Source organism: Pelecanus crispus, chromosome 1, assembly GCF_030463565.1.
Source record: "Pelecanus crispus isolate bPelCri1 chromosome 1, bPelCri1.pri, whole genome shotgun sequence".
NCBI classification, from domain to species: Eukaryota; Metazoa; Chordata; class Aves; order Pelecaniformes; family Pelecanidae; genus Pelecanus; species Pelecanus crispus.
The window spans coordinates 114,382,625-114,454,713 of record NC_134643.1 but is presented as its reverse complement, the minus strand read 5'-3'; the positions used below and the strand labels follow the sequence as shown (position 1 = coordinate 114,454,713).

At 39.9% G+C, this 72,089-nt stretch overlaps 1 protein-coding gene across 1 annotated transcript; it reads left to right on the top strand.

Moving 5' to 3' along the window:
* Positions 1-31,654: 31,654 nt before the first annotated feature.
* SAMSN1 (SAM domain, SH3 domain and nuclear localization signals 1) lies at positions 31,655-68,480 on the top strand. The gene is made up of 8 exons (XM_009481584.2): positions 31,655-31,774; positions 49,608-49,679; positions 50,250-50,405; positions 52,462-52,582; positions 54,010-54,161; positions 57,058-57,264; positions 58,281-58,431; positions 67,787-68,480. The coding sequence occupies exons 1-8, from the start codon at positions 31,718-31,720 to the stop codon at positions 67,990-67,992; spliced, it is 1,122 nt and encodes a 373-aa protein (XP_009479859.1). The 5' UTR covers positions 31,655-31,717; the 3' UTR covers positions 67,993-68,480.
* The last annotated feature ends 3,609 nt before the right edge of the window (positions 68,481-72,089 follow it).

Genomic DNA, 72,089 nt, shown 5'->3' with positions numbered 1-72,089 from the left:
AGAATTTGCTTTAAATATAACATATGAAAATTTATGTGCTAACTTGTGGCCCTTGTTTCACTCACATGAGTTTAGGGTTTTTTTGGCTAGCTTTACGCATATTGTGGTCTCATTTAATTCCAACATAAGCATAGGCATTTTGAGGACTGAGATCGTACATACCTCTTTAAATATAAATTCTCATGGTCATGTTCAAACACTTTTTTTCATGTGATAGCTGAAGAATCTCAGTGACGTGAAATTAATCACTTAGTTAATCTTTTTCCATTGATTGTAGACAAAACAATGCAATCAGTCTCACCTGCCAACAGTTAGCCTCTGTGAATCTGTATGTTGAGTTAGCTGTCCTTTTCCGAACAGGAGAATTACTGATGTTCTAAGATATTCTTCAGCAGCAATAAGGAGGCCAAGTTAGGTTGCATGAGAAAAAAGCCCCAACACATTCCTACTGGTTTCTAGTAACTTTAGAAAAATAGCATAGCACTTTGGGCTGTGATTAGCAGATAATTTTTCTTTTGTTTTTCATGCAAAATAACCACGTGCCTCTGATATCTGTGTTGATGGAATCTAATCGCTAGGGCATTTCTACAGTAGTATAATGGTGGATGCTTTGCCTTAAGAGTAGGAGTAAGAGTAGATCTTTCAAAGTAGACTTTCTAAAAGTAAACTTTCCAAAGAGTTGTTTGACCTATTATTGCTCTTCATTGTAATAAAGATAAATACTCTTCCCATGCAAAGCATTAATTTCTTGGAAGAAATGGGAGGATGTTCATCCTTTGAAAGCAATTTCTAATCTAATATAAGCTAAACAGATCTCAGTTGCAAAGATCATTTCTGCCCAGGGCCTTCATTTTTTATATGAATGTTCTACACTCTTCTGCCGTAAATTAGCAGGACAAGGGGAAGCACTTGGTGGGATTCTGGATTAGTAAACTGAGGAGTAAGTACAGATGCAGAAGTAAGCATGAATGAGTTTTCTTTATGTGATTCAGTTTGCCAATTTGTTCTGTAGTCTTACTTCAAAGCAGTTTGAGATAAAATGCATGCTTAAATTATATAAGATTAAGTTCAGAGAGTCAAAACGTCAGCTCAAAACATCAAGTACAATTCAAATTATATTCCTCGGAATAACTTAAAACAGGACATTTTAAAGCATGTTTTCTTTTTTTTTTGACATAATTCACAGAAGATAATATTATTGGCGATGGGATACATTTGCTGCAAGGAAAGAAGGCAGAAGAAACCATATGTCAGGTGAAAGAACTACTCTTCTTTTCAGAATCTAAAATTTAGTTCAAATAAAATGCATATTTCTTGCTTCCATTCAGTATTTGACTATCCTAAACTTCATACTCAGTATCCTGCATATTTTAGAAGCTGAGTTTAAAAGAAGACTCTAGTGACTACCTGAGTTATGCACCATTTTCATTATGCAGACCATATGGGTTTTAATATTTATAAAACTTTTTCCTTCCCTTAGCAAATAAATTTCCGTTAAATTGATGTATGGGAATCGTGTCTAGCAAGATCTATACTAAGTGTTTAGATCAGTCTTGCATGATCCATATTGGCATATGTATTCTAAAGCTTTCTGAATTTCTATAAACATATACTGTACCTCCTTTTCATAATACTACATGAGTTATCCCACTAGTATGAGCAATTAAGGAATTCCGACCCTTGGGTTTGCAGAACAGTAATAACATAAAAATAGGTAACAACCCATCAGCTGGTGAGCAGCAGAGAGGTGGGAGAAGGTCTTGTAGCTCTGGAATTAGAACAAATGGCATTTGCTTTTTATTTCACTTCCAGTCCAATGTTTGCCCTGATAATGTTTTACTTAAAGGGCCAATTCATATCTGTTGCAAATCATCTTAGCTCTGCTGATTTCACATGACAAAAAAGTTTACCCAGTTTGGGAATCTGACTAAAACTGTCTAACACAGACCTATATATGTGTGTGTGTGTGTGTCTAAATGAGGAATTAATACAAAAAATTATTTTAAAACTGAAAATCTGGCAAATTTTCCTTTGCAGAAAAATATTACATTCAAGGTGAATATAAAACCTTATAAAAGTCTCCAAGCTGGGTTTCCTCTGCTGTTTCTATACAACATCAGTTGTCCTTTTGGACGTTTAGGTTTAAAGAAAGAACAAACTGTACATGCATCACCCTGAAGGCATCTGAGATAAGACAGAGAGCTGTGAAGTCCCACACTTTAGGCACTGCTCGGCTCCAGTGTAGGCCAGAGACACAATCTGGCTTAAAAAGAAGACAAGTCAAATGATCTGTGTATCAGGGGACAGACGACCGTATTGGTGACTTTAAAAGCCAGTATGTTCCAGGTTTCTCCTGCTTTCCCTCAGGGTTTTATTTGTCTCTGTATTGTTAGTTTGTTCCCATGATTAGCTCCTCTCCCTGCTGCCAAAAAGTAGGTGGGGAGGAAGGAAAGGAGAAAAGAACTCTTTTATCTTCTGCACCTCTCATTCTCTTTCTCTGTTCTCTTCCTCTCACCTTCTAAGTATTAAGAAGACAGATTATTCTTTGATTTCCCACAACAGTTCTTCCCTTAGTGTGAGGGATCTCTCACTCTGCCCATATCCTGGCATGGCAGCCTCTGGGCTGACTTCTGGTTAAGATCCTGGAGGCCATTCCCCAGACATGATAGAATATGGATGGAAAAAGGGAAGATGTAATAGGGAATAAGGCCTATGTTTACTTTAAATATAAATTTCCTTAAAATCCCTTAAAGCATCTCCCCATGAACCATTCACCCCATTTTAAAAGCAAAGTTCTATTTTTGACTTCTCTAATTTTTTGAAGACACTTTTAGGGGCACGTGACTAACAAGCTGTAAAGACTTGGATACCTCCAAGCCTTGGTACCAATTTAAGACCTATTGAACTTGGCTTTTACAGCTTGCTTTTTAAAAAATTCACTTTTTATGACATTATTTTGAGTTTTAGTGATTATTACCTCCGGCCTTCATTACCATCAACATAACATTGATAAAATGTCCTTTTAAGCTTCCAAAATAGTCTGATTATGCCTGTTTTCATTTGCTGTACTGTATTATGCACATAAATAAGGAAATGCTGAGAGGACAGCATTATGGGGGAAGCTCTCACACTTTTTCTACAAAATCAGCACAAATGAGTGCTCTTATGAAGTGCCTGTATGCTGATGCACAGTGCATGAGGAACAAATAGGAGGAATTTGAGGTCTGCATGCAGTTGCAAGGCTGTGGTCTCATTAGGATCACAGAAATGTGAGTCCACAACTGAAGTGTAAGCTGCCGTGGATGTCACTGCTATCTTCAAGAGGGCCAGAAAGAAGATCCAGAGAACTACAGGCCAGTCAGTCTTACCTCAATCCCTAGGAATGTGATGGAGCAAACTCTCCTGAAAACTACTCCCAAACATATGAAGGGCAAGAAGGTGATTTGGGATAGTCAGCATGAATTTATGAAATGAAAATCATGCCTGACCAGCCTGAGGGCCTTCTACAATGAAATTACTAGCTTGGTGGAAGAAGGGAAAACAGTCGATGTTGTTTAACTTGACGTTACTAAGGCTTTCGACACTGTCCCCCATAACATCCTCATGGACAAACTAATGAAATAAGGACTAGAAAAGTGGACAGTGAGATGCGTTGAAAACAGGTTGAACTGCTGGGCTCAAAGGAATGTGGTTAATGGCCCAAAGTCCTGCTGGAGACCAGTCCCTAGTGGTCTACCCCAGGGGTTGATCCTGGGGCCAGTACTGTTTATCACCTTCATTAATCACCTGGACGATGGGACAGAGTGCACCTTCAGCAAATTTGCAGTCCGTGCAAAACTGGGAGGAGTGGCCGATGCACCAGAGAGTTGTGCTTGCCCATCAGAAGGCCTTCAACACACTGGAGAAACAGGCAAACAGGAACCTCATGAAGTTCAATATAGGGAAGTGAAAAGTCCTGAACCTAGGGAGGAATAACCTATTCCGCCAGTAGAGGATGGGGGCCAGTTGTCTGGAAAGTAGCTTTGCAGAAAAGGTCCTGGTGGTCCTGGTGGGCACCAAGTTGACCATGAGCCAGTGATGTGCCCTTGGAGCAAAGGCAGCTAACATCCTCTTAGGTTGCATTAGGCAGAGCGTTGCCAGCAGGTCAAGGGAGGTCATCCTTCCCCTCTGCTCAGGAGTGGCAAGCTGACCCACCACATATGGGTGCTGGGTTCAGTTATTGTCTATCCAGTACAAGACAAATAAGGAAAATACTGGAATAAATCCAATGAAGGGCCATGAAGATTGTTAAGGGATTGGAGCATTTGTCATATGAGGAGAGGCTGAGAGAGCCGGGACTGTTCAGCCTGGAGCAAAGAAGGCTCAGGGGCATCTGATACATGTGTACAAACACCTGACTGGGGAGTAAAAAAGACAGAGGCAGACTCTTCTCAGTGGTGCCCAGTGACAGGACAAAAGGCAATGGGCACAAACTGAAATACAGAAAAAATCATTTAACATAAAAAAAGCACTTTTCTACTGTGAGAGGAGGTCAAACACTGGAAGATGCTTCCCAGAGAGGCTGTGTACAGTCCGTCTTTGGAGATACTCAAAACCTGTCAGGACACGGACCTATGCAACTTGCTTTGATGGACCTGCTCTTGCTCTGAGCAGGGAGTTAGACTAGACAGTCCCCAGAGGTGCCTTCCTGCCTCAGCTGGTCTGTGTGAGTCTATGATGGACGAGCCAAATTTACAAACAAGAGTAAATGGAATAGATGAACATTTTAGGGTTCCACTCCCCCTCAAAAAAAAAAAAAAAAAAAAAAGCAAGCAAATAAGCTTCCCAGAGTGCTTCATAAAAACTTTAATCCCTCTCCATTTCCTAAATAGATGTTCATTTCATTCCATTAATTCTGTAAGTGCTGGAAAACAGGGGCTTGGAACAGAAGTACAGGTTGAGGAACACAGCATGAGCAACACTGTAATAATTGTACCTTACCAAAAGAAATAGCTTTACTTTCTGCATTTATTTTTCATATCTTCGTTCTTGTTTGTTCATGTCTAGCAGGGCTCCCTTGATGGCTCAAACCCTTTGTAGCATATTGGGAAGGACATAAAATATGAAGTAATACAGTCTTTGGGCTAATACATTTTCAAAAATGTTTCATGCCTCATTTCTCACGTAAATTCTTAGGTTGCATTCAGCCTTCAAAGTGTCATTCATATTCATGAAGAAAAAAGGCTAGTGTTCATTACTTTCACTGATAAGCTATAAGCACTGTCAGGCTTGCCCACTAGGGACTGCATCATTGCCCCAGGGAAAGTGTATTCTCATGGTGTTCCTATCACGAGGACATTGTGACCAAGAAATGGATTATGGGCAGATGATGAAAGTGTATATAGCCTTGTCTTTGCTTAGTTCTGAGGATCCTCCCATTTTCTCTGCATTGTTAATCCAATTCAAACTCACACTCTGGGGGCTCAACATCCAAGGCAAAATGAGGTGAACTGAGCAAGACTCTTTTTAGAAATGCGTAAGTGACACTTGCTCCTCAGCTGGGGGGTTGCTGCTGAGGAAAGTTTTCTGTGGCTTTCCTGCTCATTGAGAAAGGAGAGCTGAGGTTTAGGACGAGACCCGAATACCCTGTGATATAATGCATGGCTCTCTGCTGTACCACATACACTGTGATGCCTCCAAGATGTTACTGAGTCCCAGATATCTAAGGAAATCAAGACACCTCAATATCAAACTGATTTCAATGGATGTCAGCTGGTGTATGTCAGCCATTGCTTTTATATGCACACAGTATTGGGTTGAAAGACTGATGAACTCTCAATCTGTATTCAATGACCCAATACTAATTATGCTTATTCATCTTATTTATGTTGGATTTTTTTTGTTTTACTTTTCTTACCATCTAGGTGATAAACTATGAGCAGTGGATTCCACCACGAGTTCACAATTCAGATGTGGCTGGTAACAGTGAAATGGTGAGTTGCCATGAAAATTGTTCATTTTTTTTTCATCAGCAGCTAGCAGCCTGGAAGAACATGCTGGTTTAGCAGGATTTCCTTTACTGTATCTTGTTTCCCCAAAATTTGAAAGATCTTTATCCATATCCCTGCTATTAATCATGATATTACTTTATCTTGTACAGAATTTCTTATTATTGCTCTGTGATTCCCAGGAGAAAATCTGCCTATAATCCTAGCCTGCTTAGTTTGACTCTGCAGTCATTTTTGAGTAGCAGGAGTTCCAGACTAAAATAATGGGAATATTTAGGAGCACATGAAAGAAGTTTGTACAGTGCTTGTCTATATATTGGTTGACCGTGACTTTACTGACATTTTTTAACATAGAATTTATCCAAATTCAGTGCATTTTACAGAACTAACTCTTTGTATAAATAGAGCAGAAAGTTCTCTATCACCATGTACTCTTTTAATATTCATGGTGTGCCACAAGGGTATACTGAAACTTTCCAAAAATTTCTACAGTACTATAATGATAGCACCACTGACACAGTAAACGTACAGTAATTTTTGTTGCACTATTACACTGTACTCTGAATTTAAGTGCAGAGGTAATCATGATTAAATCACTGCAGTTCTTTGGGAAAGGCAAACCAGTTGAGGAAAAATCACAGAGAGTAGACTGTGCCGTGACTAAATTCTTTACACTGAGAAGTGACATGCTGTGCAAGTACTTTTATTGAAATTAATGCTATTACACCCAGGAAAGAGAGTGCTCAACAGGACTGAGATTGCTAGAATCTGACCAACAGTGTTTTACACTTAGCTTCCAAATTGCTGTATTTCTGTCACCAGGTTAATCCTTGTAACATCTCAGTGAGCAAAGATTTCTAAGGTATTTAGAATATCTTAGGATAAACTGGAAACAGTTTATGACACAATTTAGGTCTTTTTTCTGTAATACATTTTTATAAGTGCATTTTTAAAATGTATATTTTTTGTCCATAAGTATACATGAACAGTTCATGCAAATTATTTGCAACTAAACGGCACCTGTGATTTATTTTTTTACACAATTCATTTTTATTTGTGGTGTGACATGATTTTGCATGACTAAAACCCATTAAGCAGGAAAATTAAGAATATTCTTGTTCATGAGGGACTTCGTTCCTTATAGACAGCTTTGCTTATAGATTGGGCGAAACACAAGCACAGCTACAATATTCAAGTGAGCAAATGCTCTGACCCTAGAACGCTGGGGAGGGTGGAATTTAAAAGTCTTTAAATGTGTTTTAAATGAAGAGCTTTTTATGAGTGGAGACTTACTGCTCTATGCACTGGTCTTCAATATTCCCCCATAGCTCTTTTTGGAACATCCTTCCCCTTCCACAGACAAGGAAGGTACTGGAAAATAGCATACTCCAAATTTGTGTATGTTATTGGTCCAACCAGTAGCGCTGCACATTCTGCCACTGCACTTCCTTCTCTCATATCCTGGACAGTGGTAACTAGAGATACCATAGTCCAGATAACAAGAACAGCAAGAAGAAAATTGCCTGAAAGCAGAGCGTAACATTTAACATTTTTTTCTCACTTTTATGCATGCTTTCATTAAGCTGTAGCTGAGGGTTGCCAGGACAATACACCGAAACTGTGAGACCAGGATGGTCAGTTCACCTGATAGTCTGTTTAGTGTCTACATCAAAGAATGTTTTACCTCTGTTTGGATAGGCAGCTAAACTTCTGGATTTGAACACTTAGGTAAACCAAAATAAAATACCGTAAATTTAAAAGCTGTCCCTTCACTAACTGATACTGCATGAGCTTTTCTCTCCATAAAAGAGGGTTACTGTATTTCTTATTTAAGCACTTATAACATTTCACTAACAATAGACTCTACCAAATGAGTGCTTTTAAGGTAAAGAGGATTAGAGTTTGCCATTAATAAAATTATCTGAATAGATTCTCTTCCGTTTATCTTGATGTCTCCATGATGGAAATCCCACATCATAACTCAAAGTCATCATATTGCTTTTGTATCGTTACTTATAAGTGAACAAATGTTTATTACTACAAGAGATCTTATATTAGAGCAATATTAGCATTTTAAACCCACTGTGATTTATTTTGCAAAGACATCTCACAATGAGAGACTGAAAAATTACACCTCAATTCTCTCTTTAGCTAAGCTAAAACTGCAGTCCTGTTATCTTGAATTTGGAAGAGGGGAGAAGGGTCTTGAAATACAAATCGGAACATGACTAATCTAAGGATGCTTGGGTTTGGCCCACAGTGGATGATGAATACTCAGATACAAGCTGTAAAAGGGCCCTAAGCTGCCAAGACCTTTCAGGTGGATCTGCTGAGAACTTGTCCTACTGTGAAGACCCTCAAGAAGACCTAAAGGGTTTTAAACTCAAAAACACTAGGTTTTATTAGTCTACAGAATAAAATAATTAATTCTTCAAATAGCAGAAATTGAAAGCACCTAGGTTTTGTCTATATTAGTAACCAGCACAGAGTAATATGTGAGTATCAGCACAGCAGAACAGTTGGGGCTGATGAGCTGATGTTCACACTGCATGCATTATGGGGGATCTACCTGAGTTCAGGTCCTCTCTGTTGGACATGCAATAGTAGCTGGAGTTCAGCAGTTGGACTTACATCTTAATTTCATCTGCTATGAACTCAGTTTGTGACATTTTGAGACCAAAATGCAGCTTACAGGGATAGCTGTGAAATTCACTTCAAATATATGCCCTTGATCGAAACTAAAATACTAATGTACCCATACCTTACAAAAGACACTGGAGACATGAAAAGGGGTTTACATTCAACTGTCTGGCTTCCCACTATGTTCCTGTGGTTGAGTCCCAGTTCCCAGGGCAGTCTGCAGTCTTCAAGAGATGCAACATGCTGCTGAGAAGAAGGGAGTCTAAACCCAAGTGTTGTCCACCATGGGAACTTCTTCATTTCTCACTGCGTTTAGCAAGAGGTGGACTCCTAAGGTCCTATCCTCAAGGAAAGAAGTCAGCATAGCCCCATCAGCATGAATGGAATCATGCTAATTTATATCAGCCATGAAGGAAGCCATTAAAGGTGTATCTAGAAGACATAATAATAATAATAATAATAATAATAATAATAATAATAGTTTTACATAGCTAAGAACTTTTCATCAGAACAGTGCCTGAGAGAATAAAATAGTCTCAGGGGTTTTGTGTGTAATTTTACACATGTGGGTATATGTTTATTTTGCTAGGTCATGCTTGGTTCAAGACAATTTCTAATATTCTGTTAGTCCATTTGTCTTACATGAGGAGGATATACCAGATCCTGTAGGCTATTAAATCCCTATGCCAATTTATAGCTGGACCAAGATGAAGCGGTGGTGCAAATCATTTCATACAAAGCCTTTCAAGGTTTGAAATCAAACATCGGAATATACAGGGGAACTTCTCACCTATTGTCACTTAGCTTTCAATAACTCTCTGCTTCAACTTACTATAATTTCAACACAATTGTCTAGTGACACAAAACTAAATAAATACACATAAAAATTTCCTTTGCCTGGGCATAGAAGTCTTGGACTTCTATTTCTGCTTACAGGACCACATGTCTTCATTGAAAAATATCTGTCTCTTTGGCACTTGCAGCACAGCCATCTTTATAAGCAGTTATCTGTCAAGTGAACAATGGTGTTCTTTTAAATCTGAAATTAACATACACCCTCTCCCTTATCATTGCTCCAGGGGATGGATGTAACTTGTAATACGTGAATGTTGGTGCATCAGATGTGCTTCATGCTAAGACTTTGCAAAAAGCCTTTAACCCAAATGAAAGCTGAGGAGTTCAGAATCTCTTGAGACCCATCCGTAAGCAGCCTGCCCACTATACATTAGACTGTGCTGGCAAACTCCCTGATGACTTTGTCTCAAAGGATTATGCATATGAGGAAGCAGAAAGGATCTATGATGTGTGACCTAATTGTTGGGGAGAGTGCAGTAAAGGTCTCTTCATTTCTACCTTCTGATAACATCAGCACTGGCACTTAATCACTTGTAATATTGCTAAAGATGCATTGCCACAATAGGAGAAATTCATTATCGGTATAGATAGGTGAACATTCATAGAAGCCAGACAGTATTGTTCCAAAAAGTAGCCATTGCTGAATTACAGTTTTACTAATTTCTAATATTTTTTAAAAGAATATTTAAAACATTAAAACTAATATTTTTTGTTGTTGTTTTTAATGAAAAGCAGATATGCTATGTGACACAGCATATGACTATAGAAGAGAGGTTGTTTGCTGTCAAACTATGAAATTTCTCTCTGAAGCTTAGAGAGAAGTTCAGAGTCAGACTGGAAGTGAGGTCAAGTGTTTTTGGACTGATTTGCAAGATCACAGCTGGCTTCACATAAGTGAAAGTGTGTGAGATGGCTGCATGTTCACAAAGTTCCTGCTCTGGGAACCTGTAGTACCCAAATGCTGAGTTTCTCCAGTAGGACATTGTTGGAATGAACAATAACAGATTTGAATTGTCATTTACGTTATTTTCATTTAATATAGGAAAGGAAATAATGCCTTGAATAAAGGAAGACATCAGTATTTCAGAACATATTCCTATACACATTTAAATGCAGTAGCTTGCCACATCTGGGATTTCTTTGCATACCTAAAATGCTTCTGGATAATGTAGTGAATGCATATATTAAAATGTTTTCTGGGACTAATCTGGAAATAAGTATTAAGTAATACTGGGGTATTAAAGAAAAGTAATATGTAAACAGCAATATGAACACTGATCTAATTTTAATGCCTCTTGTGACTTGCCTTTTTCCTTTTCTGTATCTGTTGGTCCCAAGCAAGGAAATGCCTAACTTTTAAAGCATTATGTAGATGATTAATTCTTTGAATCTGAGACTTTCCAATTCTCAAAATAAGCACCATGTTACCCTGAGTTTTTATTTGTAGGGTTTGAACACTTTTAATGTCTTTGGGTTTTTGCCAGGGTACAGAACCAGATGATAAAGCAGAGTCCATGGGAACATTAAAACGATTGCAGAAATTGGTCCGAACTAAAAAAACGAGCACACAAAGCTTGGAGGATGTCAAACATGTTTTTCTCCCCCTCAGTAAGTAAAGCATCATATCAGCATTCTTTCCAACATTTGGCATATGACACTGTATTGAACATAACTGTAAACAATCCTGTCCTGGTCTGTCATTCACTACCCACGATTTTCAAACCCCAACTGAGATGTTACTGTGATACCACTTTAGTGCTGACTTCCTCATAGCGTGAAAACCTGTTTCCTGTCACACTAGCTTGAGTTTTGTAACAGTATAGCTTGCAAGTGGGGATTGTAGCTAAATAGAATTGTACAACAGTGGGGCCTCCGTGCTGGGGACAATTTGTTTTTAGAGTAGTTGCTAGTTTTGTATCACATTTCAGATCAGAACGGCAAAACTCACAAATGCAGAGATAAATTTCAGTGTTAATCCACCAGTCAGTAGCAGCTGGGAGCACAAGAAGGTCTGAGGTGTGATAAGCAAGTCGGCCTCTCATCATACCTGATTGCCTAGAGCCATAAGATGCAGGAATTCTAAACTGATGTTGAGCTCAGGTTATTTTCTCAAGTCTCCTATAGATCACTGATCTGACTGTGCAGCCGTTCTTCACCTGAACTTGTTTTGCCCACATTAATTTAACAGTGCATGTATTTGTTGTACAATGCATTTGTGTATATGATTATTTTTAAACCAGTACTAGCAAAACAAGTTTAAACTATCTGATGAACTACTGTTCCAGCCAAATCATTGCTTGGGCTGAAACACATGAGGAAATTTAGATTTCAGCAACTACTTTGTAACTACAACATACATACTGGGAAGGGGTGGGAGAAGAATTATCCAGAAAAGCCTTCTGAACTTTTCCAGTATTTAAGCTAAACTCATGCTGTCTGCAACTATGCAGCAATATGACATTTAATTGGCAAATTTTCATGTTCAGAGCAGAACCAGTACAATTTTCCAGGCTTTTGAGGAAACAAGACAAATTTACCAAATGGAGAATAAATTTTACTTTTGGCTCAGATATCTGACCCAGTACAAAATCCTTTCCATCTCCCTAATTATCATTATTATTATTTCTTTTTTTTATGGAGTCCTTGCCTTTTTCATTATATAGAATGCAACAGACAGCATATAAGAAAAAAAGTGTGCTGTTTTCTCTATGAATTACAACATATAATAACAGAAGGATTTTGCATTTTTAAAGACACATTAGAAGATGCTTATCTCTCTGAAGAGGATGAAGCAGCACTAACTTCTTGCATGAAACTGACAAAACCTCAGGAAAAGAAGACCTGTAAAGACAACATGAGGAGAAAAGAAGAGACTGAGACTAGGGCAGATTTTATTTCTGCATCTCTGGGCCACTCATACACTTCCAGACTTAATAACTTAGGAACTATTGCAATCCATTCAGAAACCGAATTTCACTTGTGGAGTGACTGGAAGCCATTTCCTGATAACCAGCTCTGTCCTTGTGACTTCTTGATTTCAAAAATAGAAGAATGGGAAAACTGTACTTGCTCTTCTCACCAGCCACATCTTACATATTCCCTAACTGATATGGATCTACAGTACTCCTGGGTAAGTGGAAGTGGTTTCTTTTGTGCTGATAGGCATAAAAAGTGGAAACTTTTTGCTCTGATTCAGCATTAAAGAGATGCTGTCATCTTCCGTGTGGTTATGAAATGCAGTAAACCAAATTTAGTTTTCAGGTAAATGGATGTGAATGCATTGTTCAGGCTAACACCAGGGGTTCACATAGCCCTAGGTAGTTCATTTTTAACCATGCAGACATCAGCAGCATTGAGATGGAAGGCTTTAGGCTATTCTGTTTCTCATCAGACACACTTTTTTTTTTCATCTGTACATTAAATACTCATCCTTCCAGGCTTAGGAAACTTTCTGGAAGTCTGGGGTAAGTCAGTAAGGGCCAATGAAACCAGTGGTCTTGGATCAGGCCCCTAGATGTCACTGCAATACTAGTAAAGGACACTAGAGCTATTTAGACAAATATCAGAGGTTGGAGAGGCTTTGGTGTTTCTGCCTTCTTGGATCAGCTCAGCTGGTGGAGCCTATTTTTGCAATTACCTTTGTGGCAGCAAAAAGTTTTTAGGGCCAGATACAAAGGAGCAGAGTTTAATCTTGGTCTGAAATTATCTTTCTGGATGGCTGCCTGGAGGAGGCTTTTCTATTTTAATTGCTTGGTTTTGTTAAAGGTCTATTTAAAACTAGAAAAACAAAAACAAGAAAAACTTTAGTTGGTGAGATATGCAAAATACAGACACTGCAATGAGGCTTTTCTCCCTCTCCTCAGTGGGCACAGCAGGTCTTCTGGCACTCCACATAGTAGTAAGCACATGGAGGGTGACTGGTTGACTGAAATATATCAGGGAAGAAGTCAAGAGTAGCCTCTTTTCCCTTTATGCCCCTTCCCTCTACAGTGCTCCAGGGACACAGCTGGTTCTCACTGTGCAATAAGGCCAGCCCTGAGGAACATGCATCTAAACCACAGGTGGCAAGATACCTGCTGAGACCTGCCAGCTGAGTGTTCAAATGGAGACCTGAGCAACCATAACCTTAGATCAGAGAGTGTCCTGCTGAAAACAGCATTTTCTCTAACATGTGCTCATGTGTCATTAGGAAAGGTACACACGTGTAGAAGCGTGGGTCAATATAGCAACCATATTTCTGAATACATGGAGGTAGTCATTCTGTTTCTTTTCAATGACACGGTAGCTGACATAACAACAGACAGTACCCGAAACATGGGATTTATCTAGCTGAATGTAGCCCAGCAGGTTTTCCTTGGATTTGACATAGAAAACAGAAAGGCTAAAGCTTTGATTGACAGAACTGTAATTAGAAGAGAGAGAAAGCAAACTACCCCTAAAAAAAGTGGAGAAAGGTGTGGCAATGAAACCCTGGACAGCCTCAGCACTGCTAGTTCCCAGGGAGAGCCCCTGGAGACAGGCCTTAAGGGCAGAGTGTTGGCAGAAAAAGGCTGGGAGCTGTGAACAAAGACTGTGCTCTGTTGGGTGAGTCGTCCTGTCTGCCAGTAAATAGGACTCTGTAGAAAGCAAAATATGTGAGGGATGCTGGGCTCCGTCACAGGCCTGCTCCTAATGAAAGCAACTTTCAGCATCCCAAGCTAAGGCTGAAGTCCCAGGGCAAAATAATAATAATAATAGACATGTCGGTCAGATTTATGAGAGCATAAGTGTCAATTCAAATAGTTTTATTTCATTTTGTCACAAACAGGCTGTTAACGTTCTCTACCCTGGTGAGATTTGTCCTACCCATGTTACTATTAAGTGCCAGTAAGAGGTTTAGTGCTTTTTTTTTCTGCATTATTGTTTATTTTGCCATCTGCTTTCCTGATGGGCTCCCTGGCTTTAATGTATCTCTGTGGGCTTAGTGTCTTTAGATTGAAATTACAGGCAATGGCAAGACATCTTATTCTTTGCATTTGCATTCTACCAACTGGCTCAACTGAAGATTACAAAGACTGGATTTTCAGTTTTGCTTTTTAAGAATCAAACAAGCCAACACTGGTGGTTTTGCTATGAGGGGATCAGACACTGGGGATGATGCAGGTGTTTTTTCTGATGTTGATTTACTTATTAGAGTAAACCCAACATATTCTATAATACTCTTTCTGATTCTATGAGTAATGTATCATTTCATTTTCTTGGCTGATCTTGGCTTGGCTCCTACTGTTGTCTTTGCTGCAGCATGGTGTGGAGGAGATAGCCTGAGATATGCTACTGAAATGCTAGTCGGGGTATGCCCTGAATTGAGGCAAACAGGCAAAACTGGTAGATGTGAGACTAAGGTCCAAGACTCTGCTATTCCATCAGAAAACTGTGGCTGATCTGGTTTGGGAGGCAGACAAATATCTAGGTCGGACACATATTATCCAGACTCATCTCAGCAACATATGCAAAGCTGATCGGGCCTAGCCTTAATTAAAGCTTGAATTGCAGATAGTAAATTAAGTAGTGTTCTCCTGTAATCACAAGGAAAAAGACCGTTATCTCTTCATGACAGACTGCTGTTTAGAGACACAAAATATGAGTGATCCTAATTCCCTTCCTCCCGTTTCTTCCCTTGACTCCTTTCTTAGAATCATAGAATCATAGAATCATAGAATGCTTTGGGTTGGAAGGTACCTTTAGAGGTCATCTAGCCCAACCCCCCTGCAGTGAGCAGGGACAGCTTTAACCAGATCAGGGTGCTCAGAGCCCCGTCCAACCTGACCTTGACTGTTTCCAGGGGTGGGGCCTCCACTGCCTCTCTGGGCAATCTGTTCTAGTACCTCACCAACCTCATTGTAAAAAATTTCTTTCTTACATCTAGTCTAAATCTATTCTTCTTTAGTTTAAATCCATTATTCCTTGTCCTGTCACAACAGGCCTTGCTAAAAAGATTCTCCCCATCCTTCCTATAGGCCCCCTTTAAGTATTGGAAGGCCACAATAAGGTCTCCTCGCAGCCTTCTCTTCTCCAGGCTGAACAACCCCAACTCTCTCAGCCTGGCCTCGTAGCAGAGGTGCTCCAGCCCTCGGATCACTTTTGTGGCCCTCTTCTGGACCCACTCCAACAGGTCCATGTCCTTCTTGTGCTGAGGGTCTTCCTCTTCCTTTCTTCCTCCTCAGCACTTTACACGACCTCCCTTATGATACTTCATATTGCCATTGTTTGTTTCACCTAAACCAATAAAAAGGCTGACAGAGATCATCCAAGCTGGTCACCTAAACAAGAACTGTGAGAACAGACTGCAAAAGTCACATCCATCCTCAGCTACAACAGGATCACCAAACTCCTCCAGCTACTGTTCTTTCAGTTAAGCGCACAATAAACACCTGTGTCAGCTGACTGCACAGGGACATTGGAAACAACTCAAATCTCACCCATCCTGCCCACCTTCATGTATTATGAAAACATTTTAGAAGTCTGTATTTCTCTCCTTTAATTAAATACAGAACTGAGTGTGTTGCATTACCATTTTATAGCCATGGTGCCACCATTAGCAACTTTGTGCAAAGTTAACTTAGGTAATTTTTTTCTGCATTGTTCAGCTGTTTACAATATAATTAGTGGTTGGTCAAAATTTTGCTAGAGGCAACATAGAGCATTGCTTTTTTGGTGTGTCAAGATTGCCATGTGAAATTATTATTACTGATATTCTTCCTAAGGAGGTGTAATTTGTAAATAGTTCTTCTTTAGAACGTGGAAGAATATATTTAAGAAAATACTGAATATTTCAGCAAAAAAGAAAAAATATGCCTGGATAAAGAAACTACTATGCTTCATATTTTCATATTACCACAAAGTATATTGGGGAGAGATATGAATGATCCAGGCCAGTGTTTGTATGAATCAGCTGGAAATCAGGCAGAGGACAGAAGAAAAGATTGTCCAGACATCACTTTAACAACCACTTGACCTTAACGTGAAAGATTATTGTTTTTTACACTTCTTTTCATTCCTCAAGCTTAGCCCTGTAGAAAACAGTTCAGCTGTCTGTTTCAGGCTTTTTTGTCTCTTCTTTTTTTAAATTGTGGTTACTAGAAGCTGCCCTTCTGCTATTCATTTGCTAAGATCTTCACTACCCTAACAAAGTAGTATACTTAGCAGTGTCATGTCCATATGACTTTTATACGAGGCATTTCAGCCTTGTGTTGCTTTTTCTCAATCTGTGCAATTGCATAAGTCTTTTGCAACCTCATGTAAGGCATGGAAAATCTAAAGTTAGAAGCTTGGAAAGTACAGGAGCTTGATGGAGCTTGATGGGTTTGACTGGCCATGAAACAGGCGGAGTGGAGCCCATAGTGGGGTCACAACTGAGGGGTCCTCTTCACAAAAGGGTTCCCAGACTGTCTTGGACAGCCTAAGACAGAGAGAGAAAAGCTGATGAGTCCTTTTCTTCTCTCCCTCTGTACTTTAACATGCTACTTCACTGTCTGACTCACTCCCCCAATAACTGTGCAATATGGAAGCTGTGTTTGTAGGATGACGCAGGCATCCTATACAGGAGAGGGAGAGGAGGCAACATCTCCTGTTGGAGACAAATCAGCAGAGAGCTACTGGAATTGGGTTTCTCTTCTTGCAGTATCTTAGAAATATGGTTAGGTTTAACAGAAGAAGGATTTAGTCATTGACACTGTAAGAATATTTATCTGTTGCACCCTGTGTTTGATATTCAGTTAGAATGAAAATACAAGCGTCATTTCCCAAGACCTGGGATTTTGGTGAGTAGAAAGAAAAAAAAATCCAAGGGTGCTGCAGAGCAAGATATCTTTTCTCTCCTATTTTCAGGTTAAGAGGAGAGTAGAAAGCTTCAAAAGATTCTTTTCTATCCAATATAAATGCATTACACTGTGGTGGAACAAACAATAAGTTTGGGAAAACTGCAAGTGACTTTATGCCAACGCTTGTGTTAATTCTCTCTATATTCCTCTCACAAACGTCTTACAGTCTTACCGTGGTTAGCCCTGCTATTATGGCCATGGTTCTCTGCCATTTCAGTGATCTTGGGGTTTTTTGCCTTCCTCCTGTTCTGACTTGCTTTCTTGCCAGACAAGCCATTTCTCAGCATCTCCCTTTGACCCTTAGTAGGTCTAGTTTGACACTGATTTGTTTGTTGAAGACACACTCTTCTTTTCAGCTCTCTTTTTGGACATTTTCTTGTCCTAACTTTTCTTGACATATTCTACTTAACAGGTTCTGGTTCCTGGTTGCCCCATAACAGCCTTGCTTGCTTGCTATGATTGCTCTTACCCTGTGCTCTGTGCTGCCTCTGCTGCTCCTGATCATCTTGGTTCCCAAAGAGGTGCTGTATATTGCCTTGAGGTTTACACAGGCTATTGGATCCCTTGTGATACCAGTGACTGACCATTGTTCTCTAAGTTAGTGGAGTGTGGAGGAAGAGTATGGACAGCTAGTAATGAACAAACAGGACAGAGTGTGCTCTTCTCTAGCAAAATGTGCTTCAAAGCTGAAAGCTGCATTCGACCATTTGCACGGCCCAGAGAATGGTTGCGGGAAGATTTCTACTTCATTTCAGCCAGCAGTTTCTCCTGCGCACTAGAATGCTGTCGGCTTTAATGGACTTTCTGGCTGCTCAATTTTCTTAAGCAATTTGACTGTTTTCTGCATTTTTTTCTTTCTTCAGCTAATGTCATTCTCTTGAGAGACACCTGAACATGCCTTGGAAGAGCTTTCTCAATTACATTTTGAATCCTCATTTGGCACAAATATAGCACTAAAAAGAATGCCTGGAAATCCCCAAATTGCTTTTCTGAGACACCAATTTTCAATTGCTCTGGTCACTCTAGCTGCTTCAGTGTCAGTAATAAGTGGGTTTTTTTAAAGCTGTAGCTCTTACTTGTTCCTATTTCAGTGACAAGGTAGGAAGACAGATTCTCACCAAGTATAAATCTATTTTCTACTGGTGTTAGGAAGCCCTGCTCAGCTGTATCCAAGCGGAGGCCCAAAGTCTTTGCCCAGGGAAGAGATGAAGAGCAGCTGAAAGGGTGGCAGTAAACAAAGCAGTCAAGACCATCATGACGGGTGTTCAGGTGATAAGCTGTGGCTAACATGAAAACAGGATTTGTTTTCTAAGATATGAAACTGTCCCCAGCTGCTTCTCTTTCATCTTATCTTCATTTACAAGCTCCCTGACAGGTTTCCTGTTGCTTTTTATAACATTCTAGCTAATTTCACCTGTTACCCTGCTCTCCCCATCAGTTCACCAGCTCAGCTCTTCAACCTGTGTACTCAGCACCTCTTTTGCAGGGTAAAGAGATAGCTAGAAACCCCCCTTCCTCCCTAGACTGCAGTCTTCGAAGATACATGAGCTGATAGACAAAAAGGAACAGTGCTACAGCTAAATCTAGCACATGGTTAAATTCAAAGGCACTCACTGTTTCCTGGTTCAAACCCTGTCCCAGAACCTTGTGAAAGCTTATTTTGAATTTTAAGCCTTGTGAGGGGGTAGGGATTGAGATATATTTATACATGTCTGTTGTAGTCAAATGCTGGTGAAATTTGAATGGTTTTGATTTTAAAACTGGGGAAAAGTCAAGATCCATGACTAAATTTTCAGTGTTTACTTTTCCTGGAAATGCCAAGCAAAATATTGACTCAGCCAAAAAGATACAAATGCTAATCAACATAAAGGCACTCATTTCCTTGATGCTTCAGTGTCTGCAGAGTCTTACTTTTGTCTCCTGTAACAGGGAACTTTATTTAAGAAGCTATTACATCAGGAAGTTGGTAAATATTGTATGGCTTGCTTCAGTTAAATACAAAAAGTGAGAAAAAATCACCTCTTAAAGCACAAGGCTTCATCTCTCAAGCTTTGTGCTTGGAAGAGAGGAGGCTGGAAGGGCATCCAGCCTCACTATAGTTGCACCATTGCACTGTGCTGATAGCAAATATCTGCCAGCGCCATTGTGCATCCTACAATGATTTTTGCTACTTCCTGCATAGTAATGTGAAAAATTTAGAAATTTATTGTTTTCATCTGTGGTGATTTTGAATATGCAGTCTCAAAGCAGGTTTTAAAAAATATGAAAAATCTGATGCTGCTGCTCTTCACTATGGTAACTCTTGTCCTATTTTATATTTTTAACACCTTACTGGATTTTTCATAGCTTATAGGGAATTATGTCACATTTTCGATTAATCTTAGAGACATGTATACCTAACTCTACTAAAAAGCTTAACAATTCCAAACTTTTCCCTCCAAACATTGCTGGACTGTTCTGTAAAGCTGGATTGCTAGTACTTGCTAGTATATACAAGGCAGAATGATAATTAAGTTAATTTATTTGCAGTAAAAGATATTTTAAAATACTATAACATCTTTAATATGGTTACAGACACCTGCAGAAGAACATTTCAATTCACCTCAGCAGATTTCACGGGTTTGCTTCTGACATAGCTGTTAGGTACTGCAGAGCTACAGCTAGAGAGAGAAATGAAAGGTTATTTTGGATTATGGTCATGAATGTAGTATGCAGGGGAATACAATTGTTGAAAGTGCAGAGAAAATTGTGCATTTCATATACTTGTTCTTTGTAAATGGCATATGAATTCTCAGTGGAAAAAAGGAATGTTACCTACTTCATGAAACATGATTAAGAGTCAAAATATAATTAAACTAAGTGAAGTTGTTGATAAAAGAACTGTCTGATGAAAGGATGACTTCCTGTTAGCATCCTTTAGAATTGCCAAAATGATGCACTTTTGCATACCGAAAGAAATAGATTGTAGTGTCTGTCTGCTGCTTTATGTACCTACGCTGTGATAATATTATCCTTCTGTGGATCTACTGTCAGTCCAGTATTTTATAACTACACATTTTTATTCTTGGTTTTTTTATATTAAAAAAATATAAAAGATATCATTTCTTCCCATACACCATATAAAGCAAAAAAAAAAGTATACATTAGACTGTTTGAGCAGTGCTACTGCCGCATGAATCAGCTAATACAGGCTGTGTTTTGATCCTATGTTGTGCTAATGCATTAGCTCCTGGTGCTGGCAGGTTTTGACCAATGAAGCCATCAGGTGCCTTGGGATCTGCCTATCTAAGGCTACAACTTTTTAAGTGCAGTTTATCTCCTTACACAAAGTAATGCGGTTTTACTTCTGCATAGATTCACTTTTAAAACCTGAACTTTGGCCTGATCTTGTGCTTGTTGAGTTGGTGACAAGCTTCTTTTTTGTAGTCAAAATGTTTAATCTTCAATGTGCTTCCATTAGCTCAGCATACCTTTCATGTGTGCTCATCTTTATTCAGGAGAAAAAGCAAGCTTAGCTTCAGATTTCTTCAGTGTCCCTGATGATGTTGAAATTAAAGTGCTACCCACATGACTAATTTGGTAAGTATTTTGAGGCTAAGGCTTCGGTAAGGAAGCCACAACCTAAGATGATTCAAGGATCCTTACTGACCTTAAGTTACAAGACTATGTAGGTGGTAGGTAGCTGCACAGAACAATGCCTGATATTCCTTGTCTTCCCTAGCTAATTCAAATGACTTCTCTTTTGGGGAACACTGATTTTCTGGAAGTTCTGAGCTGGCTCAGGAGCTCAGATTATGATTATGTTTGCTTGCTTGTTTTGTGAGTGTAGATTGAGCTAGTTATTCTCTTTGTTAAGTCATTTTTGTATGCTTTAAAGCGTTCCTGTAAAGCCTATTTGTGAAATAAGCCTTTCATAAATCAGAAGAAATTAGTTCTGTTTTCATCTCCCTCACACAGAAATGTAGGAAAAGTCACATGATATCAGTGCTCAGCAATGGCATAAATGGAAGAGTGAGGATTTTCAGTGCCAGAAAGGCATTAAGATTTCCAGGGCTGCAGCATTATTATAATGAATGTTTTTCAAAGTCCAGTAAAAGAAGTACTTCTGTTGTGACATTCTCCAAAAGCAGGGTATGTCTTGCATAATTTCAAACTTGTGTTTAGAAACTGAAAATTCAATTTGAATACTGGGTTTTCATTCAGCTTTGAAAAAATAATTGTGGGTAAAATCAACAAGAACAGGGCGTGAAAAATAAGATTGGAAGTGAAAAAATGGACACACAGTGGACACACCTCTAATTCTGCTATGTAAATACTTTCAGGTATATGAACAGATCATTAGAAGACAAATACCAGGGCTTTTCAGAAAGAACTGGACAATGATTTGTATCTGAGTACTCTCTTTTATTTTGATAGGAATATCACCTATGGTAATGAAATTTCTGGACTGACTTTCTGTAGACATTTAATTGATTGAAGAAGTTCACCTTCCCTAATATATAAGCAAAGCAAATTGGAAATTTGAACATAACATAATTCTTGCTGGAAGTGCTTACACTCCAATCCATTTGAAGAAATCTGGCTGAATATCTTTCATGAAAGGACCAAATTAATTAGGTTAAATGACATGAAACTTCTTGTTCACTTCTACTTACATCTTACATTCAACAGCATACCACAAGAAATGACGACAGTGCGTGGGAAATGGGAAAATCAAGAGTTCAGATAGTTTAAGATCATGAGACAGAAACTTGTGCAGATATTTTGAGGTTTTCTATTTTTAGTTCTGGATTGTGTAGGTGTTTTAATACCTAGATTTCCTTCCTCACAGATCATGTTTGCTTCCACATAACTCCCCTAAAAATTAATCAGCATGGCAATACAGCAATACATGTGGCCTCAGTTACAACAGGGGACTAGTGTGTTAGCTGCCATGTTAGCTCACAAGACAGTTCTTGTCCTCAGATAAATACAGATGACAGCTCGCATCCTACAGCAAGATGTGCACAGGTGGAAAAGTGCAAAATAAGTTAATTCTGGCCATTTTAAGATAGGCAGGATATTATTCAGGTTTTTTAGTCTGAAAACCTTGAAGTCAAACTCCCCAAACTTCACTTGCAGCTATATGCGCTCAAATTTTCTGCACATCTAACCACAGGGTCAAAAACTGAGGATTACATGCAGTCAATGATCAGCTGCGAAGTATATAAGTTCTAACACAATTTCTTAGCATTTCACTGAACTATAATGACAAAATAAATCATTATTCCAGTTCTTCATAGCAACATAGCTTCCTTAACTCTGTGAATCATGATCCAGTGATTAAGGATGTAGATAATGCAGATTCAATTCCCTGCACTTCTACAGACCTCTTGTGTGACATTAGACAAATGACTTAACTTGTCTGCCTCAGGCTTCATTTACAAAATGAGGATAGTATGTTATTTTACACATCAGACAGTCGTTGCACGAGCAAGAATACACATACCAACTTATGCACCAGAAGGGCAGGAGTTCAAACAGTTTATTTGCAGGCGCTGATACCTCCATTTATATTCACCCTTTGCAATGAATAAGACTGACATTCAGCAGAGAAAACGTAGTAAATATTAAAGCTGCATCATTAAAACTGCATCATAAAACATACATGCATAGGGGTGAGATTCAGGTATCACAGATAGCATTAATTCTGCCTTCCTTTGGCTTTCAAGCTTTGTTTTCTTAACCTAATGAGTTTGTGTGTGTATGGTACATGAGGGCACTATTTTTTAGGGTTTTAGGTATTATTATTTAGGTTTATAGAGGTGTTTGAACCCAAAGACATTTCAAAGATTTTTGTGAACTTTCTCCTCCCAAACTAGAGGAGCATAATAACATTTCTCTTCACCATTTTGTCCATATATTAAAAAAATTACTTGCTGTAAACTAACAGGCCTGTATCTAGCTTTCAGAGTTTTGCTGTTCATGGAGTGAGACTCTGTTCCAGTTTGCTGTCTGTAGCTCAGTAGAACTTTTAGCAGATCATGGAGCTATTGGAGGGAAAAGTTTTATTGCCTTTTCATCAACCACTGTTTTTCATGGCATCAGCAAGGCAAAGGAGACAGAAAACACACAAGATAATACATGTGAAAGAAGTAAAAAGGATCAGATAGGTGGGAGTAAGAGGTAAAAAAAAGACTCTCTAGAGAAGCGGTATGCAACGAGTGAGTCAAAAGCTCATATACTTTGTGGGAAAGTGAGAGGGGAAGGAGTTTGATAATACAATGAAAAAGATCAAGACTGGCAGAGGGAATTGTGAAGAAAAGCAGGGTGTTTGTGAAGAGGCAAAGCATCCATCTCTCTTTCCACAGAGCACAGTTTCAGAGAGAGCCTCCCCTTTCCATTCTCTTCTCTCCCCAAAGACAAGTTACTGCCATGTAAGTAATTACCTTATACCTACTGAGTACTGTGACTGTCCCTGTGAGTGCTTTTAGTCCACAGCCTGAGATAAAGCACGTTATCTTAAATCATTAATGAAATAAATTCATGTGACTCTGCTTCACTTCATCTTGGTGATGGGCTAAGAGCATGTTCCCACCCTGTCAGTGAGGCTCAGCTGACCTGGGGCAACTTAGTCACGACCATTCAGCCCCGGCCTGAAGTGTCCCATGGAGCCCCAACGGAGGCAAGCAGGGCACTAACCATGACCGGCACAGGGTGCAGCAACCACCTGGCCAGCCATCCCCAGTGAGGGACATGGTGCTGAAATCCACCAGGAAAAGTGCCTCCTTGTCTTTATGGGGGAGCTCAGCATGGCTCCAGCTTGCCCACCCTCTGTCACCCCTGCACTGGAGCAAGTGGCTGATGGATTGGGGTAACCACCCACACCTGCCAGACACACATACAGAGCAGGAGCCAGACTTCCCTGCAGCAAGGTTCAGGCCTGGAAGTGAGGATGAGAGCAAATCAACTGCTCAAGTCTCATTCCCATTATGTGTAGTTTGGCAGGTCTGCTGATGGAGCTAGCCTGACCCGCATCCTGCATGATTTTGAAGGTATTGCCATTAATGTTAGCACCTGAATCAAGTATTGCAACAGATAAGCCCACAGCTTTGTTTTAAGGAAAGAAAATCAAATGTAAGATTGAAACTAATCACCTCTTCTTGATGATGAAGCATTTTTACATTTCTGCTGGCAATCAGTCAGGTATCATATCACTTAGAAGGACAGAAAGACAGTTTTAAAACCAATTACAAATAAAGCTATCTTGTCCCTCTCTGTCCCTTCCAAATTTTGATTTTCACCCACTTGAAACCATGTTCAAGGAGAAAGGAAGAATAGCACTTTCCTCTAGAAGCAAAACGAAATTGAAGCCCTGCAAGTGAATATACAGTGTATCACACTTTGTTCCTTTTCATGTTAGCGTTTGCACAGCAGTCCTAACGCTGTGATGGCACAGCAGCTTGACACTCTGACATCAGTGAAGACATTCAGCAGCAGATGTTTACTGGTAAAAGATGGCTCAAACTACAAAGAGTTTCCGGACAGCAGGCTGCGTGTTAATCAGAATTTACTTTTGTTGATCTTGATTCTAATCAGAGATAGGCAGGCAGACACCATGTATATACCTTGAAAAAATCCCCTGCTGCACTGCCAGTGCTTGTGCATTAAGCTGGTCTTCTAAATGCCAAATGAAGCATGTCATGTTTTGTGTATGAGATTAAAACAGAGAGCCTAAATTTATTTTTATATCAGTTCCCTTTATTGAAAATCTCATCTTTCGGTTTTCTGAATAGGCGTGCAAGGCAACTGTCACTCTCTATCTGTAAATGCATTCTAGCAGGTTGAGCTTCAGCTCGATAACTATTAAACAACAGTCATACAAACCTGCAAATTACATGGGATAAAATACCCTTGTAGCTGATTAGTAATTGGACTATTCACTAAAAGAATCCATTGAGATGTTCTAGGCACGAACATTGCAATGTAGCTTTGAGCTACATTTTAACATTCACTCTGAGAAACAGCGTGCTGTTCACTTACATGCCTGAACCCACAGCAGCATCGTCCTGCCAGTTACTTTCTGTTATTCATCACAGACAGTAAAGTGTATTCGGCTTACAATAAACTCTACAGGAAAACCACCAGTGACGCACATATTTCTGATGGAAATTATTACACTGATGCTGGATATGCCTGTGGCTGTGTTTTACAAGACACCAACCTTGCTGACTTTGAGTTTTCCCAACAGGAATACCTAGAAGATATAGATACAGCTTTGGCTTTTACTCTTCAAGGTAATAAGAAAGGGATTTGTTCAATAGGTGAAAGCCAATCTCCTTGAGAATCCTTCTGTCACAATAGTATAGATTTTTATTAGCATTAGTGCTCACCTGACATAGTGTAGGTATGACTGATCTGTTCATCTACTGCTAATGCAAGAGAATGTGTTGGGATCAAAGTTTGAGCTAAGTTCTCGGTACTTCATTTTCCCTTTAGGCCAGGCAGAGTTGGGAGCATGCCAAGGACACAGTCTGAAGGCCTGGCAATGAGACACTTTTTCTTACTCACAGAGTAGCAACCGCTTTTTGTATTAGACACATCTTTAAATTCAGTAGGAGCTCTGGTAGTGATGCTCTATAGCCTGTCCCTGCCATATTTCTTTGTGACTCCATCGACCTGAGTGGCAAAAGATTAGCATAAGTGAAGGAAGAATCACAAAAATATTTTTTCAAGAAAAGAAGGAAGCCCAATAGTCTGAGAGAGGCCTAATTCACAATTCCTGGGACTTGGCATGATGAGGGTATTCCTGCTGCTCTGCACCCTGACGGTTGCTTAAACAACCTCAGACTCTGCTCTGTTGTTCCCTCATGCTGTTTCAGTGGGCGTATGGCATTAAAAATCCCCCCCAACATAAATTACTTAGCAAAGATCAAGTTTTTGAAGCTAACTTCAGATGTTAGTTTTGCTTTGCTGAATAGCCAGTTTCTGCAGGCTTCATAAGAATTATACTTTTTATGGGATAGGAGTCTTCCTGATATGGTGTCAACACTCTGCCAAAACAAGGGTGGAAGCTTAAAATACTCTTTAATCCCATCTTGTCTCTCGAAGACTCTGATTTTTTGTAGCTTCTTCATCTTTTATTCCTGATGAGAAGCACATAGGAGCCTATTCCATAGAAAATTACACACCCTGCTGCATGAAGCCCCTAAGCATTTTGGACCAATTTTCAGTATTAAGTTCTGGATGCTCACAGTGATGAGTTTGCAGTGAGTGTGGAAGTTTCAAAGATGGGACCTTAAGCATCCAGCTCCATTCCCCAGCATCCCAATGGAAAATCACAGCCTCAATCTTTGGAGTTAAAATTAAAAGTGAGTATTTAGTTTAAAGAGTTATAAAGACAGCCCAGCCTGCAACATCTGGCTTCTTTCATGGGTTGGTGGCAGGGGAGGGAGGGCTTAACTTCACTTTTTCACACTTGTTCCTTTTAGTTTCTGTAGAGTCTTGGCCGTGGTAATTTATGGAGAGAGCTTTGCTGAGGAGTAGCAGTGACAGTAACTGTGGCTCAGATTAGACCAGAAGAGGGAAGTATCTAGCTATGTTCTGGCCCATAATTAATACATATGAGGAAATTGTGTTCTGCTCATGAACATTCTTTGAGGAAATAAAGATTAAAAATTGTTAAGTAAATTATTCACTGCAAATTATTCACTCAGCTCCACTTGCTATTCTGAGATTTCTGCAATATCTAAGGGAGCTAGATCATACAGGGAGAGGCATGGCCATAAAAGCAGAGGCTGAAGGCATGATTCATTTCTTGTACAAAATACAAGTCTTATTTTAATTAAAATAAACAGGCTAACACACTCTGGGATTGCTTAGCATTACGGAGACCAATGTACAGTCCCAAGGTATCTCTGAGTCTCCGGTTAAACTTGGACCAGATTTGTTTGATGGACAATGAAAACGAGTTCCTAATATGAAAAAACTCTCATTTCATTTGCTTTTTGACAGGTGGACAGTATGCTAAACCCTTTGACCTACTTTGCACTCTACTTTTTAGTTTTATCAGAATAATCAAGAATTGGAAGGATAAGTTTACCCTCGCAGTTTAGACTGGAAGTGAGCCCTCCTTTCAGGGCAAGGTAACTGGATGGAGCCACTGAGGGGATATGGCACTGTTGCAGCACTTGATATCGTGTGGCAGGGACGCACATAAAGCACTTGAATATCCAGGGCCATTCATCAATGCCCATTCATTAAAACTGAATAATGATAATAATAAGCTATAAGGTATGTTGCCTTTTATAAATATAATGACAGTGGGTATCATTCTCATGGGGTCATCTTAATTACTTTTAAGTGGATAGCCTTTTTCCCCGTAGGACTTCCCAGAGAGAAGAGTGACATTGCCTGGGTATTTCAGGATGGAGGAGACAATCCAAGCCCCATAAAATTCACCTGAAAAACTTCTATTGATTTCACTGTGGTTTGGATCAGGTTCAAAGACCAGCAAGGAAATGGAATAAGTTACCTGCAGTCATGTCCAACAGAAAACTAAGTATGAGAATTTTTCTTTTAATTTTACATAGATATTCATTCCCCTTTGAAAAATTAGCTTCAAATACAGAGGATATAAGCACCAAGCTTATTATTAATTTTTAATTCAAAAGAGCTCCTTTTGAAATGTATTGGTTAATGAAATTAAATTAACTTAATGTTATATATGTTTGATTTTCTTCACTTTGTTACTTTTTAAAACTAGTGTGGGTCAACCTTCCAAGGGCAAGAACATAATCAGGTCAGCTTTCAAGCTGCTATAATTTTTCTGATATGTGGATGAGGAAAGGAAATAGATACGGGTGGGTACTATATCTCTTGAAATGGCCTCTTTCTTCCTGTTTAACAATAAATATTCTACAGAAAGGAAGCTCATATATTACTCTTCAGATGAGTTCCCATTTTATTAATCATGAAGATTTTAACAGGGGCCTGAGACAGGAAATCACAGTCTAATGATCAGCAGAGTCTGACTTAATCCTCACATTTGGATCAGATTAAAAAGAAAAAAAACATACTGCAATGTACATCTATGTAGATAAATAATCAGGTTTAATTACTATTAAACATACATACAGCTTTTGTAACAACATATGGCCCTACTGAATTACTAAGGCTGATTAAATACCCGTGGTAAAACTTCCTTATGGTTAGAAGCTTAAACGGACTTTTCAGGTGTTGTTATCAGATATATGAAAGAAACATATCTCTCACAGTTCATAATTATTATTAATTAATTGTTGATTATTAATCATAACAATGATTATGAACTCTGATGGATATGTTGTTATTATTAATAATAACAATAATAAATTCAACTCTGTTCTAGATGAGTGTAGTTCTAATTAAAATGTGAAGTGAAACATCTTGGTTAATGGGTTGAGGTTCAACACGTATTACATTGCAATCCAATAACCTAGAGAACAATCTTGCATTATATTTGGCAGAATTTCAGCACCTTAACCCCAGTTCCTCCTCCTCTTCTTACCAACCCATTTCTTAGAAGGTCTGGAAAGGGAAACCTCATTACACCATTAGCATATAGTAATTATTCTTTCATCAGTCAGTCTCAGTCCATTCAGTCAGCCATCTATCAGAATCCAAGGCGGCCTCCAAAACTTTCCTTAAACATTTAAATAGAAGTCCAAATAGCAAATGGAAATGGGAATTCATCTGATGAGCAGTATCTTACTCCTCCCTGGAGTGTTCATATGATAGAGGAAGAAGAGAGAAATTCAGCCAAGAGACTACCTGCCTATCTAGCATTGTTTCCTCATAGATGCTTCAAAAGGTTAGAAGTGTTTATGGGACTGGGAAGGGCAATTCTAAGAAATAAGACCTGTGCATTTCATACCAGCTTTCAACCATCAGTTCTTTTGTTTTTCAGTTTGGATGGTTTCTTGTTTTAGCTTTCCTCAAAATTTGAGTTCAACCATAATAAAAGAATGATATAGAGAAAGAAATGTCTGTGCACTGAGTATTTGGATTGACAAGGACTTCTGAATTTTTCTTTGATGCAAGAGCCCTCCACAGTGACTTGCTTTTTTAAAAGAGCTTTTATCCATGGAAAACTTATGAGTAGAAGTTGCTTAGAATAAATTCGCTTGAAAAAAAAAATTGAAAAACTGTTATCAAAATTTTGAAAAAAACGGAATATTTACTTAATTTTTTTCTTTACACTTACTGTTGAACATTTTTCGTGCAACTTAGAAAGAGATTTCCTTTTCATTTGTAGTAATGTTAAATTAAGATTTAATTGAAGCTCTGTGCGTGGCCCAAAAGTTTGGGGTTTGAAATTGAGAATTTGCCTCCATCTTTCAGCAAAAAGTTGGGAATTTTTCATGGCTTCAGGTTTTGTGGCCTATGATTCACAATAAGTAAGTTTTACTTAGGATACTGAAGACTTTTGTTTGTTTGACTTTGGCAAATAATATCAAGCAAAATGAAGCAGAAATTCAAAGCTGTTGTGATACCCGCACTTTCATTTAGCCTCTGGGCTGTTTTTCAAGAGGGCATAAAGGACCTTTGCCATTCTCTTTTGTCTCTTTGTTGTAAGCCTTCTGTTAGACTTGCTTTTTCTCCCTGTCACTTTGTCACCAAGTCAAGGGCAACAGAGGACTGAAAAGTGCTATTTCAGGGAGTCCAAATTCTGTGATGAATAGCAAAAAATTATTCCACCATGCAAAAGAAAAAGATGGCTTTAGAACACTTCCCTTCTCTGCCAAACAGTGACCTTCAATCTCATTGCTTTTATTGCATTACTGTAGAGCTAAGAGAGAAAGGGAGGCATTAGGGACCAGCTAGACCATGTACCACAGTGCAGTGCGAATCTGCTGGGGGATGATATCCCTCGGTCCTCTAAAGAGTAACATACCTTCTTCACATTCGAGCCCCAGCAGAAGCTGAAATGAAGGGTGCAGTTAGTGCCACAAAACTGAGTGGGGAAAATAGAGAGGAAAGTCCAAAGTCGTACTGAGGCCTGATGGTGTCATAGAAGGAGATATGTCTTAAGCCATTTCTCATGCTGAACCTTTTCCTCATTTTCAACACACCTCCTTAATGCACCTCTTTCTTTCCCCCGTCACTTATAGAATCGTTTATGTTAAATAGAGTCGTTTATGTTGGAAAAGACCTTTAAGATCATACAGTCCAACCATTAGCCTAACATTACCAAGTCCACCACTAAACCAATTAAGGGTAGAGTAGCAATTTCATGTTTCCTGGCTTGGTGGCCAGATTATTTTTTAATGAAAGTAAAAACTAGGAATCAAGATTGGAAAGGATCTCTAAGATTATCAGTCCAACCATCAACCCAACACCACCATGTCCACTAAACCATGTTCCAAAGTGCCACGTCTACCCATTTTTTGAACACTTCCAGGGATGGGGACTCCACCACCTCTCTGGGAAGCCTGTTCCAATGCTTGACTACCCTTTCCATGAAGAAATTTTTCCTCATATCCAATCTAAACCTCCCCTGGCATAGCTTCAGCCCATTTCCTCTCATCCTATCACTAACTACGTGGGAGGAGAGCCCAACACCCACCTCACTACAACCTCCTTTCAGGGAGTTGTAGAGAGCGATAAGGTCTCCCCTCAGCCTCCTCTTCTCCAGACTAAACAATCCCAGTTCCCTCAGCCGCTCCTCATAAGGTCTGTACTCCAGACCCTTCACCAGCTTCGTTACCCTTCTCTGAACACGCTCCAGCACCTCAGTGTCCTTCTTGTAGTGAGGGGCCCAAAACTGGACACAGTATTCCAGGTGCAGCCTCACCAGTGCCAAGTACACGGGCACAATCACCTCCCTGCTCCTGCTGGCCACACCATTCCTGATACAAGCCAGGATGCTGTTGGCCTTCTTGGCCACCTGGGCACACTGCTGGCTCATGTTCAGCCGGCTGTCTACCAACACCCCCAGGTCCTTTTCAGCCAGGCAGCTTTCCAGCCACTCTCCCCCAAGCCTGTAGCGTTGCATGGGGTTGTTGTGACCCAAGTGCAGGACCCGGCACTTGGCCTTGTTAAGCCTCATACAGTTGGCCTCGGCCCATCAGTCCAGCCTGTCCAGGTCCCTCTGCAGGGCCATCCTACCCTCGAGCAGATCGACACTCCCACCCAGTTTGGTGTCATCTGCCAACTTCCTCCCCTCCTTCCTCACTCCCCCCTCAAAGAAAGCTTTCAGCTCGCTCACCCATGCCGCAAAGCAGCTGCTTGAAGTCACATCCTGATAGAATAAGGAACTGTGTAACTGATGTACGCTTGTGCAGTACGCTTCATTGTACTTAGTTTGGTTACAAGCTAGTAGCAGGTGCACATCAGCTGGATAAACCTGAATTAAAAATGTTGAAGAGAAAACCATCTAATGTGTCTGATAAGGAGAAAAGTCAAAAGCCAAAGGTAAGAATGTTTCATTTTTATTGTCAGTTAATAGTAACAGGAATTCTTAACAATTTTTAAAAGGAGGATTTCCTTTTAAATCCTAGCTTCAGGATTTCCTGAAGTACTAGCAAGTGCCTCAGTGGTATAATCTTAGGATTCTACCTGTATATACTCACGTTATAAAAGTAATGATCCAATTCAAGGAATCATCATTTTGAAGCTGCTATAGCTGTGCTAAAGAGTCTAGTACTGGACTTTGTCTATTGTTATATGCTCCGTATCAGTCTTATAAAAGAGGGGCCCACAAAAATCCCCTCTCTCCCTTTCATCTATGATAAACTAATGATGTCCCACAAAAGAGTGTGAGAATCACTGAGGAATTAGAAAGGCTATTTAATTTGTTCCTTATTTTAATAAATTTGCTTCTGCTTCATCATAACCAAAGGAGGAGAGGGTACTTGGCAATCAGTGTTTGCCACCTTCACTTTTCTGGGAATTATTATACTTTGAGCCTCAAATAAATACTCTGAATAAATTGGTAATATGCTACACTGGACACTTTCCACAATCTGGAACTGCAACAAGGGAAGTGAGAGTTTTGTAAGATGCATAAGGATGTGTCCTGTGCTAGAAATTTATTTTCAGTCCCTGGACTGGGTGCAGAATGACCTTTGCAAGTGAATTGTAAGCCTGAGGAGAAACGGCTACTGCTAGACCTGAGTGCATCAGCATCCATTTCTGTTTCAATTTGCCAGTGCTGAAAATTTAAATAAGAGATTAGAAAAGCTTTTTAGTATATCTCTGCTCTCAGTAACTCACTCCCTCCTAGTTTATACACCCATCTTCTCATTGTTTGGGAATCCACCTCACTTTGTGATTTCTGGGTCCTAAATATTATTGCAGCCGCTATTTCAGCAGGAATGTCTTCTGGTTTTACTCAGCATTGGTTTTTGTGTATTGCACTTGCAGTTTTAGATTATGCCTCATTAACAATGAAAATTAATGTTTTTTCCATGGATTTGAAAAAATTCTGAATCCATTTTCCCATGGATTTGGATGGTTTTTTTAAGCATTTCACTGGTTGGCATGGTATGTATTTTCTCCTGCTCAATCATTCTATTGTTTTTTAGAGACAATGCAGAAATATAATTAACATGTAATTACACTATAGGTTAAGCAAGAAATGACAACAAGAGACTCTGTGGATGGGCTTTGTTTTCCTGTCTGTTAAATAATTTCAGAAGCAAGTTTTGGTCACTCTCTTCTTCCAGAATAATACATTCCTCAACAACAGTCTGATTTTTATTTTTTAATTTTTTTTTCCACACAGTTAGTTATACATTCATGAATGCACTCCATACTATTAAAATGCTGACATTGTGGCTTATCAAAAAAACCCAATCTATCTATCTATCTATCTATCTATCTATCTATCTATCTATCTATCTATCTCATCGTCATGCATTTGATTCACCGGATGTGTAAAGCAGGGATAAAAAGAGTCTAACCACTTGACTGTCAAACCTGCTGACTTTGCTGTGCTGACTTTGTCTTATTGTAAATGTTTACCAAAATGGAAAGCTCTTGGTGAAGTGGCTCAGTATGTCTTTCTGCCTCAGTAGTGTACTTTGAAATGCTTCACCTACTGTAGTCCCATTTTTGCACAGAATTGTGTAAACTTTCCACAATGAGAATGTTTTTGCTGAATGTGCTATTCACAAAAAGGGCATGGGAGGAGACAGCCCCACGTTGCACGGAATGGAAATCTTAGCTTGTTGTAGCATGTTTCGAAACATGCCCTGTGGAAGCAACGCAAATACTTAAGTTGCTTAATACCGAATTGGGTAACATGGGGCGAAGGTCCTTACCTCCCAACAGAAGGTACAGGATTTCACAAATGACTTCCCTAGATCACTTCCTGGCTGCCCCTGCTCTGCACAGCAACATTTCGTACCTCCTCATACTCGCAGGGCAGGATGCCATTGTCACTGTGGAGGTCTTGGGCTACCTCACCTTGCCTTTAGGCAGCTTAGATGCTCCAGTGTCTCCAGCACATCCACATGGGGCTGACACAAGACCTATGGGAGACCCATAAGGTCTGGAGTGTTAAAAGAAAATCAGGTTTGCTACCTTAGGCCCTCAAAGATGGCACCAGAAAGATCTGGTTAGGTAACTGAATCTTACCCATAGTGACTAGTTGTCTTTATCACAATTGGACGAACTTCTGTGCATTAATTGAAGCATTTCACCAGGATTTTCTTTTTCATCCTTTTGCTTTTATTACTATTTAATGTGAAGAATATCAGCATCCAGTTATGCCTTTTGATAAAGACAAAGGAATATCATGCAAGACTGGTGCTAAAACCCTTCTCAAGGCAATTTGCTGTCCCTGTATAAAGCCTCTAGCAGTGATGGGCAAGTCAACAACCAGTGCAGGACTACTACAGATTTTTGGTATCTAACTGCCAGTTCTCTGTGTGCAATGCATTTACTTTACTTTATTGACTACTGTGGTGCTTAAGGGACTTTTGCAGATTCATTACGTGCTACACAGACAAAAAGTAGCTCCTTACAACTCTCAGTGTCCGCTATGAAAGGGTTGATACTTGTCCATTGCCATGAAATAGTAGTGTTCCAGTCTGTTTCTTTATACAGAAGGATTTCCTTAGTGCTGCAGTCATGCTAATAACTTCTTTGAATATTTGGCAGCTTTTGCATATGCATGGATATGCATATAGCTACTGTATGCTTTGTATGTAAACTAAATAAACATTTATTGCTAGGCAAAAAAATCTACACCTGGTGTCATTCCAGAGAAAATAGGGAGAGAAATGCGAGAGAAATGTTTTCAAAAGACATACTGGAAGGATTCTGATCCTTTGCCAAGGTTTATCATTGTAGCTGCACATACTGCCATGGAACTGTACATTTATACCTTGTACATCAGCTAAGAACTATAAAGGAAAAATCCTAAGGCTTAAAAATACCCTGCTTAATATTGAAGAAATTCAACCAGTCGAAGGGCTAAGCTCTCTATTTCAAGCTTGTCTCAGCTAACCTGTCTGTCTATCCAGGACCTTAAATGACTTTCTACCACAACAGAGCCTGTGCACCTCCCATCAGGGAATCCACCAAGAGGCAGCTCTCCCTCAGCGCTTCCTTTGAGTCCGCACCTGCCCGCCTTTCTTTTCTGTCAGACGAGACATGGCTTGGTTTATATGGCATAGATGTTCTGAGCTGCAGTATTATTTGTGGGCAGGTGAGGTCAAACAAACAAGGTCTTGCACCTAGCCCCCAGGTCATCCTGATGGCCGGAGCCAGCCCAGCTCCGGCAGCTCACTGCTGAGGGCATGTGTCTCTTGCATTGCTGGAGCTTTACTTGCAGAGCAGGAAAGTACTATAGCATGTGGGGGAAGGCTGCTTTTACTAGATGTAAAAGCAGTGTTTCAGCTATCAGTTTGTGCAGTCTGTCCCACCACCCCTTAGAGAGTTGGGGAGGAGGAGGGCATTTGACTTAGAGGGTGAAACAAAGCCCCCTAAAATCGCCTGGATTTTAGCCTGTTTGGCCCTTATGATGTTACAGATGTCAGTGTACCTGAGGAGTGGCACGAAGCAGATTTAGAAAGATGGTAAGAAGAAACATTCTAAGAAATTATGCAGGATCTAGTCTTCTCTTTTTCATATGCTTCAGGCAGCACCATATCCTGGCACCACACAAATAAAACACCATTAAAGCATGTTGCAGTTGCATTCCACTTTGCATGGTTTTACTCATTTGACCAGGTGCAAATGACAATGGAAGTTGCAAATAATCTGTAAACCATCCCTGCATTGTCTTGCCCACTTCATGGGATGTAATGTGCTGGGTAGAGCCTATTTCTTTCTCTCTCTCTCTCTCTCTCAAATTCCTACGGACATAGCAAACTTGAGAACTGCCTGAAGATTCTTGGCTCTACTTCAAGCTGAAGCAAAGACTACTTTGTGCCACTTTTTCTGGCTTGACTGAAGAAAGTCTTGTGTCATTATTCTACATGACAGTTGATCTATGTTTATGCTAAAGGTTTGAGACGTTTTTGTTTCCTTATTCTGCTTCCAAAAGTGCTTGGTGCTTGAAACTCAGCTTACTTCTGGTGTGTAAGACAATTCAGGGTCAATGCCTGTGCATTTTGTTTAGGCAAAAATATGTCCAAGCTTCTAATTAAAGCAATATTCAACTACTTAGGTGATAAACTATTATTTATTTTCAGGGTTATGAGAAAATAGTGGGAAATCCAATGGGAGGAAATATTTTAACATGCAACTTTGTTCCCTAGTAGTATATCATACCAATAATTTTCCTTTTTATAAGCTTTAAATGAAACCGTGCCTCCACGGAAATCAATGCACATTTTTGCCATAGACTTGAGGCCAGGATTTTCCCTGTTTATATATTCTTCACAGAAGGCCTGATCCTGATTCTGATAACACTTAAATGAATAAATTAGCTGTGATCCCATTGATTTCAATGGGATTTGTCATCTGAGTAAGGTTTATCGCTTGCCTAAGTGTTTGGAACCTGTAGTGCAGGCAGATGCTATAAGCAAGGGTTTTGGTGCTGCTTTTTTCTTAGACAGTGGCTTGTGACTCTCCAATGGGGAACGCTTACTAAAGAAAAGAAAATAGAAAATAGGTACAGAAAACCTAAACACCAAGAATAACTCAAGACATAATGAGATCTTCTGTAGGACAAGACCTGCAGTGAAGAGATTGCTCAGTGTTAATGAATATTAACTAGGTTTTATCCTTGAGTGGGGAAAGCTGAGGGGTTTAATTTTATTTCAAATGTGAAGACTGGCAGAGGTCTAAAAACAGCAAGTTTTATACTCTTTTCTTTCCCCCTGAAATTTTGAGCGCATAATAAATAAGCTACTGTTAATGTCACAGATGCTAATTTTCACAACCATGACTGAAGTGATGTTCGTTTCCATTTGCATTTCATTCTAACAATGATGAGAGGTGATGAGTTGATGATAAGCTGTTTTCACCGTACTGCCCGCTGTGCAAATTTATGCTTATAGGCAAAGATGACACATAGTTCTGTCATTAAAGGTCTTTACTGCTTTGCCTCTTGAAGAAAGACTGTTTGTCAAAATCCATTTGAACTCTGTTAAGTAAGCAGAAACAGATGACAACATCTGGGCAGTAGCTTTAAGAACCTGGTTTACAGTGGAAATACCTGTGGGCCTTTATCAGGGAGGGTTCAGAGAAAGAAAAAATAATACTTGTAATAACCATGTATGTGTAAATGGGAAAAAAGGGATTTCAGGTGACACTTCAGAAGGTGTTTCCTGTCTCCCTGAGGCTTCATAAAAAACTAGGACAAGGTTAGAGTTAACCTTGGGTTATTTTACTTGTGTGAGTGGAAGGCGCCACAACCATACTACTGCTCCCCTTACCCCTGGTATTTTTTCTTCATTTATATTATCATCTTGCTTCTTGGTCATCAGCCAATTTTTTTTTTCTTCAACAGAAGTTTCAGAAAGTTGTTTGTGTCTTAACATATATGTTAGCGTATCTCTTCTAGTAAGGACTTGAAATTTGAGAGATTTTGTTTTCTCACCAGAAAGTAAGGGTCCAGGGCCTTTGTGGGAAAAGAACAGCTGTCTCTCCTGCCTCTTGCCAGGAGGCTGATTAGGATGTCCAGACTCCACATTTTGATGCTCAGATCAACACACAGGCTTGTTGAGGGCTCGCACAACGCTAGACTAGCTTGTGTGCCAAAGGCAAAAATTATATCTGTGGCCCGGTCCAGTCCTGGCCTCTTTTGTGTGTTCCCTTGATTACAGCACCTTTCAAATTTTGACCAACTTTGTGCAAACTCCGGGTAATTTCTTATTTCTTCCCTGTCTTGGTTTTCCTTCACTACCCAGGCTTAAGTCCTTAATAGCAGAATATTTTAAAACAAGTGAGAGAAAATTTCCTGAAGGGAATATTTTCACATTAATATTAACTTTGTTTAGAGTAACAAACCCAGTTTGGTTCTTTGTTTGTTTTCCTAAGCAAGCAAGAGCATTTCAAGATGAACCACCTTCTCTGGCCATTTTCAGAAATGGACTATCAACCACATCATTTATAACTACTCTCTGATAAACACTGTAGCACCACTACCAAGGTGACATAAATCAGCATTAGTTGCCTTCTAATTCTTTAATTAGCTTTATAGAGCAGTTGACTGACTTCAATATTGTGTTTGTAGGAAACCCAAAATAGCGCAAACTAGACAAGGCCTGTCATTGCTGGAAAAAAGTAGTAACTGTGTATGGGCAGGACAGGCACAGGATGTGGCCTACAGTTTTCTGTAGGTTTCAACAATCTTCTAGTAATCTGTGTCATAGCATAAATCCTGAAGTCATAAATGGCTGAAGTCATTATAGAGCCATCACTGGCCAGCTGGTATAAGCAATTTGTGGGTGGCTACAAACACTTTAGCCAGAAGACTCAACCCCTCGATGTGTGGGCAGAAACCGCCGGCAATACCCACTGCAGAGAAGGAAAATAAAAAGTCTCTTGGGCCTCTGTAATCACAATATCCCTTAACCTTTATCTTCTGAAAGCTTGCAACAGAGACAGCAGAGTTACTTCAGTTCTTAGAAACTGTTACACTCTCTTCCACAAATTAGCAATGTCAGTAGTTTGGCTCTAGACATTTTGCTAATTGGCACCAGGCTACAGATTATATATGCTTCCGAGTATTGAGCAAGTCATATGTCCTTAAAACCATCCTAATGGAAAACTTTGTTTTGTACACTAGATGAAGGCATCTGTGTGGCACATGTGCTGATGTTCCACAGGAAGATGAATGACCACCTACTTTCTTCCCCAAGGGAAATCTCTCCTGTATACCTGCTTGCTCTTACCTTTCTAGCTTTTTATATCTTATTCCACTTACAGTGCACCCAAGAGCACATTCTTACTTTTTTTGTTCTTCCCAAACTCGAGACTGAAATTCCAGCCTAGGGAAAAGTCTCGAGATTTTGAACTGCTTCAGGGAAGCTGTTCTTTGACTATACATATTATACACCATACTGCCACTTTTTCCCCCGATACCTCTTTGGTTTATTCCATGGATACACAGAAAGCTGGGTAACAACTTCACCTGTATACAGTCTTCAGGCTGCTTAGCTGCCAGTCGTAACATCTACTGGCATCTTTCTGGTAAGGTGAATGTGAACAGCAAAGGGTCTGTCATCTCCAACCCTCACCCAGCATTGAGGATGACAAGAAGATTTCTCTGGGAAAAAGATCCACCTAATGTTTTGCACCATTATGTTTTCTGGCTGGAGTTTTAGTCCCTTTCCTACCCTTTTATGTCTTCATCTCTTTTATAATCTTCACAAGAACAACCAAGTAACCTCACACTCCTGTCCTTGATTTCCATGGGATGCTGAACAGTTACTTCCTTGAGAACCGTAGGAAGTTGTAAGTTCCTCTACTTGGTCATGCTGACATCATTCAGAAGGTGTGGTAGGTTTGCTGTTCTTTCAGGTATGTTGAAAGGCAAGTGAGATATGGGGCTACTGGAATACTTGAGTACTTGGGTTTAGGTGTTTCTGCAGGGTTTCTCATGGCTTCTTCACGTAGAAGAGAAGCAGTATAGGACTGCTGTTCAACCAGAAAGCATGGAAAAGCTATGGTGCAGTTTCATGTCTTCCCTTTACCATTATGTTTGAGATAGAGATGGAGCTTTGTCACTGACAGCCTGCAGCTGTGAGATAAAGAAATCAGCTTCACTTAGCAACAGCACAGCCAGAAGCAGATGTGTGAAGATGAGATGACAAAGTGGCTGAGACAGCTGAATGAGCTCATGCAGGTTGACTCTCTGCTGCCTTCACCTGTGCAAAGTGGATGTTGAGCTTTACCACTCATGAATTGCTTTCACTCACCACAGCTGTGCTGTTTTTCTCCTATACTTCTGTCTGTCTGTCTCCTTTTTAAGGTCAGATGTTAAGTCCAAAAACCACAGAGGTAGGAAAGGGGACATGGTTCACTGATGGACAAGCAGCTCAGAGTCTGTGTAGAGGGTGCATGAAATGACTGATAATGGTAGAGTAGGCAGTCAGCTCTAGTCACAAGTACACAGCAAGGCTCTTCTGATTCTGTCTATTGGGGTGTTTCCATGATTTTCTTACTGCTTCTATAATGGAGCTTATGTTTGCTTGACTAATGTCTATTGGTAATTGTGTCTACGTGGGTAAAATGTTTGAAAACTATGTGTTTGGGATTTTGGTTAGTATCTGAGGGAATGGCAAGAGCAGACATGTTCCCACCTGTTCATGAAAGCTTAAAACCTTGTAGCTGGCACAATCCCCTTTGCAATGAAAGGCCAGATTTGAGTAGGATTTGGAGTATGGTCTTGAATCTGGGCTTCACATAACACCTCAAAGCCCTCACTGCTCTCTGTGCTTTGGTAGCATTATCTCATTGGTGAATGTCTCTCAACTACCTGTGGTTTTCAAGGAGGTTGTGGGAGCCGGGGAGGGGTGAAAAGCTTGGTCTCAATTTTGTTGTGCGTCAAAATGAAAACACACTTCAAACGTCTGGTACATCTGTTTTTCATGAGATGAAACTGTAGTTTTCCACTGAGCTGTGATCACAATAATGCCATGCCACAGAGATAATCGAACGGAGAGAGTGGAATTGATGTGCCCATACTAGACTAGTACCATTTGCTGTACTTCGTACTTGCAGTGAGCTGTTGATTGTACTCATTCCTTTCTGGTGTAAGAGTGACCTGAACAGAATCAGAATGCTCTCTTGTCTTCAGACGACTAGATTTCTTTCCTGGGATTGCGGTTATAGAACTTATGCTACAAAGAAACCCCAGAATTTAACACATCATAACTTCTGCACTAGGAAGTATTCTTACACAGTGCCAAATCACTAGCAAACCCTGACCCGGAAACCTTCTTTCAAGCTTCCATACTGGTCCAAAACCCAAAAGCTTTATTTTATGAGTTCAAATTTCCAAGGAACATATTTTAGATTCCCAGGTATATGTTGTGCAAGCACATCCAGTTTTTGAAGCTTGCAAGGCTGCAATGAAGTGCCATGTGTGCTTTTTTCAACTGCACAATAAGGATAACTTTGGTCCATTGATAGCAATAAGGCAACACCGAAACTCAGCCTTCTGACAAGTGAGGATACATGAAGGGGAAAAAAATGGTGCCACTAGTCATCATTTTAAAGGAGTCAAAAGTTAACCCACTGTAATGAGTATAGTCTTTTGTTTGTTTGTTTGTTTTCTAAGATAAAAATAATGTAAATAAATGGACATGTAGATTTGATGAAACACTAAAATTCAGTGACTGATGATAGATACTGCACTGAATTTTGTTCTTCTACTGTAGTGCATCTCCATTAAGGCAATTTCAGCTAATCTCACTATGGATTCATTAATCAAGTGTAGTCAGGATGTCTGAAGGGAGATAATGAGGGGGAAAAAATTGGCCTATTGTTTGGATCTTATTCTTCAGCTAATTAGTTTGTTTATCATGCTCCATAGTATTTGTATCCCGATAAATAAGTTCCAGTCGCAATTAGTTATCATAACAGATGACTAACACATCTTTATCTACTTACAAGTTCAAAATTATTCCATAAATAGATCAATTAACTTTGTGTTCTCTTTACATCACATGCCTATACAGATTTCCAGCCTGCAGTATCAGTTAACAGTGAAATGGAAACAAGGTTGACCAGTAAGGTTTTAAGATTTTCTTCCTTTTAGCCAAAGGTGCAAGCATCCATGGAGACAAAGTCCTTAATCCTACATCTTTTTCTCTAAGCACTAACATCCTAAATGCATATTGCAGTATCAGCAGTCTCTTAGTGCCTTCCAAAATTTCTCCTCTAAAGAGCCTGAGAAAAGATTTGTTCATTTTTTACTCATTTTTTACTCATTTAGGATTACATACTGTATATCTGCCTCACATAAAGCTGTCACTATATTACTTTAAAAAAAAAAAAAAAAAAAAAAGTTGAGGTTCCAAGAGCCCAGTGGTGTTGGAGACTGCTGAAGATGGGAATGTTTATAAGCCCTGTGATATTAACTGCAGCACTCAACCTCAGGTGACATAAAGCATGCAAAAAAGAACTTTCTGTCAGTTTTATTATTTCTAAAAAGGTTCCCCTTGAAAGAGAAGAGTGACCTTGCTCTGCTGAGCTGACATATGCCACTGAATTAATGGCTAAGCTTTGCTGTAGGGAAGCTTGCAGAAACATTACAACTCCAATGGCTGAGTTTGCTGTGAACATTAATCAGGGGAACCAACATGATGTATCAAACACTCATTTAAAAGTAATAAAAACTAACTCTCTTTCTCCCCCCTCCCCCAAGTTTCTTAGAATTAGCTTATTGTTGGTCATTACCTGTTGTCAAGGATAAGACTGCAGGATGGCAGTAAAACTTGTATAAGGGCTTTCTGAAGTTTGCTTACTCTTCAGAAAAACCAAACGAGCTTTTGGGACGGTCAGATTTAACCGTGACTTAGAGGTTATTTTTTAATCTTGTTTCCCTCTGGAAGGTCATTTGAAGGAACACCTTCCACTGAAAACATGCCTCTCCCTAGCAAGGAATGCAGAAGCTGCCTTTCATTCTCGGTGACTCCCCGGGAGCAGGACCAGCTCCCACGTCACGCATGAATGAAGCGTAAGATAGGCAAGGAGGCTCTCGCTGCCATTGAAATAACCTCTGTAAAGGATCTTGTATGGCTGTGGTACAACAGTTGAGTTGCAGAGGCTCTGACCAAAACAATGCCACACCAGGCAGGAGTATTTTCTGCCTACGCCCTGCGGCTCCGCTCCGGGGTTGGCAGGCAAGCGTGCTGCAGCTGGTGGCTCTGGCCACTGCTCAGGCTTGCCGAGGGGAACAGCAAAGCCCTCGGACATGCTGTGTCTCCCTGCACTATTCTGCATGCAGACTAGGTATAGCATGACGAGGCAGTAGGCTTCTTATCGCCGCTTCTGCTCTGGCGTCGGAGCATTCATGGTAGTCACATGCGGGATGCCTCTGCGGGGGGACTACGCTGGCTGCCCTGCTTCATGTGTGCTGGACAGGCATGGGGCTCCCTTTAAAATGGAGCCCTTGGGGGCTACATGCTTCTTGGCTCAGCTTTGGGCATATATATTTTTCGCCCTCACTTAAAGCCCATTCTACAAACACACATGTGAGTGATTTCTCTTGCACGAGAAATCCAGGTGAACCCTGCAAAGTCAGGACCTAGATAACACACCACATTAATAAAATTGTGCTATATAAGTAAGCAGGGAAAGGACTTTAATTGATGCAAGGTGATTCGTTTTTAAAATACGAAAATTTGTCTGTGAACTCATCTGGTTCGGAGAGGAGAAAGTTTCAGGAGAGGAAAGATGTTGGTATTTAAGGGATTAAAGATCAAAGCCTGCAATGCTTATGCAGTGTTTAACCAGTCTTTACTCAGACAGCGCGCCCCTTTACTGCAGTCAGGGTTCTGTGGAGGGTGGATTTCCAGCCTTGTCCCTCGATGTTTCTGCCCATGTGTAAATGAAGGGTAAAAAAGGATAGCAGGGAGGTAGAAGTGCACATCATGCCAAGTCCTTAACTGTCATTTTCATAGCTCCTCTAAGTTTGTTACATATCCTTAACCTTCTTTTAAAGTCATTTTCTTTTCATGGTTTTGTGTGCCACTGAAAGTCACTTTTAATTAAATGTCATACAAATAATAAAGTCTTAATTGCATAATTATTGCAAATACCTGTGTGCACACTCCCAGAATTGGATAGACTGCCAGAAGAGCACTTGGAGTGACTTTTCTCACTGGGAACTAAGAGTGCTCTTCAGCAACTGGCCAGGAACAATGGCGCTCAATTTTGAGCAGGGTGAATGTGCATTTAAAGGAAGAGGAGTCAGATCCCTCCCCCCTTGCACATTTTGCAACACTCAGTTGCAAAAAAACTTTCTTAGCATTAAGATTGACGTTTCTTAAATTGCTTCCTTATTTAGTTCCTCACAAACTTGTTTAATCAACACAGCACATTTCTTGCCAGATGAAATTGCCTTTTTGCTCAGACTTCCTATGTGGCTTGCCTGTTCCTGAGGAAGACTTACAGACCTTGCAAACCATCTTGCCCCTGTTTAACTTCATGAACAGCAGCTTCCCCCTTGCTCTCAGCTGCGTCGGCGCCTGCCCTGCGCGAGGTGCCCTTTGAAAGCACTCGAGAAATGAGTTTCTAGTGGAAACTCTGCCTTGTGGGCTGAGTTACCATGAACTACATGCTTCGTGGCACCATTGGTTCAGGCTTGAGAGTCCGAGGCCGGTACCAGATAGCGGTACTGATAAAGCAGCCACTCAGTGTTTAATTTGGAGAGCAACGTTTGTTGACCTGAAGGAGTGTTAAGTACAATTATCTCATTATTTTATACAGCTTTTCTTTTCCAGTCATTTTGCATCATTAAAATTAGGGTGTTTGCTCTGAGGCTTCATGGTGGCAGCTTTGGTCAAAGACCACTTTGCTCCCCTCTCTCCCCATCTCCATGCAGTTACTGAATACCAGACCATGATAACAACCAGTCTTTTACAGAGTCATTTTTAAGCCAGTTTCAGCAGATTGCCCTATTTCAGTTAGCAAGAACAAGCTGTATCTTTTTTAGTGCTTTTGATTGTCAAAGTACAAGGTTTAGGCCATGTTTCGTGTGGGCTGTGTTACATTAATAGCTTGGTTAGTGGTCAGAAACTCTATATGTGTAACTAATGTGTAAATAGGAAAAAATCCCTGAGGTAGGGACGTCATAATGGCTTCTCTTTTTTTGCTTCTCTGTTACTCTTTGGAGAGTTAATGAATCTTGTATGCAAATTCTCATTCTTTATACAGAAGTGAGGGGTTTTTTTGTTGTTGTTGGGGTTTTTTTTCACAGAACATCCCAAAAGCTAAAAATTGCTATCTTGCCTTCTGGGAAAGTAGGAGGCAATTTCTTTATCTATGCAAGAAGATAAGCCAGCAGAGTGGCCATATTCATCCCTACTTTGGTAACTCTTAATTTCATTCTCAGAGTAGTCTCCTCCTCCTGAAGGAGGAAGGGACAAGGAGCATCAGAGAATAGCAGAAATGAATCAAATCCTGAGCTCCACTTATGTCCATCAATCAAAGCAGCAAGCACAGACTGTCCTCTTGGGAGCTGCTGTGGCTTCTTCCGAGGAAAGAGGGAAGAATACAAGTGTCTGTGGCAGGCGAGGAAATTGGGCAACATGCTGAGCTCCCTTTTTGTTACTCCCAGTGACCGCATTTGCCCCTATACAGCTTACATGGTCTGGGTAGTCTAAGGATGAATAGAAGCTAAAAATGAAAATGCATGGAGGAATTTGAAGAGATTTACTTGTGTGAGAAGGTCAGTACAAAGCCATTGCGTCATGCTGGCCTTAAAAGATATTTTGAATAGGACTTGAAGCAAAACATAATGGGCCGGAATTTCTCACAGCAGGAAACCAGATCTCTAGGCAGTGTGAATTGTCCAAAGGAAAATATGAGATGAATATCACCCATAATGATTATTTACCAGGATAACTGCTGCCAGTTTTGGCTCAAAAGGTTGTCTTTAGACACAGAGAAGCTCTGACTGGTTTATGATAAGAACTAAGTGACTTCTCCTATGATATGCCCTACAAGGGAAGGATGTTTCAGAACAGAAAGACATGGATTGCAGAACCTCTTCTTGTTGTTTTTTTTTCTATTTGTATACCATACCATTTTCTAGGGGAAATGATAGGCTATTTACAGACAAACCAGATCACCAACTGCAGACTGTCCAAATTAAAATAAACAGCAATTACATAGCATTTAGCCCTTTAAAATGATTATTTAATGTTCCTGGATTTCAGGGAATTGAAGATATAGGGAAAGATGGAAGAAGGATTTAAAATAATGAAAAATATCTTTGATATTTTCTATTATGCTAATTTGGTATACCGAAGGGGAAGGGATGAAAGTGAATGCATTTGTAGATTTGTAAAAATTATTTGATCAGTCCTTGTGTGGGAAAATAAAAGTGTTTCTCCCCTGCCCATGCCTCCATTAGATTTTACTGAGCAAATTCATATTTGCTTAACATATCCATTGGTAGCTCTTGCATGAATCCAGACAGAAAAATCACTTAACTTTATAGGATGCTGAATCCTGGTATCACAAATCAATAGCATATTTTCTCCTAGTACCTTTGCATTTACTTTAAAAGCTTCCCTTCACCTGGAAATAAGGGCTGTGCGTACCTTCACAAAGTAGGTGTTCCCTGACACTAATGCAGTGACTGACACTACTGAAAGTAATAGTCCTGTTCCCTTTGCAGCCCAGAGCTCCTAAATCTGCTTTTTGTTATCAGTATAATGGGGTTGAATACATTTTTAAAAGGTGGTAGCTATTGATTACTTAATGGAAAAAGTTAGTTTAGAGAATTGCTGAAGCAGCCCTATTTAGTGCTCTCCAGTGCAACAAGACCATTATCTAGAATAGTGGAACTCATCCCGTAACCCTTATTAATATTTAATAGGGATGAAGCAACATTGAAGTACACTACAAAGTAGCCCAAGGCTTCTGCACATGTAGGATATAAGGTTCTTTCAAGGGTCGAAAAAGAATAACTGATTTCCCTGTGCTCAAGCTGTTTATAGGTAAGACCAACAATAAACAATGTTTTTCCTCTTGTTCCTTTTAAAGTGTTTGCAGCACATCTGCACTTTTATATACAGTTATTCCTACTAGACATCTTGAAGTGATTGAATGCAACAGAAAGGTCAGTGTATGTTTAGAGATCGCTGTGTGAGACTATTTTATACTTTCCCAATATTGCTGTGAATTCCAGCCTCCCTCCTTCTATCCCTTCCGCTCCATGCTGCAGGGCACATTTGGCTAGGTTGACAATCCAGTGAAAGGTGTTAATCCTGTCTAATAGAACCATAACCCTTGGGGCTGTGTTTTTATATCATACTATTGAGCTAACCCCTTGTCACAGGATATTGTTCGTCTACTTAATAGCAAAGTTCTTTATGGGAATTTTAGATAAAATTAAAGTAGACAATCCAAATTGTCCTTTTCAATTTCACAGGGTAAAAACAAACAAATAAACCACAATGTTTAGCCAACAGAGATTTTCTGAGAGATTACAATCAATTAAGTGGAGAGCTGTGTGGTTTTTGTCTGTCTGTCTTTTTTTTTTTCCCTCAGTGAATAGTAAATGTCATTTTACTTGTCCAAAAATATTCACAAATCTGGGTCAGCTTCTTCAAATAACCTTTGGCTGGAAATATTTTTCAGGTTAGATGTGCCCAGAAATGTAGTGAAAAAAATGCTGTTATTCTTTTTCTTTTAAGCTCCAGTGGTTAGAACATGGACCCAAAATGTAGGTACACTTTCCTCTTCCATCTGGCTGTGCTGGGCTCAGGCCACTGCTATGTCCACACTGATTTTTTGCTGGGGGGGGTGAGTTGGTTAATAACTAAGTGTGGGAAAACAGGGAAATGAAAGAGCAAGGAGCTTTTATTTTCAGTTCTGTTCCAGGGGATGCTGATTTTCTTCTTCTCAAATGGAGACTTTAAGACAAAGTGTTTGCACATGGTTTCCCATAGCTTTTCTTTGTCATAGTTTTTTTCCCCTCTGCAAACTATTTTTAGTTTAAAAGTGACTGTGTGCAAGAGATAAAGGAGCTATTATGGATAGTAACCCTGTGATTTATGAGCAGGGACAGAATAAGATGGGGTCCTTCCTGGATGGAAACACCCAGGGGAGTTATGTGTCTGCTCCACGTAGCTGGTATCATTTTGATGAACTCTTTCCTTAAGATCATGGTTGTGAAGCCTGAATGCCACCTCATCACCCTGTGAGGCTTCAGGTGCCTGACACTGTTACTGATGAGTCCCGCAGAGGACTAACTGCTGCCAGGAAAGGAGAGCATAAGGAGGCAGAGCAGCAAACAGCAGCTTGGTAGCTGTAGGCAGAACAGGTACGGGGATGTGCCAGCGCTCAGAAACTTGCCAGCAGCTGAATCGTTACTTATGTCTGGGCTCAAACAGGTCCTAGGTTTTCCAGCTTTCCAGAGGATGGCACTCCTGCGGTGTTACTCACCCTGCTGCCTGGGTAGGGAACTGGAGGAGCCGTGCAGCAAGGGCGGTGTTCCCTGCAGTGCTCGGTGTTTGGGCAGTTCTGGTCCTCTTACCATCATTGACAGATTTCTCCTTAGCTTCTCTGGAAGCAGGTTCATGGCAGCATTAAGCGTGACTGCAACTCAAAGGCAGGCAACGGGACTGGCTATTAAACCAGTCCTTTTCTGCTCCTCTTTTGTTGCCCAAAGGATAGTCTACTTCACTGGCTTCTGAGGCTGCCTTGTGAAAACTCTTACCTGGTAGAGAAGATTGGAAAGCAGTAATGGTAGAGCAGAGCCAGGAGCTCACAGGCTCTTTTGAGGCTTGTGGCGTTCTGGGATGGAGAGCGGAAGGAGGTAGCTGGATGTGCCAGGGGAAGGGGGCACGATGGGTGCCTTAGAAACCTGGGGGGAGATGAAAAGATGGCTTGTGTGGCTTGGGGGGAAGAAAGCAACGGCGCAAGGAACTGATTTGGCTGAAATCATGTAGGCAAGTTAAATGGATGAATAAATACAGGAACACCTGTAACCAGGTAGTCTGAAATCACTTATGTGTTTTTTCCCTCCAGAGGGGATTTTGAATACTCAGAAATATACTGAGATGATATTGCATAGTATACAACAGTAAACTGTGCTTCAAGAAATCTGATCCTCCATTAAAAGACCTCCACTTAGTATGGAAGAGTGAAGAACTTTAAACAAAGGAGTCTTTCTGGATTTAGCTTTGAGTATTGGTGAAGATATAAAAACAAGCTCTTAAATACACTGTAGAGTTGATAACTGTCCAAATTCTGGTGGCTATTAGGGCCACACTTAAAGGGACTTCTGACTTGTCATCAATGCCAATTTTATGCAGTTTGCCTCCATGGGCAGTGCAGTGGCAGACAACTCTGCCTGGGCACGTCTGGCAGGTATTTCTGTGTGACCTCTCTTGCAAATATCTGTTGTGCCACTTCCCTCCTTACCATGTCAATTATCCACACACAGAAAGGGTAAAAATTTGAAGGAAGTAAAAGCAATCCATTCACGGTCTCTTAATGCACAGCTCAGGTGATGCAGCCTTTCTTATGTGCTGTGGCACAGGGAAAAATTGTACCTGTGTACGTTTAAAAATCAGATTTTCGAATTGGGGGATTAGGAAGAAAAAAACGGGGCCTGCCTGATTATTCTGTTCCTTACTCCCTCCACAACATATGACTTTTGGAAAAAATGTATTCATAATCCTCAGCTGTCCTTGCTGATTCCTGTTGGTAAAGAACCATAAACAGTCTCCCCAGCTGCAAAAGTAAACTGTATAAATTGCCACAGCTGACACCACCATAACGGACTCTATAGCTTGGATAATATTTATGGAAACACCTTTTTTTCTAAGCTTATGGACAGCAATCTTACCTAGAAGTAACTTGTAGATATCTGTGTATAATTAATGTGAAACTGATGTAGAAGATCTCAATCATATCCATGATCTAGCTAGTATTTGAAGCAGTATTGGTTCTCTTTCATTTTTCTGCTTCTGGCTGTACAGTCTCAATTTTTTTTCCCTATATTCACCTCCCAGTTTGTTTCTAGCTGGATGTAGCAGTTCATGGTCCACTGACCTGAGAGGAATTTTTAACACAAACAGGTGACTTGACAGTTGTATTTAAGTCCTAATAACAGAACAAAACACAACCAGTGAGTCAAGGTTTGTCTTCTCTTTTTTTACAGCGCACAAGCAGCTTTGGAAGCTTTGACCGTTTCAGGCATCACTCGATATCAAAGACAGATGATTCAGCTGAGGTCTGTATAACATAGCTTTCTTTAGTTCACTTTACCATGACAGTTATGCAAAAACATTGGGAAACTATTGTGTAAATTTTACACTGGTGAGAACTTTGCTTGTGTACCTGGATCTGTCTGGTGATTGAGCCCTTGCCAAAATAAACAAGAGAATCATACCTAAACTTCAGTACTTGGATGGGAAGATTAGAAACAATGTTTCAAAAAGACAAAAGTGCACTTCAGCTTCATGCATGACCAAAGTAACTGGCACATGTATGCAACCCACAAATGTGTCATTTTTGTTTTCAAGAACCTGCACAAATCCCCTCAATTCCTGTTTGGATTAAAGACAATAAACAATGGGAAACAACATTTTCTAGCAAGAAATGTATTTTCTTTCTGTCATTCACACATACAGTAGTGTGCTGCAAACCTGTTTACGTACATGATTCCCCAGGAAAATTGCTATGACTGACTTTTGTCATCTTAACTGCATTGTGTCCTTAATATTTTTCTGTAATTACTATTCCACTGCACTGAATTTTGTTTTCATGGTGAGTTGTTGTTTACTTTTTTATTTCAAATCAGGTATCTGAGTTGGAGACTATAAGTGACATTGGAGATGCAGTACAAACTAAAGCAGCAAATAATGGAGGAAGTTTGGGTAAGAAGATGAGAGCCATTTCCCTTACCATGAAGAAAAAGATGGGTAAAAAGTACATCAAGGCGCTCTCTGAGGAGATGGTAATTACAGCTTAAGAATCTCATGTTTGACGATAATACATGTGAAGTAAAAATGTTATGTGCTTTTTTCCTGTTCATGTTTCAATTGTCATCAGTTATAACAATCCATAAAAACATGGTAACACATACTGAATTAAAACAGCTTTTAGTATGTGCCCTTTCTTTCATGTGCATGTTAATGCACACACATATGCACATACACAATTAAAGCATCACACAGTAAGGGCCCAAGATAGACATAGGAGTTTTACGTCATTGAATTTTGCTTTGGCATCAAGGAGCATTTGTATAAGCATCACAAAATTTCTCCTGATATGGACACAAAGGAGTACTGGATGAACCCCATCAGCAGACTGATACTCAGCTTGTACAAAATGCTTCATTAGAAGAATTTATCCTTCAGTACAAGAATTATTTCCAAAGTCCATTTTGTAGAGGTCAGCCAGCATCCTAGAGCGTGACAACTCATACGCCTTATCTGCTCTTACCTTATCTAATCTTAGTGAACCTATCTTTATTAACAACAAAAAACTTATAATGTTTCACATACTGCAAACCCTGTTTTCTCAACATGTTGTGTCAGTGAGTTCCAAATTTTAAAAAACATAAGGAAAAAGTACTTGTCATACTTAATCATCCTAAAAAATCTAGCTAGTCTGCATCCTATCTCACACATGTGTCAATATCAAATAAACAGGGAAAACAAATAAGAAACTTCACAAGTAGAAAACAGTGTTTCACAGGATACCTTTAGACAGTTTTTGGAGGTCAAAGATGAGAAATCCTATTTCATTAGTTTAGTTTGCATTTTTTGCTAAAATTCGAGAGGCTGCAATCCGTGACTTTTATATTATAAGAAAGAAAAATTGGAATTTCAACATTTACTTTCTGCACATTTACAGCAACGACTCACATGACAGAAACTCAATGAATTATCTGGTTGGACACACATGTAGCATAATCTTCATTCCTGCAGGAGATGACGACAATCAATACCAGCACATTGATTAATCTATGGGTTATGCTGCTGACTGGTGTAACAAGCACTGTCCTTGTAGAAAAACAATATAGTCTTTCATTTCAATGCTATGCCTTATACGTACCTGTATAGGTCTCTACTTCATACATGCACTGTCATCTTTGCTTGACTTCATCAGCCAACTGATGAATAATTAATATTTCCCCAAATATAACGTAACATCCTAAGTACTGCAGGATGTTTCAGTTGCATCAGACTATCACGCACATTGACAACGTGATGAAATCTGCTGGAGAAATTCCTTCCTTTGAAAGCTCGTCATCATTTCATTTAGTTGTTACATCGTCCCTAACTTACCTGTGATTGAAATATGGATCTTATTGTTTTGAATAGGCTGTGATTCCTGAGGTGTGATTTAATGTTATAAACTCAAGGGGCCAATTTCAGACACCATTAGATTTTGTGAGAGAAACTTGCATCTATTAATTCTGAAATGCACTGGATTTTGAGGCCAATGTGTAGGCTGGGCAATGTGGTGATCATGATGCTAGAACACACCAATGCCGTACGTGTGTACAAGCTGTCTCCAGAACACCCTCGCTTGGGTGCCAGCCTGCCACCAAGCACCCATGATTTTCAGAAGTTCAACGCAAAACACAGCTGTGTCAGCTAGCACTTCACCATGTGCTTTCAGAATCAAACTTTATATCCTTCTCTGAAACAACCAGAAAAAACACCTTATCTGGCTATCTGCAAATTTCCTGTTACAAGCCTTTGTCACTGCTGTGGTATATTGCAGTCTTCTGAGATGGAGAATCAGTTTAGCTGTTTGAGCAGGAGTGGAATGAAGTGAGTGGGGCAGAGAGGAGACGGGATTTCTCCGAGATCATAAGGTGCTAGGGGTGGTGCTGGGCATCCTTAGCACCAGGCATCAACTTCTAAAATGCTTTCTCTCACACAGTGGTTCTTAATAAAGTGTAATTATGAGTTAATCTCCAATGATGATTTAAAAGAAAAAAACAAATGTTTGTCTAAAATACACTTCTTGGTGGTTAACATCTGATTTTTGTGTTAAAGAATGAAGACGGAAAAGATGACAGTGATCCTGGTGGTGGAATACACACTGAGAAGGTCTCTCTAAAAGCCAGTGACTCTATGGAAAGTCTCTATAGTCTGAACAGTGGCCAGAGCTCATCTAGTAAGTACAAGATATCCATACTCCTTATTCAGTCGCTGGATCAATATTGTTATTGTTTAAGTCTGAGGTATCAGAGCTGGTGATCAAAAACGTGACAGTAGAGAGCTCTTCAGTCTGGCAGACAAAAGTGTAATTTGATTAAATGGGTGGCAGCTAGGGTAGATATACCTCTCTCCAGAAATAAGCTGAGTGTTTTTAAGAGTGGAAATATTAACTGCAGTATAAAAATAACTTGGATTATAGGGGATGTTGCTGGTATATATGCCATAAATGTTTTTTGGGGTTATCACTGCTATGGTGCTGGCACCCATAGGGTTGCAATCACTGGGTGCAGCCACACAAGCATCCTCTCTCAGGGTAGCAGCTGTGAGTTCATCCTTTGCGCTGCAGGCGTGAGACAGACAAAGTGAGAGCTCTCTCTCAGATGATGGGTGACAGGGGCCTGAGCCGGCAGCTTCAGGTCATGACGCAGAGAGACACAGTCTGCTTCTTAGCAAACCCACTTAAAACCCTCCCCCAACAGGGTAGTCTCAGTCGGAGGGCGGATGCATCTCTGATGAGAAGTGGAGTTTGCCTCCACCCCTCTATCTGTTACTCTGCTGTGGACATTTGCCTGGCAGCAGGCCATAGCTGTCCCTGATGACGTCGCTGTGCCATCACTGCAGGCACCACGTGAGCCCTAAGTGGGGACTCGAAATGCAGTCCAGACCATTTGCACTTAGTAGTTAATCTGGCCCTGAGACGGAGCTGTGCACTTAAGCAATCACCTCAAACAAAACCATTTTTATGATCATTTTCTATGATGTGATTTGTGAAAATTGTATATGGGAGTTTACTTCCAGCACACTGCTGCTCTTATCTAAAAACATATTTGGATGGGATATTGCAGAGCTTGCTCAAAATTGCTTGAATTACTCTGCCGATATTTTATTGCTCAACTTGGATAAAATGACAGGCAGAAATGTTGATAAGATTAAAATTTCCCTCTGCAATGCAGGTTCCTTTGATGTTTCAGCTAGCTCTGTAATGAAATAAAATAACTTCTACAGTACTTGTTTTCATTTCTCTGAATAAACAGGAGAAGTTCAGCAGAATTAATTCCCTAAATTGCACTTTTAGAGTACATTTTATTAATCTGCAGAGGTAATATTTCAAAAAGTCTGTAAGTAAAATGTGTAGTCTATTAGTATCATCACCAGAAAAAGATTATTGTAGGGAAGATGTTAATGAAAGATCTCCTACCTATTTTCTTTGGTCTCTGTAGTATGCTTTTTATTGAATGTATTCTTCCTGGAATGTGTCAAAACCATGCAGAGTATACTCTTTCTCTAATTCTGTGCTTTTGCACACTTTCCTCTTGGCTGCTGTGCAGAATTGCATGTCTGGGCATTTGATGCAGGAGATGTCTCAACTTGACTCTCTTTAAGGTGGGGTGACCAGCTGCTCAGATGGAACGAGCAACAGGGACAGCCTCCGGTTTGATGACGAAGTCCCTTACAGTGGGCCCTTCTGCGGTCGAGCCAAAGTTCACACTGACTTCACACCAAGTCCTTATGACACCGACTCCCTGAAAATCAAAGTAAGACAACAGCCAGGATTTCTTCTTTTCCAGTAAGAATGCCAGGGGGGCATTTCTTACATGTGAAGAACATGTTTACTAATGCATTTTTAACTGTTAAGCACATGTAACACTCTATAAAAGCAGACCAATCTGGTTTTGCAATGCTTCTATAAGGACTTAGTTCAGACAATGCCACAAAGCCAACTGCTGCTAAAGGCTTTTTAAGGCATAGGCTCCAAGTAGGTACCTCATCATGGTATCTACCTGGACACCACACCTTTCCTTAGAGTAAAATACATGTTGCTTCTTATTTACTAGGTCTGGAGTAAGAAAAACTTGAGCCTCATGGGATGTGAAGTTGCCTCCCCAGCTTTTTCAGTTAAACTAGGATATATCAAAAGCTCAGTGGCACCCATTGTCTTTAATGAAAACAGTTCACCTTTCCATTAAGCTTTTCTTTAAGCATACCTCTGAACGATGAATTTTCTCTGGCCCTGACAACATGGCAGGGGTGTCCAGGCTGTGTGAGTGAAAAGAATGAGCTCCAGACGTGGGCCCAGTTGAACATTACTAAAAAAGCCCAGCCCTTTTCTTCTCCCTCCATGCACAGATACATTCAATATCATCATCCTTCAGACTGCTCATGTCTGTAACGTGGACTTCTTTCTTTTCCCTCTTTGTAAACACCTTCATATCCAGATTATATTCACACTTCAGCATCTTTTCTTCTTCCTCACAGCCTCTTCTTTTTGTCAAAATACTCATCTGTATCTCACTGCAGTCTCCCTCTCCTCCTCTCTGGTCTACGTTACAGCCATTGCTCTGCCAGTGCTTGCAGTCTTCACCACCTGCCCTCCACTCCCACCCACACCTAGGACATTTTCTTCAAAACAGTTTAACTGGTCACAAAATGGCAAATGCCTGCTGGCTCACACCGGTTCCTTTTTTAATCACTGGGGCAGTGTATTTTACAATTATAAACTAATTCTTAGGGGTGAAATCCCCTAAATTTATGTCACAAAATTTCAGTACCCTGAAACTGAATTCAAAGTGTGTCTGCAGCTTGGCTTAGAGCCACTGCCTAATCCTGATCTGCATCCACGTCTGAAGTTCCTGAGCCTCCAAGAGTGTGTAGAATAATATGTGTGCTTATAGAGCTTTAAACAAATGTTTGTTTAGTTTCCATTTCAAACGTGCTCATAGCTCTGAGCTCCATATTCTAACAAAACCAGGCCACTGGAATGCAGCCAATTTCATACTCAGGTTTGTACCGAAACTAGGGTGACCACTTTACTTGCAGTTTCTTGACCAGACCAAAAAAGATTCAAAAGTCTTGGAGCTGTTAACAGGTATTTTAACAAACTGAGTTTCATTTTTAACTTTGTAGCAGAATGCCAAATGAAGCGTGTACGTGGGGATTTGTTGGATAACTCTTTAAAGACTTTCAACATTTTTGTAAGTTCTGTGGTACTTGCCCAGAAGAGAGGACTCAATTCTGAGGTCATGGGAGTAAGTTGTGTAGGGGATATGACTTACAAGCGAGACTTTTTATTACAAGAATTACTCAGAGCGACTGTTTTGCTGAGCTGAGGCCTTGGTTCCCACAGTGTGGCTGTGAACACCTTTACCAAAAAGCCCTCCTTAACGTAGTTGTGTTGTCACTCTTTTCTGCACTCACATTTGTGAGTGAATGCACAAGTGTGGAGAGCTGAAGCTTTTAGATCTGTCTGCTAAGGTGCCTTCCACTATTTTCTCAGTCAATTGTGTTCATAATAGTGGGAAAACTTGTCAGTACCTTGGGTAGGACAGACAGGAATATATTAAGGGAGTTAAATGTTCCTTACTGCCTTTAAGAAACGTAGCCAGTAGTTTTTACTGTAAAATGGGTAAAAGTCCACCTTTCACATAGCTCAGCTATCAGTTTTTGCAGACCCTTGAGAGGCTGGATAATAAGATTATTGCGTAAATGGTTTGGCACATATTTGGAAAATAGCCTCACAGTGTTCCCTTGCTTTTTGCCAAAGCTATGACCACTATCCATGGTGTCCTGGTTTTGGCCAGGATAGAGTCAATTTTCTTCCTACTAGCAGGCATAGTGCTGTGTTTTGGATTTAGTAGGAGAATAATGTTGATAACATGCTGATGTTTTTAGGTGTTGCTAAGTACTGCTTATGCTAGTCAAAGACTTTTCAGCTTCCCATACTCTGCCAGGTACACAAGAAACTGGGAGGGAGCACAGCCAGGATAGTTGATCCAAACTGACCAAAGGGCTATTCCATACCATATGACGTCATGCTCAGTATATAAACTGGAGGGGGTTGGCCGGGGAGCAGCGATCACTGCTCAGGAACTGTCTGGGTATGGGTCAGCATGTGGTGAACAATGGCATTGTGCATCACTTGCTTTGTATATTATTATTGTTATTATCATTATTATATTGTTATTATTATCATTACTATTTTACTTTATTTCAATTATTAAACTGTTCTTATCTCAACCCAGGAGTGTTTCTCACTCTTACTCCTCCGATTCTCTCCCCCATCCCATCGGGGCAGGGGGAGTGAGCGAGCGACTGCGTGGTGCTTAGTTGCTGGCTGGGGCTAAACCACGACACATGGCAAAAGTTGCTTGCTGATGCAACCCTATCCCTTTTCAGGGACCAAGTGGAGCACAAAAATGGTGAGAGGGGCTGCTTATGCTCACCTGTCCTTCACAAATGTTTGGAGATAAGGACTAACTCCTTTTTCTGTAATTATTTTGCTGGGATTTTATAAAAGAAAATGAGCTAAATCTAGGTAATTTTAAAAAGTTACTTCGAGCAGACTAGTTAAGATTCTGTGCTGTCTGTGCTGGTTTCGGTCCATAGAGGAAACGCTTCATATAACAAACCAGATGTTTTTTTTATTTTTTCTAGAAAGGAGACATTATAGATATCATCTGTAAAACCCCCATGGGCATATGGACAGGCATGCTGAACAACAAAGTAGGAAACTTCAAGTTCATTTATGTGGATATTATCTTGGAAGAGGAAGCTGCACCCAGAAAGATAAAGCTGCACAGAGGAAGCAAAAGGACCAAGCCTAAAACGTTGCAAGAGCTCCTGGATTATGTCCACCTGCAGGTCAGCCAGCTGTATTTGAAACGTTTCGTTTCTGTGCGCTCAGGTTTGGATGTCATTTACAGGCAGAAGCTGAAAGGCAGGTTTCAGCAGTTTTGATGTCAGCAAAGCAAAGCAGCTTCATGTCTGTCTTTTATCTGATGTGAGCGGCTTACCGAACTGCATTTTACCACATCATTTGGTTAGGCTACGAGACTCCATGCAAAGAGGCACGGTGGTGACTTGTCAAGTCACCGCAACCTGACTGCAATTGTGCGCCTAAGCGCAGGAGGTGTGTGACTGTGGGCACCTCAGGGACAGGACTGCAGTCTGACTCCACTGCCAACATTTAGAATTTAGGTTTCTGATTTCTTGTGATCTTTAGGGAGCAACAGTCTTTTTGCACTATGCTCATGTCACACCTCTCTCCCTCTCTGCAATGCTAACTCTCGACTGAGTGTCAAAGTGTAATTAGGTCATGGTTTACAGGTAACATTTTTAATAACGGTTATTGCTTTGGTGCTGATGCAAACAGTTCTTTCCCTGGTGTGTGCGCAGAGTTTCAGACTGCATCGACACACAGCTCAAGGGGGACCACGTGTGACAGCATGGCTGAGGGCTCCCTCAGCTTCTCACCCTCGCTTGTATCAAGGGCTCCTTCTGTGCAAGGGCAGAGCACACCCTACCTCAGAGGCCCTCCTGGACCCAGCATGGGTGGCACTCATAGGGTGGTCCACAAAAGTCCAGATGCTCAGCAAATTAAATAATTTCTGGCAGAGCTCTGTCCCGGTCCAATTTGCTGCCGGACTCTGTTAGACAACCCAGGCACAGATGCTGGGCTGGCCAGGAGGACCTCCAGGCATCTCCACCTCTGTCATCTCTTACTCTGCAGCTCTGGTTTTATGCCAAAGGCAGGTCAATCAGACTGGAGAATGGAGCCCATTTCAACCTCACAAAAAAGTAAAAGAGAAAATCTGCCTGTTCCTCTATTAAACATAGTGCTTGCTTACATGAGAGGATTTGCTTCTTTCTTTTTGTAGGAATATGCCTCAACCCTCTTGCTAAATGGCTATGAAACTCTAGAGGACTTAAAGGATCTACAGGAGAGCCACCTGATCGAATTAAATATTTCAAACCCAGAAGACAGGGCAAGATTTTTATCAGCAATTGAAAATCTACAGGACTATGACAGTAAGTGTTTAAGCTTTGTTAAGAGTCATGTGCAAGTTTTAACTGAAGAAACACATTTAAAGAAATAGTGATTCTCACACTGATCCGTTAAATGATTTTTCTTTCAAATATGAAAAACACTCAGATGGTTTTCTTATTTGTTCAGATAGCAAACCGTACATCTCTTCTAGATATGTACAAGATTACTATACTAGTAACACATCAATGATTTAAAATGTCTTATTTATAGGTCCTATGCTAGGGATTGGTAGTAACCATTGCTTAAGAACAACCCTATTTACAGTTGGGGAACCACCCCCCAGAGAGGTTAAGTGACTTCCCAAAAGTCACAAGGTCTGTGCAAAAGCAGCAAATAAAACATCTCAAACTCTGCTCTAGTATCTTAACTGAAATAGAGCTTATTTCAAATAGCTACGGTAAAGAGTTTTCTTAAATTTTTTTTTAAACAACATTCTGCAGAAGAATACAGTTTTTCCTTCCCTCATTTCATCCCACACTTAAATCTTTATCCAAACCATTTTATTTTGTAGGAAGGTTTTGTAAAAAAAAAATATATATACTAACAACTGGTTTGCATTCTTTTCTCAAAATGAATCTGACTCAAGTTTCCAGTAAGCTTCTGAAAGCTGATCATACCACATGTGCATATGTATGTGTATTGACCACCACTACGTTTTCTTCACTTGTTCCTTTCACTGGGAGTGGAAAAGCTAGGATACAGAACAGAAAATACTCTCTTCATGATATCTTAATGATATTTCCAACCTGACTTCTGATTTTAAATAATTTACATCAAATTTCTAGAAACTACAGCTAAACGTCTACTTACTTAGACACTCAGCCAAAACGGGAGATATTTCCCTCTTCGTTAATATTCATGCATACTCACCCCTTATGCTGAGCAGTCATTTCATCAAATGTGCACTTCCAATTGAGAAGCATCTGAAAGAAAGGAAAGGAGACTTGGAAAAGCAATGTCTTCCTAGGATATTTTAATAGCAGTTCTTGTCAGGTGTCCACTTGCTACCTCCTCAGTAGGTAGGCAGCTTTCCAGTTCTCACTCCAACACGTGTACCTATGTATGCACATACCTGCATGCACGTATATACTCTACGTGCATAAATCTCTCTGGGTTTCTAAGCATGTCTTTGGCTACCTCATCCATTCAGCCTTCCCTGCAGATGTTCTCTAATCTCCCTCGTCATATCTTTGCTGGCCTTGTTTTTTACTGTACATTTGGGCTTTTTTGGGACCCCATTTGTATGTGCAGTCTTTCCTGCTCGTAGTCAGCTTCCAAGGAAAGGTAAGGTTCTTGCAAATAGGTTGGAGAGGCATTAAAGGGGTCTTCTTTGCCCACCAGGTTCAGTAGTTCTTTCTGGTCTATAGCTTTGTGAGATGACAGGCTAGGAAAGGAGTCTTGAAGGCCTGTCTGTGTAGAAGTAGTGATTGAAAGAGTGAATCCAGGAAAAAAGGGTTACATTTTCCAAGAATTGTATTCCAGGGATCTAGCTGGAAATCATCTGAAAACACATTTGTTTCCCTAGTTTGCCCTTAAACTGAGTATAAGTACATTTGTGTGTACTTCTTGGTAACTAGCCTTGCTGCACTTTTTGCACCTTTTATTGTGTATGTTTTTTATATTGATACTTAACACCAAAAAAAATTAATGAAAAATGCTAGATTGTAATTTTGCAGTTTTGCATCAGTGTGAAAAACAAAACCACAACACAATGGTTTTTAACAGACCACGCGAGTGTCAAACTATTCTGGAGTAGTGAGGATATGGTTTACTATATATATTCCTTGTGTAACAAAAAGCATAGCAAGCAGCCTTAGACACCTAACCTTTTTAGAAGATGACACCAAGTTTTTCTTTGTCTGAAGGTGTCTTAACACTTAATATTCTACATACAGCTGTGCAAGGACCAAACCTAACAAGGTCCTTACATGTCCCATACACTGAAAATTAATAAATTTACCTTAATTATCCAAATACAGTTCTTCCTAATTGGCAGCATGGGATTAAGTCACTTCTCAAAGGAAAACAGTGTCCCTGATGAGATCTGTATGGTAGTCTAATAGCTTGAACTCTTGCAATGGTTCTGGAAATAATAACAACATTAAATCTTATAAAGTGGCCCACACTTCAAAATCAGTGATGACACTGTAGTCTTAGATCAAGAGATGAAATGAATATTTGCTTCACATCCACTTTAGACAGGTAGAGCCAATATTTCTAGTATTCAAATCCAGTAAAAGAATATTCCCAGAATTTATGAACACTCACAGGGACCAGAACCAAGACATCTTTATATACCATGCCAGCTATAAGCATTCATTTAAGTCTAGTTGAGTTTCATAAGACTCATGTATATTTTAAGGTAAGACATACATAAATACTTTCCTGGTTTAGGATATAACTTTTCCTGAATCAGGACTGAATCAAATCCTTGCTTTGTCTGATTGCCAAAGGTTCACAGCATTTGTCACGTGACTGGTAGGGACAGAACAGAGTTTAACAACCTGCTCTAAAAAGGAAGATACTAAAGACTAAAACTGATGGAAGCTATCTGTTATTTCTTTATGACGAAAGATGGGGTGTCAAGACGATCTTGGGGATAGAGCTTAGCATGAGTCTCACTTCGTCCAAATCATTCGACCTTTCTGTCCTTCTGTCAATCCGATTGGAAAATTGGGTTGAAAGAGCTGGGTGCTACTGTGAAAGTGAATTCTGCATCTGAACTGAACTCTCCTAGGTCAATATTTTTTTTTCCTAAATGGGCATGACTCAGTCCAGCATAAATGATTTTTTAATTAAAATTGATTTTCTGCGTTGCTTAGAAGTGAGCAGCATAATTACCCACAGCTACAAGGTAATCTGTTTACTGGCCAAGAGTATTCTAGATTTAAGTTCAGCACTTTTCCAGATAAAGAACACTCTTTTTATAAGCTTTGTGAAAAAATATACTAAGGCCACAGACCATATTTACTGTTCTAAGCTGTGTGAGCCAGCACAGGCAGGATGCAGGAACAACCACAAAACCACAGATGAAATGCAAAGAGTAAATTTATTTTCATTACCTCGCCAACTGGGTGATTCCCGAAGTAGCACCCAGGCAGAGGCACACGAACACTAACACTCAGTCCATGCTAGAGGATCACCAAACCTGCTGTTTTGGCCTGTATTTCAGGGATTCATGCAAGTGTAAGTTACCACTGTGCTTTGATCTTTCCCACAGCAGGGCAGGAATCTCAAACAAGTTTGATAGGGTGCCTCTAAGTCTATCACAGGCCAATGTTATCTAAACACAAATGTTCTACTTGTCCAACACACAAGGCCAAACAACAATTAGTATGATATATGTGTTTTTTGACAACCCAGATGCAAGTTACTTGAGTGTGTTTACAGTCCTCCTTGCCAATCTTCCATTACTTTCCCACACAAGCCCATCTTTCTCACAGAGCTTGGAAGACTTCCATGTCTTTGCATTATATTCATGCTTCCATGAAGCACGTGTTTGATTAATGGATGGACTCTCAGGTATGGCCCAGAGTTAAAATGCAAGGGTTTCTGAAGTTTTGTGACTCTGCTTTTATTCAGAACAGTCAAGCATGTTCAACATAGCCTCATTTTACTAGATTCTACTATAAATGTAGTAAAACAAGATTTAATATTTCTTTAATCTCATATCTGATATTGTGAAATGTCTAGGGTTTTTACAGGGTTTTTAATTTCTTTTTCCTTGGTTGTTTCTTGACATTTATTGTATGTTATACTAAGTGATTTCTTCATGCCACATACTTCTACCTACATAATTCATGTTGCAGAATAAACAGTTATTGAGTTTTCTAACCAAAAGACCTGCAGCAGTAGTTTCCACACTATATGCTTCTTAAAGCGATCCAAAAGGTAGGATTTCTGGCAGTGAGAATTTTTTCATCTTACATTTGATTTAGACCTGAATGAATTTGAAAGGAAAAACTTTACTCACCTTATACCAGGAATTAAAAAGTAAGTTTTATACAGCAAATGCTACCACATAGTGTTTATTAAGCAGATTTTGCTTCCTGGTACTGCACTATCTTCTTTCCACCTTTCCTGGGAGCCCAGGCCTAAATTCACCATCTTCAAGTACTTCATGTAGCAAGGCTATCCTAGAACTGCAAGGTCTTGTAAGCTCCTCATGACCTTCCCCCCCTTCCCAGATCACTTTTTAGATTTCCTGTAAGTTCATCAGACCTACATATTTGGGACAAAATGATTGCTTTCCATGAATTCATGGCTGGGGAGGAAAAAAAGGCTCTTTTTCATAAAGAATTTCTTAATAGCTTTCCATTCTGCTCCCAGATGGCTTCTAGACAGGAGATGGATGTCTGTGCTTTTGTAGGATGCTATTTTTAAAGTGAAGCAGTTGCTGGATGGTTAATGAATAAAGTAATAAAAGAAGTTTGGAACTTTTTTCTTGACCGCTTCCCAGGACACACGTTTTTGTGTGTGCAAAATAGCCTTAATTCTCTTGTCACTTAGATGATGTAAGTCAAGAGGTTCATTCCTGAAGTCCAGTGGGTTACATTAGTCCGAAGATATTCTGAGTTAAAGAAGAATTAGACTTCATTGGATATGTGCATACAGTTCATTTTATAGAAAAAAAAGGTGCATATGTGCAATTTGGGGGTAATATTTCACACTTATCTCCCCAAATCCGCTTACTTAGCTTACTTTTCATATTTAAGTGCCAGATCATACCCTAAATTCCACTGCCAGTACCAGATAAGTTTTGTTCCTTATTTATTGTACTTGCACAGCAATAGTAGATAGCTGAGGGCACAACTTTCAGTTCTCAGTTGCATTCTCTACGTGAGGACCTAGCATCGAGTACCATTTTACACTTGGCAATCCCTTTGAGTACATGGGATTACAGAATATCATGTCAAGTTCAAACAGTGCTCAAAGACAATCTCCCCTTCTGCACTGTGGTACCACTCATTGACCTGGACATAATATTTCCAGATTTTACAAGGAAGATCATCCTTGCATGAGTATTAGTATTTTTCACCTTTTTTCAGGCACATCTGTTCGCTTCCAGATTTTAAAGAAAAAGAAGCTTCTCATTTCTGTTTTCACCATAGACTCTCCTCTCACATCAGTTCAGTATTCCTCCCAGAAAAGCTATGCCACTGATTTCAGCAAGTGCAACTTTTTAAGTTGCATGTCTGTAAATATCCACAAAAGGTTTACTCCTTTGAGTCCCCAAAGTATTGCTTGTGCGTACAGAACCACTTCAGGTTTCTCTACTTCTTTTTCAAGAAGGATCGCCATGTACTGATTCAAAATGATCCTTTCTGAGTTTGATGCTTTCTGAGTTTTCATTTCATTTTTAACACTTAGGTGGTCTAACTGGTACAGGCACTACAGGTTGATGCATGACCTTTATAGGTACCTAGGAGGTCTAACATCAGCCTTGAAGACACACTTTGTTCTATTTAGTTATTGTATGATGCTGTGCAGTACGGCACCGCTGCATCTTCCAGGAAGGCACGCAAGTGACTCAGCCTAAAGCATCGTGATCCTAGCCCAGTTCTCCTTCTGGGCAAAACTCATGAAGGCAAACTCTCAGAGGACATGCTCATGAAGTACAGCTTGGGTGACCTGTTTTTTCCAAGACAAAATCCAAACCTCCTGCCACTCATCTCGTTTAACCTGACAACCGCACAGGAGTCAGTGTGACCTCTGTTTATTCTTGAGCTGAATTGCCTTAAACCTAAGCTTAAAATGCTTTCCTAATCAGGAATTTAAACTCATTAAAAAAGTGAAAAAAGCTGGTGAAACAAAACAGATCTATCCCTGCATGTCATGCGTATCTGTCATTGAATAACAAATTTTCATTTCAAAATCTGCACGGCAAGGAAGATAAGTATGCATCACACATCTATTACCAAGGCTAAAGGCCTCACATTTTTTTCAGAAGTCTGAATATAATCCTACTGTCTAAAGTAGTATTAGAATATATGTGTCAAAATGATGCATATCTTGGACTCTTCTGCCCATATCATAGACAACAGTGACTGAAAGCTATTTATCTTATATGAAACTGCTTTACTGTAGAAAAATGATAGGACATCCATTTGTTGATAAGATAGTTATTTCTGATGATTCTGCAACATCTAACGGCAGTTTAATTTTATCAATTCCTGTTTCCTGTGCATTGTATCTTTCTTCTGATGTCCAAAAGATTAAGACAGCAAACTTACCTTTACTAATATGGAACTTGAACATGTACGTGCTACAGGAAGGAATTAAGTAGAACTGAATATAAGAGCTAAAAGTGAAAAGGAAGAAAGACAAAAAAAATTGTAGTTTCCTTTCTCATGAAGCAACATCTAAAGTTGTATGCTACATATATTTATAATACTCAGTATCCTGTTCAAGTGGTTTAGTAGTTACTGCATAATATTTAAGGCTGCTCTAAAGAGAGGAAAAAATAAATGCCCCAAAGTTTGCTTTCAGTCTTTTCTTCTAAAATATGGGGGGGTGCTTTTCAAATTTTTCTGCTCAGAATGAAAATAGAAAATATAGTATTTTTACCGTCTCGAACGCCTGAACATTTCTGGTTTTCAGTTTTTCATGTAAAAAATTCTAGTATTATGGGAATAGACAGAAGTTTTACATTTCTGTATGTTTTCTAAATAAAAATTTCTTATTCTCCTAACTGACTCAAATTCAGATTTTTAAAAAATCTCAGTTCCAGGCTTGTCTGTGTCTTTTTCCCTGAAACACACAAGGGCCAGACATCACTACAAAAGAATTTAGGATCTGTTTTTCACATAGTAACTACTCAGATTATCAGTGCACTGATTCACTGGCTGAAACTGCATTTTCTTTTTAATCCACTAGTTACTTGGTCTTCTTTCCATTGTAAAACAAACAAAAGTGGATGGAGGTTCCTCTTTGACCTTGAAAATGTAAACAGGATTAACACTTTTTAGGTCACTGCTTGCCAGGGCAGCAGAGGATGCTGGAGAAGCTAATAAAAGTACCAGCGAGCAGCATTAGGCTGATGAGGGATTACAGCGGAGGGCAGGGGAGCCCTGCCCGCAGCCGCACAGGACTTCACCCGGACCCCGGCTGAGCTCTGTCAGCCCACAGCGACCGAGAGCTGGATCATCTCGGTGCCGGTGGGATGGGTGTGCGGAGCTAATGACACAGTTTAGACAAGGCTTTACTGGGGCATCTGCTGTTATTTGTGCTAAACTACTTCTGTTGCTACTAATAGCAGCAGTAATACCTTCACTGGTGTAATGCCTTTTGTAATTCCTTCCTGACTTCAATCAGAAATCAATTGGACCCTGCGTGATCAAATATTTTCCCTGCAAAGAGAGATAACATTTGACATGACAAACTGCGTTCTGTAAAGTGAGAAGGAGATCAAACAGTTGCACATATCAATTACATCTGCTGAAAGGTGTACTCTTTCACGCAAGTGCAATTAACCATTAATTTCTTTGGGAACAAGGTGGTACTTCTATTCCTTGGAAAGTATTTAAAGTAATCTTTTTTTTTTTTTAAAAATACATCAGGTTATGCCTATAACTTCAGGCTTAGTGAAAAAATGACTAAGTTGAGACTTTGGATTCTTTTCTTCAAAAATCAGATTAGTTTATTAACTTAATTAGGCAATTGAAAGTTAGAAAATACTAAACAGAATTAATCAGTCCAAACAAATCTACAAGACTTCCATCAAGACCTAAAAATGTTTCTCAAGATATCAAAATGCTTTGTGAAATAAATTTGTTGAAATCTCACACAATGAAGGTACTGAAGCTCCTGCTGTTCCATTTCAATATTTTCAGAGTGAAACATTTCATTTTTTCATTTCTAATTTATTCTTTGTTATACAACACAAGATTTAAAAAAAAAAAAATCCAAATTTAAAATCTTTCCCATCTTACCAAAGCTTATAACTTCCAACATTTGAAACAAATGCCAGTATGAATTTTCCTTGTTGAAATTTTATAATTGTGGGAGCTAAACTAAATTTAGATTTTGATGAAGGATAAATTCCTTCATGTGTTAGGACTTCCATTCTGCCTGGACTTGAATTGAGACAGCTTAAATCTGACTAAAGATTCACAGTTAACTATTTAACCATGGAGTAACAAGTCAAGTGAAATAAGGGAACTTTCTTTGCAAAACCAAAAAGGTACCATTTTTCTGAAGGGCTAAAATCTGGGGCAAAACCATCTGTTTCCTGTGAGAGTTGATTCTTATACTTAGTTTGGAAAGCAAGCCATAGTTTGAAGTAAAAATACAGTTAGAGGAGGGCAATAACAAAAAAAAAAAGGGGGGGGAAGATTTTGCATTTTATAGCTTGTTTTCTCAAGAAATTTACTGTGAGTAAGCATCACGTATTTCACAGCCAGAGAATATGAACACTAACTTTAGCCGCAAGATATATTACATTCATGATACACAGGTATATCTTGTCTGCAAGACACTAGCTTGTTGAGCTTTTTTTGAGAGGTCTGTCAATACTCTTGCTGAGTTGCAAACTTTTGAGTTTGAACAGATTAGTCATACAGCAGCTAGACAAGGACAGATTATTTGCAAGATAATTTGTTTCTACTTAGTTTTGGAACAGTGTTCAAAAACCATGCAGCAGGCGTTAGGCATCTTAACTTTCTCCAAGGCCTTTGTGTTTCGGAAAATAACCTTCTGGATATCAAGCTAAGCTTAGGAAGTTTCCATCAGCCACCCACTCCCACTGAAAAGTCCAGTGCTTTAGAAAACCTGATTACCACATCTTTATGCTGAGCACTTCTGAAGACCAGCGCATTATATCTCACTGCACAGTGCACAGAAGAGGCAAAATGGTGGGAGTTACATTCAAAAGACACAACATCTGTAATGCAATGTGTTATAAACAAGGCGCAGTAGGCTACATGATTAATTGCATGAGCAGGCTCTGGAATACATGGATGTGGGAGAGGAAAAGCTGCCATCTCTACTGTGGTCATGGTGACCACGCATGGTGACCATTGCACCTGTGGACAGCCTAAAGGACCTCAGTCCAAAGGACGAGGCCAAAGTCTCTGGCATTCATCTCTGTGCAACACACCACAGGATCAAAGCCAACCTCAACATCACCTTAGATGTTCTTATACTCATGTAATGATATTTTTAGCTCTTTGATGCTGAGGTTTCTGTTTCTGATAGACAAAAGATACTGATCTAGTTATGTGTATATTACCAGCTCTGTTTCTACAGTTCTTCAAGATCAGTCATGTTGTTATCTCAAACTCTTTCCCAGGATACTTATTTTGACAATTTTTTTCTTTCTTTTTCTGTTCTTTCTAGCTGAACAGCAGCAGCAAAGTGAGGGTAGTCAGGAGACGCAGAGCTTAAGCCCTCACCACAGCTTTGACAAATCACAGCTAAATGACTGCCCAAGAGATTCTGGCTGTTACATCTCATCAGAAAATTCAGATAATGGTAAAGAAGAAGTAGACCCAGAAACCCTGTCTGACATGGTGCAGTCAATAACAATCACTGAGTCAAACTGATTCAGTCCTGCTGCTTTTCTGCAGATTTTCAGAAAAGACAATCAGATTTGCCGGTATGATGGCACAGAAGAAGAACACAAAATATTCTCAACACCGAAAATCTACTTCTGTCTGACGTGTGATGCTCTAGACTGTTTAATATGTGGACACTTGATAGCTAAATGCTAGCTGATAATAAGACTATCTCATGCTTTTTTTTTCAATGAATCTGCAGACATTTCACTGAAAAAGTTTAGACACATATTTATAAATATTTGTACAGCAATTGCGTTTTCTATAATAACAGAGAATTGTTCCAGGTATTGGTACATAATCTGGACATGTTCATTTCTGGAACTGTCCAAAATGTAAATATTGTACATATTTATCTTTAAAAGATATGGGTTAATCACAGTCCCTATTTTCACATGTGTTTTGCTGATATTTGTACAGAATGTGTTTTCATTGATATATCATCATAATAAAAAGCTGGATACATTCACATCCTACTTTGAAAAGTACCAAGCTAATTCTTATTAATATTAAAGCTGTTTCATACCAATCTTCTCCAAAATAGGCTCTAAAGTAGACTATCATATCCTACACTTTATCCTGGAGGTACGAAAGGACTGTAGCGTGAATCTGAATCAAGCTCTCTGTGTTCATTATCTTTCAGAGAACACAGCCATCTGAATGTCTTATGCACTGGCAATTACTTTATTGTTATTTTCACACCTGTTCTCATTCTTCCCAAGCATTATACAGAGAATGCAAGCTTGGAGCAAAAAAAAATCAGTATCAATGCTATGTTTTTATGATCATTTTTTGTGAAGCTTTTGCTTTTTGTGTGTGGTGTGAAGTTTGTTAATAGAGTATTTGTTTGTATACAAAACTCGGAAGCTAATATGGTTATTGTGCACTATTGTGATTTTATTATTTCTCAGTATATTTTGCACTGGAATACACATTTTAGCTGCCTGTCTTCTTTTAGGTACTTCCTTCAATAATAAACAGAATCATGTGTTTGAGCCCTTTAAAAACTACTTGATTTTTAATGGGGTCATTACATTTCAAAGACTGCTCTGTTCTAAGACTAACACAGTAAATGGCAACTCCACTGAGCATTTTTATCATGCATAATTATCTGTTTATCAAATCAATAGAGAAACTTTTTGCTCACTAATTAGTCACACAATTTTCGTAATTTAAGGCATTTTGCATCTATGTTAAAAAGTTTCGACATATCACTGACAGCTTAAAAGAAAATCACCTTCAGAAGAGATGAAACACGGAAAGTTCCACCCCAAAAAAAGTATTTGTGAAGAAGCTACAAATAAATGGAAAACTTTCCTCCCTTTTTTTTTTCCAATGGAAATGCTTTCTGTAGTTTTCATGACCCTTCAAATGGCTACTGCTGTCAGACTGCTAATACACAGATCTGCTTTGAAAGCTACAGTATAAAAATGGTGATTTTAGAAAATTGCATTAACTAGATTTCAAAGATTTGGAGTAAATAAACTCTGTTTAGAAAAGTAAACAGGAATGGGGAATGCTAAGATTTCTTTCTGGTTTTAACTTACTTTTTACATTTGCAACAATCATCATCAGCATCATTAGCAGCAATGACCCCATATTGCCAGGCATGGTGGGGATGCAGAATGCCTTTATGGAATGAAGTATGTGAGAGCTTGTATCAAGCAGCTATATTTGGTTCTTAATGTTTTTCTAACCAGTAGTGTGTCATGACATGCAGTACTGATTTACTTAATATGTCTTTGTATTGGGTCTGGCTGAGATGGAGTTAATTTTCCCCATAGCAGCCCTCAGAGTGCTGTGCTTTGTATGGGTAGCTAGAAGGTGTTGATAACACACCAGCGTTCTGGCTGCTGCTGAGCAGTGCTCACACAGCATCAAGGCCGTCTCTCCAACATTCCCCCACTCACCAGTAGGCTGGGGGTGAGCAAGACCTTGGGAGGGGACACAGCCAGGACAGCTGACCCAAACTGACCAAAGGGATATTCCATACCATATAATATCCACTCAGCAATAAAAGCTAAGAGAAAGGAGGAGGAAGGGGGTGCATTTGTAATTTACGACATTTGTCTTCAGGAGCAACTGCTATGTGTAATGAAGCCCTGCTTCTGGGGAAGTGGCTGGATGTCGCCTGCTGATGGGAAGTAGAGAATAAAATCTTTGTTTTTCTTTTGCTTCCACGTGCGTGGCCTTTGCTTTTGCTTTTATTAAACTGCCTTTTGTCTTGACCCACGAGGTTTTTTTCTATCTTATTTTTTCCCCACCCTGTCCTGCTGAGGAGGGGAGTGATAGAGCAGCTTGGTGGCACCTGGTGTCCAGCCAAGGTCAATGCACCACAGTCTTTAATAACTTCTGAAATAATGTATTTGGATTGGCTTCTATCATCTCCTTATTTTAGAGAAGGACTAAAGTCAGCTTGAATTCCTCTAAGAGGGTCTTATCTTTTGGCTTTTGCAGCAGAGGCACACAGTCTTCAGGTTGCTTCTATCTAGACATCTGTAAAATTTCTGAATCTGTAAAAATATGTTGAGGTGAGTTTAAATATGATTATGACTGTCAAGAAACAGCTAGGGTAGCTGGGTCAAGGACTAACAACCACAGAGACCAGAGGTACCGTGATACAAATACTCTGAGAAATGTTTATTTGCATAGGTTTGCAAGTTAAAATAGGCCTCCCTAATTTGTTACAGTGAGACAGGCAAGGCTTTCAATAGAGCAAAATACCCAACAATTGCTATTATTTTACAGGAATCAAACCCAGCATAACTTGGGCTGGTGGCAAGAGGATAAAGGTGTAAGTTTGGTAACTATGGACATGAGCTGTGGTTTAACCACTCTTCTTTCTTTCAGTAAGGCTTTGTCCTAAGGGCTTCTTATTTAGAAAAAAGTGTCAATGGAAAACTTGTTTGTGTCAACTGAAAGCCACACTGCCCAAGTTGCAGAAGGCAAAGGCAGAGACTGGGAGAATGAAGAACCACCCACTGTAGGAGAAGATCAGGTTTGAGACCATCTAAGGAACCTGAAGGTGCACAAGTCCATGGGATGAGATGCATCTGCAGGTCCTGAGGGAACTGGTGGATGAAGTTGCCAAGCCACTATCCATCATATTTGAGAAGCTGTGGCAGTCCAGCAAAGTTCCCACTGACAGGAAACGGAGAAACATAACCCCAATTTTTAAAGAGGGAAAAAAGGAAGACTCAGGGAACTACAGGCCAGTCACTCTCACCTCTGGGCCTGGCAAGATCATGGAGCACATCCTCCTGGAAACTACGCTAAGGCACATAGAAAATAAAGAGGTGATTGTTGACAGCCAACATGGCTTCACTAAGGGCAAATCATGAATGACAAATTTGGTAGCCTTCTACAATGGGGTTACAGTGTTGGTGAGTAAGGGAACAGCAACTGACATCATCTACCTGGACTTGTGCAAAGCATGTGACACTGTCCCACATGACATCCTTGTCTCTACATTGGAGAGACATGGATTTGACAGATGAACCACTGGTGGATAAGAAATTGGCTGGATGGTCGCACTCAAGGAGTTGCCATCAATGGGTCAATGTCCAGGTGGAGACAAGTGGCGCATCTCAGGGGTCACTATTGGGACTGATGCTGTTTAACATCTTTGTTGGTGACATGGACAGTGGGATTGAGTGCACCCTCAGCAAGTTTGCCAGTGACACCAAGCTGTGTGGTGCAGTCAACATGCTGGAGGGAAGGAATGCCATCCAGGAGGATCTTGACAGGCTTGAGAGGTGGGCCCATGCAAAACTCATGAGGTTCAACAAGGCCAAGTGCAAGGTCCTGCACATGGGTCGGGGTAATCCCAAGCACAAATACAGGCTGGGCAGAGAATGGATTGAGAGCAGCCCTGAGGAGAAGGACTTGGGGGTGTTGGTTGATGAGAACCTCAACATGACCCAGCAATGTGTGCTTGCAGCCCAGAAAGCCAACCGTATCCTGGGCTGCATCAAAAGAAGTGTGACCAGCAGGCTGAGGGAGGTGATTCTCCCCCTCTACTCTGCTCTTATGAGACCCACCTGGAGTACTGCGTTCAGCTCTGGGGCCCCCAACATAAAAAGGAC

Coding starts and splice junctions, on each gene's coding strand:
- SAMSN1 (XM_009481584.2), top strand. CDS start 31,718: ATGTTGAAGAGAAAACCATCTAATGTGTCTGATAAGGAGAAAAGTCAA. Junction 54,162..57,057: donor CCGACTCCCTGAAAATCAAA/GTAAGACAACAG, acceptor TATTTTTTCTAG/AAAGGAGACATTATAGATAT. Junction 58,432..67,786: donor AAATCTACAGGACTATGACA/GTAAGTGTTTAA, acceptor TGTTCTTTCTAG/CTGAACAGCAGCAGCAAAGT.